At 35.1% G+C, this 72,089-nt stretch overlaps 1 protein-coding gene and 1 long non-coding RNA gene across 9 annotated transcripts; one reads left to right on the top strand and one right to left on the bottom strand.

Moving 5' to 3' along the window:
* The first annotated feature begins 21,417 nt into the window (after positions 1 to 21,417).
* On the top strand, positions 21,418 to 38,442 carry LOC132303443 (protein PECTIC ARABINOGALACTAN SYNTHESIS-RELATED-like). Of its 7 annotated transcripts, none has more exons than XR_009481219.1 (10): positions 21,418 to 21,692; positions 23,664 to 23,736; positions 25,815 to 25,877; positions 27,241 to 27,365; positions 33,223 to 33,789; positions 34,539 to 34,589; positions 34,683 to 34,773; positions 35,664 to 35,740; positions 36,688 to 37,838; positions 38,026 to 38,438. XR_009481219.1 is itself a non-coding variant. In XM_059800699.1 (8 exons), the coding sequence occupies exons 4-8, from the start codon at positions 27,276 to 27,278 to the stop codon at positions 36,727 to 36,729; spliced, it is 351 nt and encodes a 116-aa protein (XP_059656682.1). In that variant the 5' UTR covers positions 21,418 to 21,692; positions 23,664 to 23,736; positions 25,802 to 25,877; positions 27,241 to 27,275; the 3' UTR covers positions 36,730 to 37,008. The 7 variants fall into 7 exon arrangements, 2 of the variants coding, with proteins under 2 accessions (XP_059656682.1, XP_059656681.1); XR_009481220.1 differs by having other exon boundaries at positions 33,244 to 33,789; XR_009481221.1 differs by lacking the exon at positions 27,241 to 27,365.
* Positions 38,443 to 39,067: 625 nt separating this feature from the next.
* Positions 39,068 to 44,175, bottom strand: LOC132303445 (uncharacterized). Of its 2 annotated transcripts, none has more exons than XR_009481224.1 (3): positions 43,736 to 44,175; positions 39,730 to 39,808; positions 39,068 to 39,485 (listed from the first exon to the last, which is right to left on the bottom strand). It is a non-coding gene; the product is annotated as an uncharacterized LOC132303445 (long non-coding RNA). The 2 variants fall into 2 exon arrangements; XR_009481225.1 differs by lacking the exon at positions 43,736 to 44,175 and adding an exon at positions 41,186 to 41,266.
* Positions 44,176 to 72,089: the final 27,914 nt, after the last annotated feature.

Consider the following 72,089-nt stretch of genomic DNA (forward strand, 5'->3'; position numbering starts at 1 on the left):
TTGGTTTAGTTATTTGATTGGAATTACTTGTTAGTATTTTAATTATTTAATTGGCATTAATGGTTTAAGTGTAATTGGTTTAATTATTCGATGTGTGTCTTATTTTATGTGTGTCTTATTTGGTTTAATTGGGTTTACTAATTATTATTTTGTTCAATTAGATTATTTGTTAAGTATTTAATGGTGAATAGGGTAATTACGTAAATACATCTAACTAGGGTTTTAATTACAGTATAAATTAGGGTTTTATATTATAGCCGTCGTAGGTTTCTACGTTAATTGGATGGGCCGGTTAGGATTGTGAGTTGGACTTAAATGAACCTAGGGTTTATGAAAACTCTATAAGTATAAGGTAGACGTCTGTGTAGGGTTTTTTAAACAAAGCACACGTTTTGTGGAAGTGGAGAAGAAAAAACGCAGTTTTTCACATTCTACCAAGGTTTGATCAAAGCTCCGATCCCGCTTCGTCCGTGGTCCGATCAAGCTGAATTTTGGAGGAGAGGTTCACGACTCAGTGACGCACAATCTGAAAGGTGGAGATCAGAGTTTGACCTCGGGAACAGTGATTCGTACTAGTGAACAGTAACTGGGTCGTACAGGTTTTTTCTATTCTGCCCAGATTTCATCAAACATCCAATCCTGCTTCGTCCGTGGTCCGATTGAGCTGAAATTTGGAGGATAGGTTCATGACTCAGTGTCACACAATCTGAATGGTGGAGATCAGATTTTGAGTTCGGGAATAGTGTTTCGTACCTATAAACAGTAACCGGGTTTTGGAACTCGCTGGGATTTTTTAAGAAGACGACGTTGAAACTTTGAACAAAAGTTTCTGAGGCAAGATTCTATCCTTACTCTTTACCTTAGGCTTCATACTATTTGCACTCTTAAATGATTCCAGGATTAATGAAGATTAAACCAAACTAAAATGATATCTGTTTTGCTATGAAACTAGTAGTTACAGTAGTGTTGTATGCTTGTTCAACCTAGACTAAGCATGTTTGTGGATGCATTGTGGTTCTGTGGTTCACGTTTTTCCTTACCACTACTAGTATAAATTATTGGAAGGATGGGTCTAGATGATAGCTATCTTAACTACTGTAATAGCAACTGTTGGAACTTAAATACTAGGAGGATTTGAGTTTAACACTAGATCGGTTTTGTGGAACACTATAATTTGAGCGTGTCTACATACATACTGTGAATGTTGTTTTGATGCTTACATTATCACAGTTAGTATCAACTGTGGAGGTTAGGATTTTGTGATACATACCCTACATATCTGTATGTCATTTGTAAGGTGTTAAATGGAAGTTTTAATTAATTCTGTAGTTATATCAGACTAAAGGGAACAACTTAAATTGGGCATGTATATGTTGTTGTTGTGACCCTGTTTATCAATGCTTATTTTATCACTGCTAACATTGAATGTTGGATGTTAGAATTTAGTTGATATATACTTGATTTATTGGTATTATTGACTACTGGAGGATTGGAAAGTAGGCACCGGTATGGGACGGTGGCATACTAAGGATGGGTTTGGTTTTTAAAACAATACCATTACCCACCTACTTGGAATAAGGATGGGATTAACTAAAAGTTAAGTCCCGTGGATTTGTATTGTCATGGCAACTACTTGTTGAGCGGCAATACCAGGGATTTTGGATGGATTTTACATATGTACTGTTATGGTGCCTCAGTATGAGCTTGAGCCTCAGGACCGATGGCTAGGAAGCGTATATGCATCAGGATGTGTAGCTGGCTACGATGGTTGGAGGTGTACCCTGTTTAGGTATAGGTACATATCCCCACTTCGTGTGCGTTTTAGCATATTACCTCTATTCAGGTTGAGACCGGTCTGTAGTCTAGTGAGAGTCCTTTAGTGTGACTATATATATATTTACGGACTATCAGCTATTGTTGAATTGTTTAGGATGTACATGTGTATCGGGCCTGTGTTTGGATTGTAGTAGTATAGAACTTGCGCGTGGGCCTGACCCACTTCTATTTTTCAAGTACACGACAGTTCCAGGCTTAGACGTGTTCATGCTGAGCAGAGGTCTCTATTCACTCTTCCGACGATGTAGGGCTCTCTCTATAGTTTTATTTCTGGACGTTTATTACAGTTGTTCTATCTTCCGTTTGGATGTTTAATAGGGGTCCACTAGAGATGGATTCCCAAGTTGTAAACTGATGGAGTTTTGGAGTTTGGGTTTGATGGATTTTAATAATTATAATATTTTGCGGATTCTATTTTTAGTTCCTTCCAGCTTTAATTTCATTTCTTAATTTATTTTGTATTCCGTGTTCATTATAAAATATTAATTGTTTAATATTCCCTCGGGTTTGGGCCTGGGCCTGATCAACCCGTGTCTCGGATCCGAGGGGTATCACACTTCCTCTCCAACAATGCACCTAGTCAAGTAAGAACAACACAATAAGTAACCAAAAAAAAAATAAAAGTAAAGTACAGGCACGATCAAAATAGTACTAATCCTAATTGATTCCACAATTCCGACGTTGCCAAATTAAATCAATTCAATCCCCGGCAACGGCGCCAAAAATTGACTGGTTTGCCGCCCTACCATCAAGTTTGAGAGTGTGAATTTTAGGCGAGGACCAAGAGTTTTACATTTATAGAAACCACTACTACCTTTCACTATAAATATAACTAAGGCAAGTAGGGATCGTCCCAAGGGATTGTGAGGGTCGAACAAGATTGTGGAATTGCTATTAGGGCTAGTAGGTCGAGTGATCAAACAATTGGTTGGTTGGTTGATTAGACTAGAGAGCAACTAAATTAAACTAAGTAATAACAAAAGAATGCAACTAAGAGTAAGTAAGAGAGAGAGAAATCTTGGGGTTTAGAGATCACCACCAAGCAATGTTTTCCTACACCCTTAACAAGTGACTAATGAGGGCAAATGGTGTGTTTCAATATTGGTGTGTGCGTGTGTTTGGTTGATTCAACAAGTAAGGATGGCTAGTTAAGCATGTATTGTCTAAACATCATGTGAAAGGCACAATATATCTAAGCAAAGAAGCATATATTGTCTAAACAACATGTGAAAGGCACAACAGATCAAAACAAGTCATTAATCCTTTCATTAAGCTCACAATCCAAATACACCACAAGGCTAAAGACATATGCTACTTGCATTCAAAGGCTTGGATCATCAAACAACAAGCATGGATTGTCCTCCCATTTAACACTACACTACAACTATACTACATCTACACTACTAGCATGAAAATAAACTAGGGGAGAGGCACAATCCATCAAGGAATAAGTATGAACCATCAAGAAAATCACAAGAGCATTCCATTAAGCACTATGTTTTGACAATCTCTAAATTTATAGCATCAATACACATAGACATGCATGAATAACACTAAATCTAAAGACAAGCACATGAGCATCTATTCTAACATACATAGACATATGGATAGAATGAAATGATCAATTGGAAGCATTCAACCACATAAATCATTGAACAATCAAGATCTATATATATCAAAGTATCAAAACATTAATTACAACACTAATCCCTCAATAATACACAAGATTAAGATATAGAAAGCATGTTTGGGGTTAACTCTAGCCCCAAGAGGATGTCTAGCCACTCATGGTGATGTTCTTCCAACCCTCAAGGGCTAACTCCATGGAAGAAATCTGCTCCTTGTTGATGAAGAACTCCAATAGTGTCTCTAGCCTCCTCCTCCTCTAAGCTTGCCTCCTTTTAGAATAATCCCTAGAATTGTATATATCTCAAAAATTGCATCATATTCCTTTTATAGGTAGGTCAAGTGACACACAAAATGAGCTGGGGTCGTGCAAAGAATATTCTCTAATGATTGGATAGAGGACGGATTGAACAAGCTAGCATTTTAACTTTTTCGCACTGGAGGAAGTTCGATCGATCGAACCTTGGACTTGGATCGATCGAACTTGGCTGAGATCTATCGAACTAAGGCTGGATCAATCCAATTAGTTGAGCTTTTTGGGAAAAGACAAATCCGAGATATTTTGGGAGATATTTTTGGGAAAAGGACAAAAGTGGTTAGTGGGTGGTACAGTTGTGGATAAGATCAATCATTTGAATAAAGATAAGAGTGTTTGATCGAATCGAAGGGTGGTGTTGGATCGATCGAACTTTGGACTTTATGCTTTGAGTCAAGGTTTGGATCTATCTTGAAGTACTGAGATAGATCAGTGTTCGATCGATCAAACCTTAAAGTTGGATCGATCGAACTTTGCTGCTTCCCACCTTTAGCTTCATTTGCTCCTTTCTTTCTCCACTTTGCTCCTTTCTTTGTTTAATCCCAGAATTGCTTCAATTAAGCTCTTATTTGGCTGAGTTAGCTTATTTTCGGGATAAGTGCCTGAAAATGGAAATAATATGAAATCAATCTAAAATGGTAAAGTAAGATAGATAAAGGTACTAGAATGTCTAAGCTTAAGGGGTTTCAATACGCACTTTTCAGCGCTCATCATTGAGAACAAGATTAAAAGTGTTGAGAATAAGATTTAAGGTGTTGAGAACAAGATTAAAAGGTATTGAGAATAAGATTAAAAGATGTTGAGTTATAAATTAAAAAGTGTTGAGAAAAAGATTAAAAAATGTTGATAGTAAGATCAAAATGTGTTGAAAATAAGATTAAATTAAAGGTGTTGATAAAAAGATTAAAAAGTGTGAAGAGCAAGATTAAAAAGTGTTGAGAAAAAGATTTAAAATGTTGAGAAAAAGATTTAAAAATGTTGAGAACAAGATCAAATGTGTTTGAGAGTAATATTAAATTAAAGGTGTTGATAAAACGATTAAAAAATGTCGAGAATAAGATTAAATGTGTTGAGAAAAAAAGATTAAAGGTGTTGAGATAAAAGATTAAAAAATGTTGAGAACAATATTAAAAGGTGTTGAGAATAAGATTAAAAGGTGTTGTGCTAGAGATTAAAAAATGTTGAGCTAGAGATTAAAAGTGTTGAGAATAAGATTTAAGGTATTGAGAACAAGATTAAAAGGTGTTGAGTTATGATTAAAAAGTGTTGATAACAAGATTAAAGGATATATTAGACAATTAATTGTATGTATATGGCTTTATGAATTTTAAATTTCTCACATATTTTAAGACTTGCCAAAACTGCCTTGATTACTCTTTACAATGGGCAGAGATTCCATCAAAAGTAACACATTCAAATGAACTAAAAACTAAAAATTCATTACATTAAAATGTGCTTTCATACAATATCAATATTCAGTTACATCAGTTAGTTCCTATTCCATCAAAAGTAACACATTCAAATCAACTAAAACTGAAAATTCATCACATTGAAATTTTGCAACCATTAACAATAATGAGTGCAATACTAAGAAAATGATTTTGACTTAAAAGAGGAGAACAGTAGCAAATCATTCCATAGAAGTCTAAGCACAGATCTGAATTCCAAAACGTCCAATCAATGAAGGAATGATCTCAAAAACCTGCAAATCAGTACAGAAAATTAAATTAATTTTTTTAACATAAATCAGAAATACAGATTAAAAAAAATCCTTGAGTTTTGGAATATGGTTATTTCTTTTTCTGTACCATCACTAACAAACCCTTAGGCAAAGTGCTGCTTTCCTCTTCTACTATCCACTTATATCTTCTTGGGTTTATATAGTCATTGTGTTTTAAAATTTTAATTTTTAACCTTAACACATCTCAAACCCACACACTTCATTTTAGTTCTGATGTGGTTTTCTAGTGTAAAAGCCCTCTCCCTTTTCACCATTTTGTGGAATTCTAATTGTTTTCAGATTAGCTCTTCTCAGTGACCATCCTATCAAAGTGTTTGAAAAAATCAAGAATATTATGGTTAGATTTAGCGAATTTTTTCAATCCGAAAGTGAAGCTTTCACTAAGTTGAGTGCTATGCATACTAGCACACCAGTGATTTTTCACAAATGCCTTTGCCCATTTGGTCCTTAAATTATACATTTCAGACAACCATTTGTTGTTACGAACACCACACTGGGTTAGCATGGACTCCCAACATATTTCAAAATCATCTTCATCCTCATGTTTTTTCATAAACTCAGATAAAATGCGTGTTATACACACCGGACCCTTGATAATACTACCTAAATGCTTCGTACCATTTTGCATGATATACCATATACAAAGATGGTGGTGTGTATAGGGTATCACTAATGCTAATGCCTTTGTAATAGCCGCATTTTGGTCACTTATAATTGTCTTCGGAAATTTATGAGACATTGCCTTAAGAAATGTTTCAAACAACCATACAAATGAATCAGATGTCTCATCATATATCAAAACACCTCCAAATATAACTTTTTCTCTGTGATGATTCAGACCAACAAAAGCGGTAAATGGTCGATTCACATTATTCACCTTGTATGTTATGTCAAATGACACAATATCTCTAAAAGGACCATAGTCAATAATCATCCTTGCATCAACCCAAAATATATTGGTTATAAAGTCATCTTTGTCCAACTGAACGGCATGAAAAGATGAGGAATTTTCCAACATCTGGGATTAAAAATACTCAAATATGGATCCAGCCTCTCCAGATTGTAATTGTTTTTGTCTCTTGGTTCTCAAATAATTTTTTTGGTCTACTTTTATAAACCCAAGCACTTCTCTTGCCCTGGATTGTCGTCCCATTAAGTCATATGAAGAACCAACTGGTAGTCCATAATCATCAACCAAGTCGACGTCAATTGCTTGAGGTTTAGAGATGTTCCGTTGTGAAGGCATCAAATAAGTGCAATCTTTTCTAATAAGTTTATGGTCGTGCTTCTCTTTAAATCTGTCTACGAAATATATTCCTTCCCCTCTTTCAAATTTTATATGCATGAATGCACCACATCCGACCCTTATTTCTGCCCTAGCTTCTTTTGTAAGATGGTCCCTTTTGTCATTTACTCTGTAACTCTCCTTGCAACATACAAATTGGGTAGAAGTAATTTCTCCAATTTTAATGTTTTTATTGGAATAATTTATTCTCACACTAAATCCAACTTCACGTCCGTATGCATTATAAAAGTCGTATGCATTTTCAAAGGTCTTTAACATCATTCCAATTTTGGTTTTCTGGCTTCCTTCACCTAGTGGACTATCCATTTAAAACCACCACCTATAATAAGATAACAAAGTGTGTTAGAGAATGCATGAACTCTCTTGTTTACATGTCTATTTGTTTATGTGTCTGTTTATTATTTACACAAACACACATATATGAAGAAATCTCAGACTTTCATTACACTATCCCAAGCATAATACAACAAAGGGGGAAGACGGTAGACCACCACCACTCCTTTCCCCAAGACACCCAATCCCACAAACAAAAAGGCAATAACAATAAAGAGAGAACTAAAACAAAAAAAAAAAAAAAAAAAAGAAAAACCCCAACAACCAAGAGATGGGGGAAGGGAAAATGATGATAAGGTTTATACAGAAGAACCGAGTTTTCTTTCTAAAACAGCATGAAAATTAAAAAGAAAAAATCAGCATACAAAATTTATATGTTGAATTTCTGATTCTAAATGATTTGCCTTTTCCAATATTTGAATTTGACAGGAATAATCGAGCCAATTAGAAATTTATGGAACTTCATTTTTGGTGAAGGTACAAGTTTTTTTTCCTTTTAAGTTATGTATTATGTTCTTTAATAATTTAAACTACTTAAGAAAAGGCACAGAAATAGTTTTGAACAAGAATGTAAGCTAATAAAAACAGACATTTAAGTAAATTCAACTTCGATTTCAAACAAACTATAAAGTCAAATAAGGTGTTTACCAATCAATGAGACATGAAAATTGGAGGGAAAAAAAAAAACGGAAAGAAAAAAGCACAAATGATAAGAACTATCTTACCTTTAAAGTTCAAATCATGACATTCAAATCCTAAAACCATTAGGATACCAAAACTTTGTTTTAATTCAAAGCTCTTTCAGGTCCTAATTAATAACACAATAAAAAAATTCCCTCGTGTTATTAAATGATATGATACAATTACAATTTTTAAATGCTAACTAAAAATTTGAATAACTTGCCTATCCTTGACTATATTGTTAGCCATAGTCAAACATTGAATCCTTTCTAGCTACAGAACCCCACTTCATCAACTACCTTTTGTTTATTCTGTTCAATATGCCTAAGTCATAGTGTATTTATAGGAGGTGTAAGTAAATGGATCTAAGAAGAACCCAAATTTTGGTTTCCTATCCTTTTCCTCTGTCTTCTTAACAACAAAAAAGAGGTTTATACGGAAGAATCGAGTTTTCTTTCCAAAATAACGTGAAAATTAAAAAGGAAAAATCAACATATAAAATTTATATGTTGAATTTTTTATTCTAAATGATTTGTCTTTTCAAATATTTGAATTGACGGGAATAATCGAGCCAATTAGAAATTTATGGTGTGTGTTGCGTTCATTAATAATTTAGACTAATCTATAACTGAATACTTTTTGTCATACTTCTTTCTTGTCATTCCAATTTATAACTAGTATAAAAAAATGGGGTAACTGGAAGCTTAAGCCTACTGTGTCGATTTTGTTAATAAAATATATTGGCCAATTTCCTGAGAAATCGTGGTTTCAAAAAGGCATTTAGGTTGACTGTTTAACTGATTTTGGATTGCAAACATAAATGTAGTTAGTATGGAAATAGATGGAGAAGAAGTTTTCATTCTCACTAGCAGATATAATGATATACTGTGCAGAAATAAGTGTATTTTTTAGAGAGAGAGAGTTAGGATTTATAAAGAGGGAAAGAGAGAAAGAAAGGGTGAGTACCTGAAAATACAGCCGCAAGACAGGGATGAGGTGATGCCTGAAAAACCCAGTACCCAGTATGCTATTTTGAGGTACACCGAGAGAGAGAGATGGCTTACGAGACGGTGACGAGGGAGGGAGGCTCTGAAGTTTGTTTTCCTTTTTTTTTCTGCTGTTGTGTTTTTTTTTTTTTTTTTTTGTGGTAGGGATGCGGCGGAAAGGATATTTTATTTTCCTTTTTTTTCTTTTTCTTTTCTACTTTCTATTTTATTTTTTTAACGTCATTCATTTTTCCGTTGGACTCTACAGTTACTAATTTAAAAACAATTTATTTTTTCACTATAGCATGGGTACAGCACGACCCGTTTACAGCAGATGATCCTAGCCCATCAGAAATATACTTAATATATAAGGAAGCATAAATCATTTTTTATTTTTATTTTTATTTTTATTTTATTTTTGGTCATGATCATGCTTAAGTACTTGCTGATTATGGAGAATATGACTATTGTCAATGGATGGACCTCAAAACCTTATTTATATTTAGAATTGTGTATGCTTGTTTTACACACACTAACTTGTACTATATATCTAAAATTATTATGGTATAGTATTTATTTTTGTGATGACACTATTTTCATTTTATTTTTCCATCCTAATTTTCTCATGTATTTATTTTTCCATTACTTTAAAGATGTAGAGTAATTTTATGTTTAAAAATTGAGAGATGCCACTTGATGATGGAATCTCTAATGACTTCAATTCTAATGAAAAGAATTTAGATACCAAATAATTATATTCAACAATTCTAATAATATCCTAGCATATAATGAAACAAATTTCAAGCAAAATCAACTAAAACAATGCTTAAGCATGTGATTTTATAAGACCATGATAAATTAATATTGTTTGAAATTGAGATTTTATAAAATCATTATATTTTTTTGAAAGAATTCTTTTACCTAATTGTATATAAAGTCTATTAAAAACAAGTCAGTGATTTCCTTAATGTGAAAAGATTTTATTTTTTTATTTTTCATTTCATATGAATTTCAATATACAAGTTTGGCACTTTCACTATGATCACTCCAATTAGGAAACGGTCATAAAGTCAAAATTAGGAAATTAGAATTATTTACTGTATCCCTTTTCAATTTTTTTATTATTATTTGATTAAATATAATTAATTTAAATTATTTTAAATATATATCTTGATTTTATTGCTAATGGATTCATTATTTTATTTTTTTCACAACACAATTAGCTTGACTCCCCCAATGGATTTAGTTAAGTTTTCTCAAATTTTGATGATATAGTAATTCTTCACTTATTATTTACACATGCTAAATAAATAATGGTGCAAGAAATTGTGGAGTGTTGTACGAAGGGATTAAAAATTCTAGAATACTAGAGACTTCATAGAAATATGTAAATTGGAGAATTCTATACGAGTATACAGTTTGACGGATAAATATGAAAATACTTTGGACAAGATATCTAGGTCATTAATTGTAATTCATCCTATTTGTACATTAAGAAAGACAATGAGTGTGTGTGTGTATATATATATATATATATATATATATATATTGGTTAAGGTTACAACTTACCAATATAACAAATTTTTTTTTTTTTTTTATCTAAAACAAGGATATAAGGAAAACAGAAGCCCAAACAGAGCAACCCAAAAAGAACAACAACATCACCCAGGAAGAAGATGAAGATAAGTGTCAATAACAGAAAGAGCCAACCAGGCCAAATATCTCAAGACAAATCCAAAGAACGAGAGCTGAGGGAGAAGTGGCTGATGGCGTGCGCCACTTCATTACAAGAGCGAGGAGCCCACATGAGAGAGCAGTCCACCAAAGAACCCAGAAGAGAGCTAATATCATCAAACACATTCAAAAGGGAAGAAGACTAAGGGGAGAGGGACATAACAGATAAACAATCACCCTCAATATCAACATTATTGAAACCCCAAACATGCAAAAGGAAAAGACAATCCCTGAGGATAATAGCTTCAACCATTTCAACAGACCCAATATCAAGCTTAAAGAAAGAGGTGACTTTTAGAGGGCGGCCGGAGGAATCCCGGAGGACAAGGCCCCCTCTGCAAGCCCGAAAACCCTTAGAGAAAGAAGCATCGCAGTTCAATTTTAAGCGCCCCACAGCAGGAGGAAACCAGTGAGAGGAAACAGGGGCACGAGACACCAGCGGAGGGGAAAGCAAAGCCTGTTGAGAGCTAATCTCGGCAAACTCTTGAAAAGATGAGATGGCCTTGCTGACCACCTCCAAGACGTCACGCTTAAGGCTCTTAAAATGAAGGTCATTCCGAGCCTTCCAAATATGCCAGCAGATGGAGCTTGTTAAACTACACAAATCGTTGAAAAGATGGCTTTGTTTTCAACAAGACACCATAGAAAACCAAATACGGGACCAAGACCCATTTTCTGACTTTGAGAAATCAGCACGAAGCGGTGAAGCTTTCCACACCAGTCAAGAAAAAGGACAAGAGAAAATCAAGTGAGAGACCGACTCTGAAAAGAGGCCACATCAAAGGCAAATAGAATCAGCCACCACCTTGCGAGAATGAAGCTTGGAAAGGGATGGAATCCGCTCATGACAACATTACCAAAGGAAGAAAAGAAATTTGCGGGGAGCTTTAATCTTCCAAATGGACTTCCACATAGACAACTGCTCTTAAGCATGGCTGGATGAGGGAGTGAGAGAGATATTGACCTCTCGGAGAGATCGTGCAAGCTTGTAAGCCGACTTAACCGAGAAGTTACCATCTAGAGAGGGAAACCAAAACCGGCGATCCGAGCCGCCTAATAGCCTAAGAAGGATCTGTAAAATAAGATTGGAATCCCTAAAGTTAAAGTGCTGACGGATCAAAACACGGTTCCAAGAGCGAATGTTATGATCAATGAGCTCTTCAACCTTCTGTAAAGAGGGATGCACAAAAGGGGAAGAAATAAAAGGTTTTGAGGGGTCCGACAGCCAATTATCAGATCGAATATTAATGGCAGCACCATTACCCACCCTCTAAGAGATACCTTTTTTGATAAGATTTTTGGTTACTGAGATACCTCTCCAGCCCCAAGAAGCATTGGCTGGGCATGACGAGTTTAGAAAAGATTGGTTACGGTAGTACTTTTGCTTGAACACAGTAAAGAACAGAGATTGATCATTCAAACTCTCGCCCATTTCCATACGCCAACTAAATTTTGCCAAAAGGGCGAGGTTAAAATCCTCAAAGTCTCTAAAACCCAGCCCACCATGATTTTTAAGACGGCATAAAGAATTCCACTTTACCTAGTTAATTAGGTGACCTTTATTTTTTCCGGACCACCCAAAAATCCAAAAATAACTAGTGATTTCCTCAGCAATATAAGAAGGGATTTTGAAGCATTGGAGCGCGTAGGTAGGGAGAGCCGCCAGAACTAATTTTAGCATCGTCTCCCGACCAACCCACGAAAGCATATGGCCTTTCATAGACCTCACTTTAGCCGCCAATCTCTCCTTCAGAAATTTAAAGGCTTCCGCTTTAGAGCGATGGATAAGAGATAGGAGACCCAAATACTTTTTAACCCAATTAGAAGGTTGAATGCGTATAATTCTACAAAGAGAGATGCGCAAAGAAGGGTCAGTGTTCGTACTGAAAAAAGCACCAGATTTGGAGAAATTGACACGCTGACCTGAAATGGAAGAAAACAAATCAAGAATATCCATGAGCTTTGAGACCTCATTCGCGTCAGCCCTACAAAAAATGATAGCGTCATCCGCAAAAAGCATATAGCTAACAGTGGGGACTGATTGACCAATCTGAACCCCATGAATGGATTGAACTCTTTCAACATGCTTTAATAATAAGCTTAGGCCCTCTGCACATAGAATAAAGAGGAATGGAGATAAAGGATCACCTTGGCGCAGACCCCGTGAGGGTTGAAAACATCGACCCGCTTCACCGTTGATAACAACAAAAAACGAAACCGAGGAGACACAAGACATAATAACAGAGCACCATTTGGGGTGGAAACCAAAACCTTGAAGCATACCTTCAAGGAAACTCCATTTTATGTGATCATAGGCTTTCTCCATATCAAGCTTGAAAGTGAGGAAACCCCTCTTGCCACTCGACTTGGACTTAAGATAATGCAGAAATTCATGGACCAGTAGGATATTTTCATGAATAATTCTGTTGGGCACAAAAGCTGATTGATGATCCGAAATGAGGTATTTCATAAGAGGCCGAAGGCGGTTAACAAGAGCCTTTGAGAAAATTTTATAAATGACACTACAGAGGCTAATTAGCCTAAAATGAGACATTTTAGTAAGATGCTTTACCTTGGGGATAAGCACAAGGTTTGTATGATTAATGCTTCGAAGCATGTGACCGGAATTAAGAAAAGCATTGAAACCATTAAGAAGATCAACTTTAACGAGATCCCAGTGGCGTTGAAAGAAGAGGGAGTGAACCCATCAGGACCTGGAGCTTTGAAAGGGCCCATTGAGGATAGAGCAAACTTGAATTCTTCCTCTGTACCTCTTTTGAGTAATTCTTGGTTCATCTCGGCTGAAATGATGGAGGGAACAAGGTTCCAAAAATCAGCTTGTGGGTCAGAGGAGGCTGACTGAAAGAGACTCTGAAAGTACTGCTCCGCGATGCCACACACCACTTCTTTGGAATCCTGCCAAAGGCCCTGCTCATCTTCAATGCCCGAAATCTCATTTTTCCTACGGCGAATAATAGTTTTGAGATGAAAGAAAGCCGTATTCTTAACCCCAAGATTTAACCAAGCCAAGCGAGACTTTTGCTTCCAAAAAATTTCCTCATTTCTCCATTCCTCTGCCAACTCCTTTTCAAGCCGAAAGATCGCTGAAGGATCAAAAAGGTGGCAATTGGATTTCAAAGTATCCAGCTGGGTTTGAATTTGCTGAATACGATAATGAGAGTTGCTAGTATGACCCCTATTCCAACTCTTAAGATTAACTTTGCAGGCTTTAAGTTTCTCCTTGATGTTAAAAAGATTGGACCCCTGGAAAGGTGAATCCCAAGAATCTTTGACGATGTTGGAGCAGTCCGAGTATTTCAACCAGCAAGCGTCAAAATGAAACTGTCTCAAGCCCTGAGGAACTTGAACATTAAGATCAAGCAAAAGAGCCATATGATCAGAGCCAGAGACTGAAAGATGAAGGAGAGAATAATAAGGAAAAGAGCTCAACCATTCTTGAGAGCAAAGGCCTCGATCAATCCGGGTCCAGATAGTGTGAGGATGTTCCCTATGGTTACACCAAGTATATGGGAATCCTTTGAAACCCGTATCCGATAAGTTGCAGTTAGTCAAAAATTGCCGGAAATCACGAAAAGTCCAAGCCTGAGAGAAAACCCCTCCCCTCTTCTCCTGGGGATGAAGCAAAGCATTAAAATCCCCGAGCAACAGCCACCGTGAATAGAGACGGGGTTGAAGGCGTTGAAGGTAACGCGACTGGGAAGCTCTGAGAGAATCGTCACAAGAAGCATAGACTGTAGTAAAAGCCCAAGACCTTACAGAGAGACCCGCATCAATCACACATGAAATCTGGAAATCAGAATAGTCAACAACTGAAATATCGAGGCCACTAGTATAGAAAAGAGCCAGACCGCCCGCCGTGAGACGAGGAGGAATGATAAACACCTCAAAATTTCCCAAGAGTCTGCAGATGCTGTCAATCTTTGCCTCTTGATTTTTAGTGTTGAAAAGACAAAAAAATTGAGGGGAATGAAGGTGGATGAGCCTCCTCAACTGGGAAATTGTCAGGGGTTTCCCCATACCCTGACAATTCCACACCATTACCTTCATGAAGACCGTAGGGACCAATTAGGGTTGGTCGCCTCCACCCATTCAAAAGACTTAGAAACCGACCCTGAGCCCTTGTGAAACGAACCACCATCCTCCGAAGAATGGCACTATTTTTTGTGGTTAATGATGTCCTGATCCGACCTGGAGACCCCTTTAAGGAGTTTCCTTTTTGCCCTCTTTGTGCCATCCCTGGAAGGGAGAGAAAGAGTGAGAGCTCTGGCTTTGCGTTTCCAATAAGTTTGAACAGAAAGCCCTTTTGAAACAGGGAGCATCCCAACCTGTTGCTGAACCGTAGAGAAAGATAAAGGTACAACGCCCCCCTTTTCCACCGGCACTGCTTGATCACCTAAATGAGAAATCTCACTATCTGCAAGGGCTTGGGCCACTAAAGAAGGAGGGTCAGCTGAGAAAAATAAAGTTGGGCCTAGACCCTTGACCAAGATAGATCCGGTACTGCTTAAGTGGCCCAGCAAATCACTTACAGAGAAATGGGCCTTGAGGGGCTGTGTGGCCCAATGAGAAGGCAGAAAAAATTGGGAAGAGACCCCACAGGACTAGTTGGCTCTGAATGACAAACAGTAGTCGAGTCCCCAATAACTGAACTGGATGAGAAATGGACAAAATCATAGCTTGAAGAATTAACGCCAGCTGTTTGCATCGTTGTAGGAGAGCAGATGGCTGACTTGATAGAAGAGACATTGACTGGTGGAGTAAGAACTGGGGACTATAAATTATTGTTGTCATTGATGACGTCACAAGAAGAAAACCATTGTTCAGCAATGGCTAGGCAGCCCCCGGAGTTGGAACCCCCTTGATCCGGTCGGGAAGACTGAGAAAGAGTAGGAGAGAAATCAGATGACAAAACCAGCACCCCTGAAGGACCATCATACCTCAGAGCCGGGCCAAAAGGGAGATCAGCTGAGGGTCGATGAAGGGGGTTAAGCTCGCCGATCGTACACTTCTTTAATGTGTGCCGAATACAGCCACAAAGATAGCAAAAAGAAGGCAGCCTCTCATATTTAAACGGAATCCATGTCGGCACACCGTCAATGGCAAACCGAATCCCTCTACGCAAAGGACGAGAGACATCCACTGTAACCCTCAAATGGAGAAAACACCCACCATTTTTGGAATTTTCACGAACTTCTACTGTCTTGGCCTGAAGGAAGGTGGCGGCGATCCGATGACCAACACAATCATTATAGCCTTCTAAGGGCAAGTTAGAGGGGTAAACCCACAAATCAACAGTACAGAAAAGATTGTCTGAAATAACCAGATTAGGACTCCATGGGATCAAAAGAAGGAGATGATTATCAAAATGCCACGGACCAGTATTCAGGACCCTTTACTGAATGGAACTATTGTTAAAGATAAATTGAAAAATATTTCTCGAGAGTTGCAATACTTTGAGGGAAGAATGACAGAGCCATACCTTATCAAGAGAATCTCGAAGCCCACCCACATTAACTCCAGTCTCCTTGAATAGTTTACCAATAAAACTCTATTTGCACCATTGAATGCATTCGCTGAAATCTTCAGAAGTGATATTAATGGTGAGATTTTCTTTTTCTGAGAGAGTAAAACCCCCCATCTGTTGAATTAATAAATCATCCATACCGAAATGGAGCCAGATCAAGAAAAGGACACCAAGTAAACGACAAGGCCCCCAGGACCCCAAGACTGAAACCTCTAGAAAAGATAAGAGGACTGAAAGGTCTCATACGGGATGAGAGAAAACCTTTACGCAGTGAGAGGAACTAAAAGTAGTCCGTTACCAATATAACATGAAAGAGTAGAATTGGATACCATACCTATGGTGAGGTTTACAACACAAACTGCTGACTAAATCTTTCAGTTATGGAGTGCATGTGTTATTATGTGTAATTATGAATTAAAAACAATGGTGGTAATTTGGAAATTGTTCATTTGTTGAATTTTTATTTTGTTATATTTTTTATTATTAATCGTAGCAAATTTATCAATAACTTCTTTTTAAAATTGAAATAGTTTATCTATTTTCTCTTCTATTTAAAATTTTTTATCCTGAATTTATAATTTCTAGTAAACATATTCAATAATATAAATAAAAATTGCCAGAACTTACAAATAAAATATATGATTTTATGATAACAAAAATTAATAAGATTACAAATAATTTAGGATAAAGAACAATAGAAATTTACAAAAAAATCAGTTCAAATACTTCAAAAAAATCTTCAACTAAATTGTGTTAAGAATCTTCAAATAAAGTGAAATTGTGATGAATGGTACAACACGATACGATTCGTTTACAGCTGAGGATCCATTTCTGATACAATTAATTAGTACTAGTAACTTACCAGAGACCAATTAAAATCGTGTTGTCTGTTGTGTAAGATATGTTTACCTTTAAAATTACACGAGTACCACTATGGTCGGCTAATCATTCATATTACGTGTATTATGACTATTAGTTGTTAGAGAAGAAGATGTGTTGTCACAAAACAATAATTAAAATAGTTATGCATGGACACAGAATAAAAAATATAAGAATCAGATATTCATTGGATGTACTGATATAATGAAATGAATGTTGGATATGAAAAAAAATGCACCCTAACCTCTATTGATATAAATTGGTAGACGTTTTTAACCTGCCATCTTTGTAATGAAATTTCTTGTACAAACTGCAAGGCATTGCACTTTCAATTGTTTGATATATATTATAAAAAAAAAACAAAAAAAGGCCAAAATTTCGATATGCCTAAGTCGCATCAGAAGTAAAAAAGAAATGGTGTTTTCTCTTTCCCGTCACAAATAAGAAACTAAAAAATCTCCAAAATTAAATATACACAACACTTCTCCTCAAGTGTCATCTTTTGTAAAATTACTCTTAACCCCTTCTTTTTCTCTAAACGACAAATATTACTTTTTCTCTAAAAAACAAATACATTCCGTAGAATTTTAATAGGATGAATAAATTAAAATTTAAAAATTCCTTAATATAAATTTTAAAACAATAAATATTTGATTTATGCAGAGTATAGATAATACTGTATTTATATAGTTTTATGAATTTTTACTTTGTAAATTTAAATTTATGGAACACGGGAACAAATAATTTTCTATTTATGATTATTTTTTTTTTGCTCTCTCCATCCAATTTTGGTGAGTTTTTAGTTTTGATTTGTAAGAGAAAGACAAAGCATCAGAATTACCCAAATTAGATTCAGAAAGTTTTGGCGTTTTCTCTTTGGCGTTGCCTATCATCTCTTACTCACCATGGAATAAGAAAATTTATATGCACCTCTTATAGTAACCTGTGATATAATTTGAGGGTCGTATTAGAAACTTGCTCTTTCTTAATCTAAGAGTATCTCCAATGATTGTCTATAATTATTATTATTATTATTATTTTGTATAAATGCGGTTGTAGTAGATTTATACAAAAATAAAAAATTAAAAAAATAGATTATATATTTCTAACTCCAGTCATTGTTTTTATATTTTCACCAACTTTGCCAACTCAGCAATCTGTGCTTTACGGTCTATGATCGATCGTAGCTTGTTATGGCTGTGCCCCACACACACACACACACACACACATCAATCTCCGCTCGATCTTTCGCTTTGAAAACTTCTATTTTCTAAGGATTAAGCCTCCGCTTGACCATAGGCTTTCTGTTATTGGTTCAATGATCAATTGTAGATTGATCGTGGGCCTTGATTGCTTCTGGGCTTGAGTTGTGCTTGGGTATTTAGGCCCGAAATCCATGGAATCAATTAATTTTGAGGATAAATGATTGAAATAACGAAAAAAAAACAAAGAAATAACATAAATGCATACAATAAGTATGCTTAGAGATCTAACATGTGCAATTAAAAGGGCTTGAATGTGCACCATTCTGCACTTATCATCCATCCAAATAAAATTATCAGTTCCTCTTCACATTCAAGATGTGTAACATGTTGGCTAAGGTCCAACTTTGAAGTTGAACCATGTTTATATTCTGATTGTGATCCCAATCCAGAGTCATTAATTATAGTTGGTATTGGAATTATGCTTCTTCCTTATCCCTGCAGCTGTAATAGTAAGACATGATATGACATTCTGGTAGCGACGAACATACCTGTCAACGGATCAGATACAGATCGAATCGGATTTTTCTATAAGTGGCAGAGCCACGTTGGGAACAGTTGGGGCAATTTCCCCCGCTTGAATTTTCTTTTTTTGTATTTCTTATTCATAAGTTTTGATAATTTGTAAAGTGCCCACTAATTTTTTAAAATATTCATAAAAGACCTTAATAAAAACTTGCAAAAGTTAAAAAGATCTCTTATTTTTTATTTTTTATTTTTAACTCATTTGCCTAACAAGATTTTCAAAATTCAGTAGAGACCCATGTTCAAGAATCAAAATTCAAAATTCATAAAAGACTCTTTTGCTATTAAATTTTCTACTATTTGTATTTTTTATACACAAAATTTAATAATTATAAGAGTGTCCCAATTGAACTCTTAAAAATTTCACAAAATACCGCAAGAAAAGCTTCCAATATTCAAAATTGCCCCTTATATTCTAGCTAATTTGCACAACAAAATTTTGAAATTTCAGAGAACACCAACAAAATTTTTATAAATCAAAATTCAGAAAAAACCTTTCGTTTGCTATATATTATTTTTGTTTGAATTTCTTATCATATTAATAGTTGCCCCCGAGTTAAATTATTGGCTCAACCACCTCTATTTAATATTATAGACACAAATTTTGTAGTCTGCAAATAAGATAACAAAATAGGGGCAAAAAGAATATTTTATTAAATTAGAAATATTGGAGTACAATCCTCTGTAATAATATTCCAAGGAATAAGGTCCTCTGATTCGATCTCCTTTTTAGCTGGTTGGATTTAAGGGCTGCACGAGCTTGATCTTGTATCACCGTGGAATTTGGATAAAGAACGACATGTCTTTGAATGTGCTTGTTGTTGATCACCGTGGAATTTGATGAAGAACGACACAATTTGATGTGCTCGGTTTTTTTCGTTTTTGGGTTTGGATGTTGGGGATGAGAGTTTCTGTATGTCTTTCTGGAATTCTAGATTTTTGAATTCCAGAATTTGTGTTTCTGGATTTCTGAATCCTCTGGATTTTTGAATCTCTAGACCTTCTAGATTTCTGAATTTATCTCCCCTCTGGATTTCTGAATCTCTGGATTTCTGGACTCTGAATTTGTGTCTCTTCTTTCTTCCTCCAGGCCTCTATTTTATAGGCTTCTTGGATTGATAAGATGATGGCATGTGTCATCTCTTGATAAGGATAAAATTATAACTGGGCCGAGCCGGTTATATTATGATAATTATCCTTAAAATAATTATTTCAAATATATTTTATTAGGAATAATTATCTGTTTATTTAACCATCTAGGCTAGGCTAATTAAATAATTTAAGTGAACCAAACTTAATTAAACATTAGGCCCATATTTAATGGGTCCATTTGTCAAAACCAAAGCCCACTAAAATTTTAGTGTTTACAAATATATTTTTAATAATATTCGTAAATGAATAAATAAATTTGACATTATTCATTTAGCATATCAAGAGACCATTCTGAGTATAAATGAGCCATTTCTATATCAAATAAATTCAGTAAATGAATGTCTTGCAAAATACAGATGTCTCGATGATTCAATAGATTAGAGCATCTCCAATCCAATGCTAAAACGTCTGTTATTTCTAAAATATAGCAGGGGGACTTCAAAAGGGGTTTTCCAATGCAATGTTAAAATGGTTGTCAATTTTTAACTTTGTCAAAAGTTTTGCCAATTGTAGCATAAGAAATAGTTACTGCTATTTCACAGAGAGAGAGACTCGGGGGGGGGGGGGGGGGGGGGATTTGGCACACATATATATATATATATATTGTGTATATATATATATTTTTTAAAAAGATCATAAAAAATTTCACCAATACTAGAGAGAAGAGTGCAGAAATGGTGTTGGAGAGAAATAAAGATTAATCTCGCTGGAATCCATGGACGCCACGGTTGCCAATAAGGATGTCTGTGAAGCAGTGAACTGCTAGAGAGAGAGAGGAGTGTAAAGATGGCATTGGAGAGAAATATAAAAAATTTCGCCGGAATCGAAATCCATGGTCGTTGATTATTTTTATTTAGAGATTGCCTTTGTTCTGGCAAAGGCATTGAAAAATGATGCGAAGAGATGGAGAAAAGGTGGAGAGGATAAATTTGGAGTTGTTTGTTTGTGATAAGGTGATGAGTTGTCAACTTCTTATTGGTTATTGAGATTTCATTTGACACCATCAGAAACAGAAGTCCATAAATCATTTTGTTTTATTTATTTATTTTTTTGTCCTTTTTTGATCAGATTATTTTAAATTTTTACTTTTTTTTAATTAGGTTTAATTTTAGTTTCATTCTAATGTCTACAACTTGACTTGGAACGTGCCTAATATTAATATTACTGATGCAAATATGAATGGTGAGAATAATAGTTGAAAAATAATAGTGGTTGTGCCAAAAAATAGTATTTTGCATAAAATGTATTATTGAAGCAAAATTGCTAAAATGTAGCATTTTTGTACTGTAGTACTGTCAAAATATAGATTTGGCATCCGAAGTTAGCAATTCTGCATTGGAGATGCTCTTAGTACCAAATTTTGACTCTTTATATTTACTAATGAAACTTCTAAAACTTCGTTACCTTTCTTTAAATATATATACATTTTTTTTTTCCTCAGTAAATAAGTGATAAAGAAAAATATACATAGTCATGGGGTATTTTATATCCCAAACCCAAAAGGAAATTGGGCTACAATGAAAAGAAAATTTTCAACAAAATAAAGGCCCATTGAACGAGTTGGAGAGATCAACAAACATCGCCCCTTCTTGTTCGTAGCTGTGAAATCATCAAACTGAGAAGAACAAATCCGTATCAGATTCATCATAGAATGAGTTCAGGAGGTTCCATTCAGCAGCTATTGATGGAGCAAGAGAGTTAGACGAACAGAGAAGAGGCGAACTCGAACTGCTTCAATAATCAATCGCAATGTACACGGAGCTAGCCAGTGTAAGTATTCTGATTTTCCTCAATTTTGGTTTCCAATTAGATGACGCCCAAATAAGAAAGTCGTTCCACCTGTTAGGGTTTGTGTTGAACCCACGTTTGGCGAAATAGATGATTCCATATCATGGTAGAGTAGAGGGACATTGGTGAAATAGATGGTTATGGACCTATGGTTGACTTGGGTGGATAATTTGCCCTGAATAGCTAGCTTTAAACAAAAGGAATTTTTAGGTATAGAGTGGCTAAACCAAACCAGACCAAATTGTGCCAGTGGACATTGCCACATTGGGGTCATTTGGTGAGATGGATTTGAGGGAAGCCATTGGAAGAGGTCATTGGTGTTCAAGATTGGGGAGAGGGAGATTAGCTAGGTCATATACTGTTGAAAACATATTCTGGGCCCACTGCTCATTAGAAACCAGAGATGCTACCTTCATGTGTTTGTTGATATGCCAACCAAGCCTAGAGTTAGAATTCAAAGCATACCCCCGTGGCCCGGGCCTAAGGGATATGCATGTGTTTGTTAGGCATCTAGACGGAACCACTCTTGGTGATGCTTTTGTAAGAACTCAATACCTTATAGAAGGGGCCACATGGTACCAATTGTCAAAAAACACCATAGTGGATGCTCCATTGTTAATTTTGCGTTGAACCATAGGCTGAGCTACTTGTCCGTTTTGCAGCAGTTTTCTCCAGAACCATGTACAGCAACTTGGAATCTTCAGTTCCCATAAACTCTTCTGCTTGATTAGATGCATAGCAGTCCATTGCTTCCATAAACTGTTATTTGTGGGAGACCATAGAGTGCAGATGTGTCTCAGAATAGATGTTTTGTTTCACAATTGTAGGTCAGGAACTCCAATACCTCCGTCTTCTTTTGGTCTGCACACCACATCCCATATGACCTTGGATCTAAACCAAGGCATAGATGGCCCTGCCCATAAGAATCTTTGCATGATTTGGTTCATCTGAGTCATTACTTTAGCTGGTAGGATGATTAAATTAGTCCAGGGGATGTGCATACTACAAATTGTAGCTTTGATGAGTTGCAGCCTTCCAACATAGGATAGGTATCTTGCGGTCCAACTTGTGATTCTAGCCAAGATACTATCTATCAGAGTTTGTGGCAGTCTGCAGCTGTGAGTCTAGTGGGGATCGAGGGAATTCCAACGTAATCTAATGGGAATAGAGCCAACTGGAAACTGAAAGAGGTTAGTGATGGCCGGTCTGGTGTACTCTGGGACTACATAAAAAGAAAAGGTGACTCTTACTGAGGTTAGGCTGCATTCCTGAAAGGTTAGAGAAGGTATCAAGAGCCTTCTTTAAGGTACCTGCAGAGTTCATTCGTATCACCATTACAAAACATTAGTGTGTCATCTGCAAAGGACAGATGAGATAAATTGAGCATCTTGCATCTCCAATGGTAGGTGAACTGAGTGTCTTGGGTGGCTTTCTGTTGAAACAAGAACTAATAGTTAAAAAAGTTACCAATTCATATGCAGTATTGGCAACATCACTTTCCAAGGAGAGTTGTTGATGGAGAGAAATTACAATTTGCCAAGTATGGGTCAAATGGGGAACGGATGTAAGTCTCAAATATATACTTCGTGGCACATTTTCATGGATTCCAGAGTATAGTATTGATTGTGACTGCATTTTTCCGTTCCTTTTTGTTCTGGGCAATATCATTGTAATTTCAATTGCATACTTGGATTTCAGTTTGCTAGGGACTTCCATCTGTTTGTTGCTATTTATTCTATAGCTACTGATTTGTTCTATGAAATTTTCTTTTTCTAGATGCTGTCTTATTTATTTATTTATTTAATTAATTTTTTATCAATCATTTCTTTTTTCAAGTGGCTTTCTATTTCTTAATTCGTACATGCATCTACCTTTAACCATAGCATGTCCAATTTGTTTGTTTATGATTATTTGTTAATTGTCCTTAGTTCCTTACCCAGTCTTTGATTTCAGCCATACAGGAAGAATAATTGAAATTTTTCCAAGAACTAGAGGCAGGTCAAAGAAGCCACAATCCCCAACAAAGGTAGTGATATTTTCCCTCATTGAGATTCAAATAATTGTATTTGTATTATAGCACCAATAAAAAAAATAAAAAAGTAATATAACAGTATTAAACCATATGTTTCTTTTGTGGTGGTCGAATGTTAATTGGTATATTCCACTTTGTGGCCCTATTTTTATAATGCTGTCTATATATGTTGAAATTGTCTTTATTTTAGATATTTGTTGTTTTTTTATTTTATTTATTTTATGGTTTTATATGATTTTTAGTCACATGCATTGCATGCGTGACTTTTACTAGATATTTAAATTATATATGCTGTTATAAATGACATACAAATGCACACAAAAGAGCTTACCAGGTAAACTAACACATGCATGGCAAATAGATATTTAAATTTTATGTTAGTTTTAATGATATTTTTTCGCCTATTATTCTATTCAATCGCAGTTAATATTTTATACTTACATTGCACATTTATGATTGCTAATTTGCTAGGAATAATTGAGAAAGTCGAATATGAATAATCCATATACTTAGCCATCTCATTAGGAGCATAATTTTATATAAGTAATAGTTTGCCACACTTTGTAGGAATGCTCAATGAAACAGATATAACTATGCCTTGGAGTTCCTTGTATAAGTGTGTCAACAAAGGAAAACCAAAAGTAAGCCAATCTGACTGTAATTACGATGTAAGCCTAATAAATACATCCATACAAGTAATTGAATAAATAGAATTTATATAAGTACACAGACATTGAATTATGTCCTTCATGAAATATTTTGTAGGAATTAATCAAAATTAGTGTCATATTACAAATGCAGCCTCATAAACATGTTAAGGTCACCTTGAATGAAATTACTTAAAGTTCAAGTTTATGCTCTGGATATATTTTCAAGTAAAACTTTTTACAAATTTACAGATTTACCTAATTACGTGCATTTGCACGTGCTTTATATTAGTTAATCTAAAAAGCTTTCTAACCAACTGTGAGCTGCTCATTTGCTAAGAAAAAAATTGTCAAAACAAAAGTTCTCTCTCTCGGTTAAACAATTGTATTTATAAGCGGAAATATTTTGTTTGTTTGTCCGTGTTCTCAGTTTTGTTCATGTGCATTCAAATATGAGCTCTGCTTTGATGAATTGGTCGTTTATTCAATTAGATTTTACTTGATCATTCAATTCTTCAATTAGCTGCGATATGATTTCAGTTTAGGTTTAGCCATTTATTTTTTTATTTTTTTTAAGAATATGCTTTGCTCATGTCTCCTTAGTAATGTAGATCGCAGGCTGTCCACCACTTTAGATTTTTTACTACCTATTGTTTCATTTGAATTTTTGACTCTCTCCTTAGTAAAGTGTCGGACACATATCCCATACACATGTTCGAGCAATATGTGTCCGACACGGGTACTTCACTACTTTTGAAGAGTCCATGTAACATAGAGTATAATAACCTCTGAGAAGCTTTTTGGGCTAGAAGGACAGAGTCAGTAATCTTCCTTTCTTGAACAAAGGCAGTTTGGGTAGGTTCAATGATGAAGGTTAAGGTATCCAGCTCTTTCAGCGAATTGAATTGTTCTTCCTCTTGAAACTTCCAATAGTAGTAGAAATCACAGGTAAACATGTTCTTACTTTTTGGAGGAAAGCAAGAGCTTGGGATTTTGTGTTGATCCTGTGAATCAGTGAATGCTACTGTATATAGTCCAAATGGCTTCCATGTTGAGCAATATTCTGTATAAAAGTACTGAACTTGTTCCATTAGTATATATGTATCCATTTTGTCACATTCCATTATTAATTTTTTAGTACTTTTAGATGCCGAAGAAATTGTGGTTGATGAACAATTTCTATCAATCTTCCTAGAATTTTGGACGATGTGGTTGGCTTTAAGTTTGTAAAGTCAATTAACATTATCCTCCGAAAAAATGGTACAATTAGAGTTTATTATTCGGAACCATAAAATATGTAGTCCCAGTCGCATCCTCCATAGCTTTGCACGAGAAATGCTAGAAATTATTCATCCACTCCATTTTTTTTTTATTTTCATGTTAAACATAGTAATACAAATGACTCTCTTTAGTGTCTCAATGCAGCAAAAATCAACTTTCACCAGAACACTGCTAACAAGGCCCACTCCATTCTCTGTATATTGAATGGTAAGTTTTTAAAGTTTATCTTTGTCCATAATACCGTACATGACCGCTTCATATGATTGTGACATACCATGAATGATAAGAAAACATTATCAAATGGATCATGTTTGGCATATCTGAAATTTTTTTACTATCCAAAAGCTTTGGTAGAAGTTAACATAGCTGAAACCTCAAAGACTAAAATCAAGAACCCTTGATATTTGAATAAGAGTCTGCTTTGCAGAACACTAGAATAAGGCTAGCAAACAAACATGACTCATTTATTAGGACTTCTTTGAACTCGTAAAGAATTTCTTTTCTTTATCAATCTTGTCCCAAGTTCGAGTTTGAGCTTTAATTTGAGAATGAACTTGAAAATGAGAATAAGCTTGAGATTAAACTCCAAATTTGGCTAAAAAAAGCCAAATGAACAGAGCAATGCTTGACAGTCCTTTCAGTAATTAAAAATGGAATAGTCCACAACTATTCTTTAATTCTTGTATTATGAGTGTCATTGTGATGGAATGAGCAGATACTTATGTTAGGTATTTGGTTCTTAATTTATTCAGGTTGATGCAACATGTTAAGGCACGGTTTTATTGATTATTGATTCTGATATTAGCTCAACTTTAGTCAACCAAATGGAAGCAACGGTGCATCAAGTTGATGAATATGTGATTCCATTTGGAGAACTTTGAATATTGTATTAGCTTGGGATCTCTGCTGTGTTGGTCTTATATGTGTGTGTGGATGATATTGGTGGTGTCGACCGTCTTAAGAGCACCCCGTAATCAATCACCGGGCATTTTTTTATTACTCTGTCCCAGATGCAAGGAAAAATTTCCTGGGGTGACCCCAAGTTTGTTGGTCGATTTGGATAACTATGCCTTTGGCCTCCTTGTTGTCTTCCTTGTAAGTGTCAGCTAAGAGGAAAACCAAAAGTAAGCCAATCTGATAGTAATTATGATGTAAGCCTAATAATACATTCATACAAGTAATTGAATAAAAAGAATTTATATAAGTCCAAAGGCATTGAACAATGTCCTTCATAAAATATTTTATAAGAATTAATCAAAATTAGTGTCATATAACAAATCAACCTCATCCACATGTTAAGGTCACCTAGAATGAAATTACTTAAAGTTCAAGTATATACTCTGGATATGTTTTCAAGTAAATTTTTTTACAAATTTACAGAGATATTTAATTATGTGCATTTGCACGTGCCTTTACTAGTTCACTAAAAAGCTTTCTAACCAACTGTGAGCTGCTCATTTGCTAAGAAAAATTTTTCAAAACAAAAGTTTTTAGATTTTAGTTTTTTTTTTTTTTTTTTCGAAAGGTTAAACAATTGTAAGAATTGCTTAAAGCTGGGTTTTTGAAACAGGGGAGATAATTTGTACTAGTGCCATCACCAATGATATGCTTGAGAAGGGGCTTGAGAAGCTGAATCATTCTCCAACTCAAGGACTGAGGAATCTTCATAGACCAAAAGGAGCTGTCACTGAACAGGTGTAATCTGCACCATTGCACCCATATTCTCTGGTTACTCCATGTCTTTAGGTCCCATATGGCCTGAGTATTGCTGCATTTTTTGAAATAGATGGATTGGGAAGGCCAAGATCACCCTCCTTTTTAGGCTTACACACTGCACACCAAGCTATTTTGGCACCTGATCTCTTCTTAGCACTGAGCTCATTTCATTAATCACTTTTTTGGTGGAATAAAAAGTTTTACCAGAATTTTTGTATAGAAACAAGAACCTATTTGATCAACTGTAGCCTGCCAGCATAGGAAACACTTCTTGCAGACCAATGAGTATTTTAGAAGAGATTATTTCAATTAGGCTATGACAATCAGTTGCTTTAAGATTGGATGAGATGAGGGGAACTCCAAGGTGTCTAATGACAGCCTTTATCAATGCCTGGGAAAATTTTGCATGATCACCCTTGGGACTTGCATCAAACAACACAATTTTCGCTTTGGTAAGGTCGTAAACACACCGTGAAGTTACTGCTGATTTGCTGATCAAAGGGCGAAAATGGGTTCAGTTTACTTTTGAACACAAGGCTAGTCATGCTATGCTAATTTGTTGGGCATTCAAATAACATTTTATGTTCAGAAACAATGAAGATGACCAAAATTTGGTGAGATGAATATCTGATGAACAAATAGAAAAAATAGACAATGAATGTATTTATGAGAGCTGAAAATAGCAGAGACTTAAGATATGAATTCTTTAGCCACATACATACAGTGGATGCCATAAATAAATGCCCTAATGAATAATCTAACACCAAGTCGTCAGATGGTCATGACCTATTTGACACTTGGTGAACTAAATCACAGTGATTCGTTCTTCAAGTGTCAAATATTTCCAAATTAAGTTGAGCAATGAAAAAAAAAATGACTTGATAGAGGGGGCTTTGGAAACAAAGGACTTGATGATGCTAGAGAGGACTTCCATGGCTAAGACAAAGAGGAAAGGGCATAGAGGGTCACCTTGTCTCAACCCATTGACACCCTTGAAAAACCCACAAAATTCACCATTAACAACAATGGTAAATGATGTAGAAGCGATGCAGGCTTGTATCCATTCAATGAGCTTGGAAGTGTAGCTAAAAAGCTTAAGGCAATTAAGTATGAAATCCCAACTGATGGAGTCAAAAGATTGATTTATGTCAGCTTCAATGGCACGTCTAAGAGAATTAGAATGAGCATGATAACCTCTGAGAAGCTCTTGGGCTAGAAGGACAGAGTCGGTAATCTTCTTACCTTGAGCAAAGGCAATTTGGGTAGGTTCAATGATGAAGGGTAAGGTAGGTTGGAGTTTAGAGGCAATGAGTTTAGCAATGCATTTGTAAATGACATTGCAACATGAGATTGGCCTATATTCATTAAGAGTGGAAGGGTTTGGTTATTTGGAAACTAAAGAGATGTAAGAAGAATTTCATTCTTTAAGGAGCCTCCCTTTCACAAAAAAACCGAAACCAAAAGAGGAGTCCTATAGACCCAAAGAACCCAAAAAGTCCACAATTTCATCTAAAGATGTACAATTTCTCCCCAACACCTAACTAAAAAGAGAACAAATAATAGAAAACTTTATCGCCCCAATGGAGGATTCCTCCCCATCAAAATATCTTATGTTCCGCTCTTTCCAAATACTCCACCAAACACAAAGGGGGGTCGCCCTCCAAGAGTCACGAGCATGCACCCCCACCCTGTGACCCCTCCAAACGTTAATCAAAACCCTTGAAGTTTGGGGCATAACCCATTGGACGCCAAACAAAACAAACATATGACTCCAACAGTCATGAGCCACAGGGCAATGCAAAAGAAGGTGATCCACAGACTCTCCATCATTCTTACACAACACCAGTTGACTATGATTTGTCTTCTCTTTCTCAAATTGGCCAGAGTCAAAATCTTGCCCCAAGTTGCAATCCAAACAAAAAAAAGCCACCCAAAGAGGAGCCTTCGACTGCCAAACTGTTTTCCACGGGAAATTGGAAGCGTGAAACCCGGAGAGGCAGAAAAAAGAAAAGAAAAGAAAAGAAAAGGAACGGACCTGAAAAGTCCCCTGTGGAGAAGGCACCCAAGTCAAGGAATCCGAACCAATACCATCCACCTCCTGTCTATAGACTCTATGCAAAAGGTCCAGCAAGTCTGTCACGTCGTCCAATTCCCAATCCTGAAAGGATCGCGAGAATTGCACATCCCAAGAGACCTATTGCTATCGAGTCGATAATAGTCGGCTACTGAAACATGTCTATCAACAGTAATCCTGAACAACCTTGGGAACAAACAAGACAATGGGCAATCCTCGCACCAAGTATCCTCCCAAAACCGAACGTCCCTTCCCTCCTGAAGATCCAGTTGTTTCTTTAGAATGGATAATTGGCTTTTTTTAGAAAAAAAGATGAAAAAAGAAATAAAAATCACCGTTGGGAATGAAATTCTTTTCCCTGTCCCCCTTTCTGTAGTCAATGAAATTTTTTCGAAAGAGTTGATATTTTTACCTCCACATGGCATTGCTTCGTCAGGCTTTCGCCCATTGCAGAAAATTCCCCACCGCTGCCTCCCGTAGGGGTCTGGGACTTAAAACTTGGAGATTGCATTGCAAATATGGTTATTTTGTTATGATTTTTTAAAACAATGTTGCTACTTGCTAGTCAAGCTATTCAATCATTCCTAAACATTTTCAAGCCTCAACAATGAATACCATCTAGTCCTAGAGTTCTTTGTGTTCTTACATACGATGCTGCTAAAAATTTTATTTTCACTATTCAACCTAAGTTACCATTTTCCTCTAAACATTAGTTTCTTACATGATTTTTTTTTTTTTTTTCTCCGGGGTAAATTATGCTAACCTCCCTTGAGGTTTAACCAAATAAATGAAACTCTTGTGAAAATAAGTCCAATGCTCCTTGGCAGAGTTTGTCAGAAACACGGTGTAAATTGCCACATGATTGACAATTTTACCCACATCAACCTAATCACATTAGATGAAATCCAATCTGTGCCTCTATCCCTCCACCTCTATCACCACCACCTCTCTCTATTTCTCTCTCTCTCTCTCTAAACTCTTTTCAAGCAACAATCCCTCTTGCACTAGTCCCCCATCTAACACCTTCAATTGTATCAGTTTGAAATGCTAGTCAGCACTCAGATTTCTGAGTATAAAGTGCTCTGTCTGCAAATTTTTGCGACAAATAATTGACACCTCATTGTGGGGGGCGTGGCATTATTCTTGAAGACATCTTTCTCCAGAAGACAATGTATGTTGTACAAAAGACAGCACCGTTGTCTTTGCTGAGCAACATCTCAACGACATGGCATACTTGTGAGCATTGCACTCGCGGGAGTGTTGACATGGGTTTTCTATATAATTTGATCACGATTTTTTGAATTGATTAATTGTTGGTTTTTTTTTTTTTTTCTTTTTTTTCCCGGGGGTATATGTAGAAGCGTATATGTATATATGGGTTGATACGTTGAGTACATACATGTGCATAACAGGTTTATGTGTAGTATGACACAGTGAACTTGCTAATGGCATAAACCAAATTTGCTGGAACCTTAACTTTAAACTCCATTTTATCTCCTCTGTTAAAAGATCTAATTTTGCACATTAAATTTGTAAAAAATATGCAGCCTTGATTAGTCTTTAATTATAATTAGATCTAATTTGAATTATGCTTTTCTGAAAAATTTCTTGGTGATATTAGTGGTGGTAATTGTATGGAATTTGATTTTGTGTTAGATTAAGTCCTTTTGAGTCATGATGTGACGTCGAAATATGGTATGGTAACCTTTAAAGACAACTCATGTAAGTTTAAGCTTACCACATTATATTTCGACTTCAAATCATGTTTTGGGGGTTCTTTTGAGTCTTTATTTTTAATCATTGAAGCAAATGTTAGAATTTTAACCATTCAAGCAAAAGTGGATAAAAAAACTATCAGGAACAATAAGTCAGTTACCAGGGTTGGGTGGGGATAAGGAGCAGGGGTGGAGCCATACTTGGCCCAGGGGGGCAGCTGGGAGGGAGGGAGGGAGGGACTTGGGGCCTTAGGGCAGCCCCTGTATGTTTTTTTGTATTCTGGGCGCATTCCCCTTTTGAACGCTTTTTTTGAATCTTCGTACTTATCAAAAATATATATATAATGGGTAAAACTACAATTTCACAAGCAAAAATAAGGATTATTAATGTCTTTTTATCAAAATGAAGGACATAGTATTCTATAAAATTACTCTTCATTTGTTCTACTTAAAAATGTTCCTCCACTTAGTTCTTCCACAAAGATCCGAACTAGCTTTGGCGGGTACTTGAACCTCTATGAATGAGTTTTCTTATACCCAAATTAGTGTAATTTTCACTAGGTTCCTTCAAAGGAAGAAGAGAGATAGAAAGGAGAAGGACCGAATGGAGAAAGAGAGTGAGAAAGGAAAAGTAGAATGTCTAGAGGGAAAAAAGATCTTTTGCTAGGAGTGATGAGCATGTGTATTCCCATCCCTGAAGTACTTAATTTGAAATCTGCCAAACCATTGGTAAGGAGGGTTTTTTACTACATTTTGAATGCAAATAGGCAATTTAGCATATGGAAACATCCTGAATATGCATATGCTTCTCATATGGTGGTGAAAACATTGTAATCTGTCATGAATGATGAATTATCTGAAATTTGTGAGTCAAGTGCTGTCGCATATGAATTAGATCCTTCAAGCTATTTATTTATTTTTTCATGGAAGTTAAAAGCGAACTCACGCACCCATTATCCACAACATGCCCCTAATGTGGCTCAAACTCGCAACCTCCCCTTTGGGGAGGAGATATTTATGTGTGTAAACTCCCACATTCTTCATAAGTCATGACAACCCCCAAAATTCAAGACACTGAAGAAGCCGTGAATATTTATGTGTGTGTGAGCAAATCTGTATATGTTGTCCTTTTTGTGAATTTTCAGCCCAATTAGTATCTTCTGATATGTTGCTCATGTATTCCTTGCTTTATTGAAATTTTGTATAAACTTCTTGTGGTCAAATATGTCGTGATGTTACTTTGGGGCAAGTGTAGGTTACAAAAATTGATAGAAGTGTAAGGGGGTTGCATTTACAATTTATGGGACAGATAGAAATATGGAACTATGTAGAAGAAGGGGGCTGCTGTAGGAATTATTTTAGAAAGTTAAATGCCTTTTTTTACATACACTAACCCTATAAGAATGTATGCTGGAAATTTGAAGACATATTTGATATAGATCATTTTATTGACTACTTGAAGGATGTTGTGGAAATTTTTCATGATATCCCTTAGTGGTTTACTGATAAATGAGAGCTGTTCAGAAGTATAAGGTTTGACGGCTTTGTTTTCCCCTTTAGATATGAATCCACACCGAAGAGGCCAGTCCTGAATTATGCCTTTACATTCCACAACTGAGTACTGATCTGCAAATGTTAAAAAATAGAAAATGGCAACTTCTTGTTGTCTAGGTTCAATTGTGAACCGAATTAACTAAAGGATTTGGTTGCTACTTTGACAGTGAAAATTATAGTATGAAAATAGAAAAAAGAAGTGGATGGGGGTTATGCTACAGACATACTTGAGTAATGGGGGTTAGGCTTATTATTATATATAAATGTTTGTGAAAGATTATGGATGATGTCATTTAAGTGCACACGAACAGAGATTGATAGGCTCCTGTCTTAGAGTTTTGATGATCCCAAGCTGTCTCTTCTTTAAACTATATGTTTTACTACTTTATAAAGTCCTTCATGGAACTTGTAGAACCTGTGGCAAAATTGTTACTAGTTGGTCTTTCTTCTAGAAAAAGTAAATTTGATTTGTTATCGAGAGTGTTTTCTTCAGGTATGAAATTTTTTCCTCCAGAAATCAACAGGCTAAGGTGCAAAGTGAACTATCACGCCCTGAAATATCTTCCTGAAATTGAGCTGATGGCTGATCTGCTGGCCTCAAGAATGAGAAACCGCACAGGCATTTCAAATCCATACATCTAAGTGATCCTGAGCAGCCATCAGTGCCTTCTCCACCTTTGTTCCCACAAAATCACAGAATGATAAGTCTACTATCCCTTTCTCAAACCTAAGATGAAGAACCCCCGTTTAAGCAGAAATTTTCTAGTCTTGCTGTGACCATGATAACAAAAAATAAGCACCGGCTTACATAGTTTTCCTCTGTGGTGTTTGGCCCTCAGGATAGTTCCCACTTGCTCTGCAGAAGCGGAAGGATGCACGGTGCCCTCTTGATCCTGGGGAAGAAGCAGTGATGCTTCTGGGCAGGTTTATGGTGGACAGAACCACATGGCACCTCTCGGGAACTTGTTCCCAAATCTTGTAGACTACTGGCTTAATTTCTTCTCAAATTCCTTTTGCCAACTGAAGTATAAGGAGGTTTGGCTGTTGGCGTCAAATTTAAGTATGCTTCTAGGATCTTGTCAAATAAAATCGTGTTACTCTTTTTCAAAATTTCAGCTTAGATGACTTGATGATTTTTAAATGCTTTGCATTTTAATCTTACCTTGTCTAGAATGTCCGGTCCAGCTGTTACTGTAAAGTAATTCAGTTTTGTTCAATCAAGTTACTATTCGATGGAATTGCATGTTCTGAAAAAACTTCAATAGAACTCTTATGACAGTCATACTGACCACTCAAGCATATGTTGTCGCATACAAAGCATATGCAAAAAAATGCAAAAATGATATGTCTGGTCTCTGAGTTGTAAGTGCATCTTTCCACAGCGAGGGGAATTGTCTAATTTGATAGACTATTCTGGTTTGTTGCAGATCCAGTTTCTTTGTCCTACACCCTTTCAGTTTTTAATTTATTTTATTATTATTTTTATAATTATTATTTTTTGAAATTGGCAAGCTTATTCTTCTTGTCATTATACATTAACATTCTCAGTTTCATTCTTGACACAGGCAAAGTTTTAAATAAATTTATACCTGCAATTTTGAGAAATGAGATTACTAGCTTATGAATTGTTTAGTTTTTATACCCTTGTATGTATTCTCATCACTACAATATTGATATTTTTTTTGTTTCTCTCTCTCTCTCTCTACCGGTCTTGAAACCTTGACCTAGAGTTTGGGAGTTTAGACCCAAATCCACTTGGGCAAAGGTAAACCAGTAATATTGGTACTTATTTCTTTCAATTAATTGCAGAATGCCCCATACTTGTGCATAAAAGATGGTATCATTCTTCACTGCCCACAAGTAAGTTTTAAAGACGATTATGTTGCTTATTGTAATCTCTTTGATCTTTCCTTTTGTGCAACTTATTCCGTGTTTCATCTGTAATATTATTAGGTCGAGGAGCATAACTCATTCTGGGAGAATCCTTATTCGGTCACCACTTCATGGAAACCTTGTGCTGAGGGACAAATTGGCGCAATTTTAGGTAGCACTGGGCTGATGATGAATAATTTGAGTGTGTTATTTGGCGAATCCTCGCGTATGAAAATCTGTAGAGAAGTCAAAGAAATCTAAACATTGATGTTAAGCAAATTTTCCACACCTTTTGTTGTAGTATACTTTTTTACTCGTATAAATGAGCTATTAATATCACTGTGCAAAACAGTTCTGTGTCAGATTTTTTCCATTACACTTAGATTCATGTACTGACACGCTGTTTTTATACGTTGTGTTTTTGGGGTGAATGGATAGATCTTATGTGTTTATACTTCTGTTTTGTAATGTCCTATAAAATTCAACTCAATATTTTCATCACCTTCCTCTCTTCAATTATAAAATAAAAAGGTTGGTTTTCTTCTTCTCAATATGCAATATGCCTCCAAGAGGTTTTTGATTGGGACCTGAAGGTAAAGGTTTTATTTCCTCACAGTTGATAATATATATAAATATAAATATATATATATATATATATATTTCTATCGTTTGGAATACTAAAATATTGGCAAAAGGTTATAAATTTATATAGTTCTATGAACTAACAAATCTGTGCCATGAGTTGTGCTGTGAACTTGCATGGATTTTAAGAAGCTTTGATGAAGACGTAAATTTTAACATGGGCTTGTTCTCTACACATGTTAGATTATTGTTTGAAATGACGTATTTCAATTTCAGCTATTATATTAACTGTCTCATGGTTTTGTACATGTATATATTTTTGAAGGAGTCAGACATCTGTAACTGTAGGCTGCATATGTCTGTAAAGATTCATCTGTCAATCAACCTATCTTATTCTGATAACTGTAGAATATTAGGTTGATATTTATCTTTAAGTTATTGCTTCCTTACAGCCCAGTAATTTTTATTGACTCTTTGCAGATCTTCCACCTGAGAATGAAACGAATAGACATATATTTATACACGCTGAGGGTGGTCTGAACCAGCAAAGAATTGATGTATGTTTCTGTTCTTTTAAGTTGTACTGAATTAAAGATCCCTTTGATTTTCTTGTTTTGATAGTATACCTAGATCCAATTGTTTGTTTAGAATGGATAGTTGGCTTTTTTAGAAAATGCAGAAAAAAGAAATAAAAATCACAGTTGGGAATGAAACTCTGTTCCCCATCCCCTTTCTGTAGTCAGTGACTTTTTTTCGAAATAGTTGATATTTTTACCTCCACGTGGCATTGCTCCGTCAGGCTTTTGCTCATTGCGGAAAATTCCCCACTGATGCCTCTCGTAGGGTCTGGGACTTAAACTTGGAGAATACATTGAAAATGTTGTTATATTGTTACAATCTTTAAAAACAATGTTGATGGTCAAGCTATTCAATCATTCCTAAACATTTTCAAGCCTCAACAATGAATACTATCCACTCCTAGAGTTCTTTGTGTTAATTTTTATTCATGTCCTTTTTTAACCAGACACCTTGATGCTGCTAAAAGTTTTATTTTCCCTGTTCAACCTAAGTTACCATTTTCTTCTAAACCTAAGCTTTCTACATGATTTTTGTTCAACAATTTTTAAAGTAATTTTTTCATTTCTTTTTTTCCGGGGTAAGTTATGCTAACCTCCCTTGAGGTTTATCCAAATAAGTGAAAATTTTGTGAAAATAACTCCGATGCTCCTTGGCTGAGTTTGTCAGAAAACAGTGTTAAATTGCCACATGATTGACAATTTTACCCACATCAACCGAATCACATTAGATGAAATCCAATCTGTGCCTCTATCCCTCCACCACTATCACCACCACCTCTCTCTCTCTGTCTCTAAACTCTTTTCAAGCAACAAACCCTCTTGCACTAGTCCACCATCTAACACCTTCACTTGTATCAGTTTTGAAATGCTAGTCAACAGTTAGATTTCTGAGTCTAAAGTGCTCCATCTGCAAATTTTTGTGACAGATAATTGACACCGCATTGTGGGGGGCATGGTATTGTTCTTGAAGACATCTTTCTCTAGAAGACAATGTATGTTGTGCAAAAGACAGCGCCATTGTCTTTGCTGAGCAACATCTCAACGACATAGCGTACTTGTGAGCATTGCACTCGCAGGAGTGTTGACATGGGTTTTCTATATAGTTTGATCTCCATATTTTTTTTTTTTTTTCTGGGGTATATGTAGAAGCGTATATGTATATATGGGTTGAGACGTTGAGTACATACATGTACATGTATAGTATGACACAATGATCTTGCTAATGGCATAAACCAAATTTGCAGGAACCTTAACTTTAAACTCCTTTTTATCTCCTCTGTTAAAAGACCTAATTTTGCACATTAAATTTATAAAAAATATGCAGCCTCGATTAGTCTTTAGTTATAATCATATCGCACTTGATCAACTACTCTTATCAATCAAGTTTGTATTGGATTTCAGGGTAATTTTGTCTTTTTATATTTTGATTTTAAGGGTAAAACTACAATTTTACAAGCAAAAATAGGAATTATTAATGTCTTTTTCTCAAAATGTATGACACAGTATTTTGTAAAAATATTCTTCATTTATTCAACTTAAAAATGCTCCTCCACTTAGTTCTTCCCCAAAGATCTGAACTAGCTTTGTCGGGTACTTGAACCTCTATGAATGAGTTTTCTTATTCCCAAATTAGTGTAATCTTCACTAGGTTCCTTCAAAGTAAGAAGAATGATAGAAAGGAGAAGGAACGAATGGAGGGAGAGAGTAAGAAAGGAGAAGAAGAATGTCATTCCAATCCCTGAAGTAGTTAATTGAATTCTGCCAAACCATCAGTAAGTTGGGTTTATTACTACATTTTGAATGCAAATAGGTAATGTAGCATATGGAGACATACTCATATGGTGGTGAAAACATAGTAATCCTTCATGTAACTTGTAGAACCTGTGGCAATACTAGTTGGTCTTTCTTTTAGAAAAAGTAAATTTGATTTGTCATCGAGAGTGTTTTCTTCAGGTATGATAATGTTTTCCTCCAAAAATAAACAGGCTAAGGTGCAAAGTGTATCACGCCCTAAAATTTCTTCCTGAATTTGAGCTGATGGCTGATCTACTGGCCTCAAGAATGAGAAACGGCACAGGTAATTTCAAATCCATAAGTGCAAGTGATCTGGGTATGCTATTTTGTGAGATTTAGCTCAACTCTCATCTTTGATTTGTTATCATGGTCACAACGAGAGTTGGATTTTTCTTCTTAAACGGGGCTCTCTATCTTAGGTTTTTGAGAAAGGGATGGTAGGCTTATCATTCTGTGATTTTGGGGAACAGGGGAGGGGAAGGCACTGATGGCTGCATACAGATTGAAAGAATGGCCTCGACGGACGAAGGTGACCTAGAGTTCAATTGGCTTTTCTGGTATTAGAACAAAAAATAAGTACGGGCTAATGGTTTTCCTCTGCGGTGTTTGGCCCTCAGGATAGTTCCATTTGTGGCCACTGGTTCTGCAGAAGCGGAAGGATGTACAGTGCCCTCTTGAGCTTGGGTGATGCTTTAGGCAATGTGAGTTAGCCTAAGGAAACTCAAATTTATGTTGCTTCTGGGCAGGTTTAAAATCCGTTACTCTTTTTCGAAATTTCAGCTCAGATGACTTGGTGATTTTTAAATACTATGCAATTTAATCTTACATTTTGTATTAATCAGTTAGCATTTGATGGAATTGTATGTTCTGGAAAAACTTCAATACAACTCTTTTGACAGTGACAGTCATACTGACCACTCAAGCACATGCTGTCACATACAAAAGCATATGATAAAAAAATGCAAAAATGTGCACTTGGTATTATTAAACTCCATGCGCTTGTATTGATATTTGCAAACAATAAAAAAGGAAAATCGAACTTGCTTTCTTTCTTCGCCAAAACTCTTGATTTTCTCTCCTCTCATATGGGACAGACTTTTTAAATGCAACCATAGTTCATAATCGCAGTATAACGGATTCAGGAAAATATCAGATTCGGAAAAATATTAGTATAAATCGGTCGAACGACCCGTTTATGGAAGTGTGTAGTAGAAGACCTTTAAAAAGTATAAACCGGTCGATATGTGGTGGATACAGCAATTGAGTTATATTTTTATTTACTTTTATTAATTTGTAAATTTTGTCAGAAGACTTTTCGACAAATCATAAAATTCCAACATAATTTGTCCTTGACAATTGCATTCTAGATAGAGCATTGCGGTTAACATTATACTGCCACAATACAACCCTGTTTTTTTTTTTTTTTTTTTTGCTACTCTATTACTAAACACGTTAAAAGGTATAAATACAAACACGAACAAATAAATTTAATTTTGAGAACACATAAGAACATAGAAAAAAACAGATGCTTCTATTATTTGAAAAGAAAAAGGTAATTTAAACATAGAAGGTACTCCCTCGTCCGTTCCATAGTATTTGTCCACCACGAAGGGGAGTTATCTATTAAGTCTTCCTATTTTAATTACAAAAGTAGAGAGAATAATTTGAATGAGTAGCTGCCAACAAAGTAATTCAATACAATAAAGAAGAGGTGTTTGATTTAACCTCAGTGATTGACAATGCCTTTTTTACGGCTTGAAAGCAGAGGTCACAGCAACTGTGCTGTGTCTTGGATTTTTGCTCCCGTCGCGGTCGCCCTCGCCCTCGCCGTCTGTTTTGTAAATGAATGGGGTCGGCTAAAAAGAATTTTCGCTCCCCTGTTCAATAGAAAATGACTTGTCCCAACTTTTTTCCTTCTTAGAATGACAAACTGTCAAATAATAATTCAAATGGTCACACATACACGGACTGAAGAAACCAAACCCAAGGAAGATTAAGCATAAATGTCTCAAAATAGAAGTGATAGATTAAAATTGAATATAAAGCAAAACAATTGAATAGTCAGGAAAACTTAACAACCAAAGCAATATAAAATATAGAGAACTCATGACACTAAATTAAACTACTAAATATATAGAAGATTCAAAACAAGCAAACAACCCAACCATTCTTACCACTAAATCCAGACCAGTTTGTTTGTTTTGTGGCAGTCGCGGACAACAATGAATCCGGTGTCCATGTGTGTTGTATGTCCTGAAAAATTGGAATTGTATGTTCTGAAACTTCAATACATTTGTCCACTCAAGCACATGCTATCAAGAAGTATCGTTATCAAACTTGCTTTTCTTATCTTAGTATGCTAATTAAACATAACTAGTATTGAAGCAAAGAACAAAACCATCATACCATTGTACCAAACTATGGCTCAAGAACTCATTTATGCAACAAGAATATTAATAAGAACAAGTTTATTCCTTTACAAAATTCCAATCAGATTCGTGTGGTTTTATATTACTAGTACTTGTTATTAGTGTTCAACAATTTAAAGGAATAATTCAGGGAGTTCTGCACCAACATTCATCCCAATCAATTCATCACCCTTAAGCACTCTTTCATTAAGAACCCGAGCAATTATCAAGAAGGAAGCCAATCATGGGCTTTATTGGGCCACCAAATCAACAGAAATAGAATTGAGGTCTGAAAAATATACATACACACGTGGAAATATAAACACAAAACTACACAGATAAATGTAGAGAGAGGTTGGCAATTGTTGCCCGGAAATCTCTCCGACTAAAAAGCACCTCTCTCTCAAAACCCTAAAAATGCGGCGCAATCTCCTTCTCCGAGTCCTCCTCCAACCTTGCTGAGGCAAATTCCTCTAATGTCCATCACCATTCCTCCTCACAGTCACCACGATTCCCCCTCCTCCTCTCAAGCCTTCACCCCTTGCCGTGGCAAAACCCCACTATCCCCATCGCCATTCCTCAATCCCAGTCACCATTCCGCCCCAATCATCACCATTCCGCCCTCCTCCTCTATCGCCTTCACCCATTGCCGAGGCAAAACCCTACTGTCCCCATCGCCATTCCTCAATCCCAGTCATCATTCCGCCCCAGTCATCACCATTCCGCACTCCTCCTCTCTCCCCATCAACCATTCACCCTTACTTGGAGTACAAAAGTTTTCTCATGCTAGTTAGGGCATTGTCAACTGACCAAATAAATCTGGAGAAGGACGATCCTCAGAAAGAGCCATACAAGGAGTCCAATGCAAACAGTGGGGGTTCTCAATCGAACAACAATGATTATTCCCAGTCTGGTCCATGGCTCAGGGAACGAGATCTTCCTAAGGCGAATTTGTATGTCTCTTTCATGACCTTATTCGAGATCTTCCAAGGGCAAAGTTGTACGTCTCTTTCATGACCTTATTTGCCGCTCTTGGTTGATGAAGAAATTTTCACCCTCTACAAAAAGGATGTGGAGTGCAGACAACAATTCAACGAAGTCTTTCTCAAAATAATCTTATGGAATATAATCAAGGTTGGAAAAGCTGACGTTGTTAATTGGACATTGATGGCTTCCTTGAATGGGAATGGAGAAGATAAGCCTTCGGAGAAGTAGTACTTACAAAAGATATCCACAATTATTCATACTAGTATACCGTCATATCCATCCCTGTTCAGTGCTCTGCAGCCTTCCTATGCATCCCTCTGAAACAAAACATAACAATTAGTCAAGACCTGAAATATAAGAAGCACTGCAATTTTCAAGGAGAAGTAAAATTGTGAGAAGTAAAACACTGGTCGCAACCTTATTCTGACATCAAAATACTACTTCTCCGAATACAAATATATGGTGTATTTATGTATATGTGTGTGTGTGTACTTACGTATATGTATAGACATATATATGAATTTATGCTTAATTAGTAAGATCATGTATTTCTGCAAAAAGATGTATATATATACACGTTTATGTATACTTACACATGTACATGTATTTTTGCACATGAAATACTGCTTATAGCTCATATGTGCATGTATATACACATTCCAATATCAGTATGTAAATTAATATATATGTATACGTATGTAATTGTGTACATGTATATGAATTTATACGTACATACATGCACACATTTTTTACCTAATTTACAAACTTCATATAATCTTTTTGTCACAAAATTTCTTTTACAAATATGCAAACACAATTATTCAATCAGAATTTCAATAATTATTAGGAAATTTTTTTATCCTTTTTAATTCTAGTATCATTGGCATTATTTGATCAATGCAATAGGATTTAGTAAGTTGGATTAAAATGTTAATAATGATAACTAATTTGTTCTCTCTCTTGGCCCTCCTTTTGTTTTCTCCTTTTTCTCCCTTTTAGTCTGTACTTCCCTCTTCTTCTCTATCCTTTACTTTCTTCTTCTAGTCTCTCATCTCTCTTGATTCTTCTCTACTCTGCTTCTCTTCTGTTAACTGACCACTTCTCTACTCTTCTAATGCATGTCTAGACACGCCTTTAACAACTATGTTTACGACAATGTTTTTAGGTTAGAATGTTAGACATGATTTTCTTTCTTTGAAATGGATTCAACCTTAAGGTTGTTTTCTTTAAAAAAAAAATTATAACATAACCTAACCAATCCGATCTTAACCCAACCTAAATGCAATGAAAATAAGCACACTTCGAATTAGAGGCCAGTTTGGGGTGGGACATTGGTGGACAATTCTATGCCTCAAGTTGAGCTCTTGACCCCTAACGCTGTCCTACTTTGGTGCAATCCACAGTTGCGCCGCCACCATAACTACAATATCATCCATTGCTTGTCAACTACAGTAGCACCACCAAAATCGTCCTCTGTGTTTCTACTCTCTCCATCTCTCACGTTGAAATTGACCCAACAACCACTCACCACCGCCACCATCTTTCATCTTCTTTATCCTCTTCTCTCCTATCCCTTCTAGCATTGTTTTTAACTCACTCCCTCCCTTTTTCTCCATATCATATGTAAAACTTAACTTTTTTTTTCTTACTAAAGCAAATCATGAAATTCACACGTCAACCAAATAATCAAAATCAAGCAAAGCATAGGCCCTATCTTTGAAGGTAATGCAACTAATTGAATAATACTAGATCAAGCAGGTAAGAAAACAAAGAAAGGGAATCACAGCAGCATTGCATGATAAATCATAACTAGCACACAAATAAATATATATTCATAAATCTATATATATATTATACTTGCCTTCATTATATTCAATAAGATTATTTTGAAAAAGATTTCGTTGCCTGCACCCCACATCCTTATCCTTTTTGTAGAGGATGAAAATTTTCTTCATCAACCTTGGGGGTCTTCTCACCAGCACCAAAAAAATGTGAGCCAACCGACAACAGTGCCGAGGGCGGCCAATAAGGTCATGAAAGAGACGTACAAAATCGCCCCACGAATATCTCGCTCCCCGGGTCCATGGCCCAGACTGGGAATAATGTTCGATTGAGAACCCCCACTGTCTGCATTGGACTCCTTGTATGGCTCCTTCTGAGGATCGTCCTTCCCCATATTCAGATCAGTTTACAATACCCCGAGTTAGGGCATGAGAAAACTTTAGTACTCCAAGTAAGTGTGGGTGGGTGATGGGGAGAGAGGACGAAGGGCGGAATGGTGATGACTGTGGCAGAATGATGACTGGGATTGAGGAATGGTGATGGGACAGGGGGGTTTTGCCTCGGCAAGGGGTGGAGGCGAGAGATGAGGAGGGGGAATCGTGATGACTGTGAGGGGGAATCGTGATGACTGTGAGGAGGAATGGTGATGAACAGCAGAGGAGCAGAGGAATTTGCCTCATCAAGGCCGGAGGAGGACAGCATTGGTAAAGCGTAGCTGCTGGGGAGAAGGAGATTGCGCCGCAGTTTTAGGGTTAGGGTTTTGAGAGAGAGAGAGAGGTGCTCTTTAGTTGGGGAGATGGTTGGTTTAAGGTTTTGTGTATATAGTCCAAGTCTAAGGCCGAATTTTGGATGGAAATAGATGAGAGGCTTAATGTATTATTTCTGATGCCAATTTTACTCTTACAAAAAATCAAAATTACACCTGATTTTAGTTTGCAAAATAAGAATTACAGACCTTGATTAGTTGATTTAGAAAAAAAATTAAAACAAAACTTATACATACAAGTTAGCAGTTACAGAGAAAGAGGCGGGCAAGCTTGAGAGTTGAGTGACGGCTGCTGAAGCTTGCGAACGGCGAACCCGAACTGGGTTTTGATATAGGTATGGGCTTTGATTTTTTTGAAAAATCTGAAATGATATGCCGATATGGGTTTTGATATAGGTAATAGGTTTTGAACTTTTGATTCTTGCAGACAGATAGATAAACTGAAATATATGGGTTTTGAACTTCTGATTCTTATAGATTTTGTAGTTTGCAGTTGCAGAGAGAGAGATAGAGCAAGTTCAGAGTTGACAACGAGAATAGAGATGGAGGTGATTGGGAGGCTGAAATGATTTGCCCTAAAAAACTTGAGAGGGCCTATAAATTTTGAAATGGAGGCGATCGGAGAGGTTGAAATAATTGTTTTTTGTTTTTTTTCCGGAAGGCAAGTAAGATTGAATTAATGAATGTAACTTTACAAGCCATTCCAAAAGAATAGGGCTGGCCCACGAATGATGGACCAAGCCCAACAAAAAACTAACAGTGAAATTAGAGCACTGGGCCAAGCCCAACAGATGCAAAGACAATATCTATTTTAGGGCATATCGAAGACCATCCAGATAACAATCATTCCGGTGTAAACGCAGGGCTGAAATAATTGTTTCGGCATTCTAATTTCTCATTGAAATAATTGTTTCATATTTTTGATGCATTTGTCACTTATTTCGGCAGTCTAATTTATCATTGAAATAATTGTTTCATATTTTTGATGCATTTATTACATAAATATTATGTAGTTCTTTAATCCATTTTTTTTGTTCATATTTTATTGGTAACTTTTAATTTAACTTATTTGTATTAAAATAGTAATATTTCTTTTGCCTATCTAACATACATTTGTTTTATCTATCTAACATATAAGTTAAAGGTATAACATGAATTCAAAAGAACAATAATGAATTAATAGGCCACTGGCCTAGCGGTATAAGTCTCCTACCTCTCAATGGGAGGTCAGGGTTTGAACTTCAGTAGAAACAATGTCTTTGAGTTCTAACTAGGAAAAAAAAAAAAAATGATTTTATTAAATTATTATTTATTTTTATATTACATAGTTAAATCTATAAATTTATCTTTTAAGATATAAAAGGGTATAATAATAAATTTATTAAAACAGTTTCATTTCCTTTTTTTTTCCAATCATGATTATTATCATCTTCTTTCTTTTCCTTCATTAATTAACCAAACACGATAGGGGGTTAAAATTATCCTTATGTTCCGTTCCTTTTCCTTTCTTTCATAACTAATGTTCCTTTCTTTTATTTTCTATCGTACCAAACATAGCCTTAATGTTTGGTTTAAAATTTTGGAAGGAAATGAAGGGATACTTTGATAAGTAGAAACTGTTAAATGGAAGAAAATGAGAAGAAAATCTATTGAAAAATGTATTGTGTAAATTCATATAAAAATTGTTTCCTTTCTTCATTTTTTTTCAAAATATAATATATATATTTTCTTAGTTAATGACAAGTGATATAACCCAACAGTGGGTATAAATAAAATTAAAAAATTTATTATATTTCTAGTATGAGAGGAGAGGGTAATTGTTGTGAGCTTTTTATTTTACAGCAAGTAATTGTTAAGTTTCTAAAGTTTACCAACTTATTTTAGCATGACCTTGATTATCAAGTTCTAAGTTGCCTTAAATACATTATTTCAGTATTTATCAAGAAACCTTTTTCTAGAATCTTAATAATGAAGTATTGTTATGAGTAAAATCATGTCTAGGATACTTATCCTCCATGATGGAAAAAAATTAGATGAAAGGGAGAAAAGGACAGAAGAATGAGAAATCTTTATACTCTATTCGGTAGAAAAGAAAAAAAATTGGATGGAAAGAAGAGAAGAATGGATGGATGAGATATCCGAAGAAATTGTGTATTTCTTTCTTTTTGTTCGGTTGAATAAAAAAGAAAATAATAAGCTCATAATTTACTATATTCGTTAAGAGAGAAGGAAATAGAAAGTTCTAATTGTTTTTACCATTATATCCAATAATATTTATAATATTGTAAAATATAAAGGATAGTACTGTAATTTAAAACTAGCATAATTTAGGATAGTTTTTAATTTAAAACTTCTATAATAGTCCACTTGTTTTTCTTCATTTCTTCCGTCCATTTATTGGAGGATAAAAATTTGTAAAGGCGGAAGGATGACCCATCCTTCTTATTTTCCTTTCTTTTGTTATATCATCTCTACTAAACAGAGAAAATCTGTTACTTCCTTTCTATTTTCTCTCCACGCCTCTTCTTTCCTTCCTACCGAACACAGCATTAGAAAAGATAATGTACTGATGGAAGAGAAACGAAATGGAGGGAGGTACTGGCTTTTTTTATGTTTGGTTTAAAATTTTGGAAGGAAAAGAAAGGAAATGGAGGGATACTTTGATAAATTGTATGGAAGAAAATGAGAGGAAAGGCTATTTCATTTTGAATGAAACTTTGTTGATGCTATTTTTTTTTTTTTTTTAATAAAAGACAGAATTCTATAGAAAAATGTATTGTGTAAATTGGTATAAAGATTGTTTCATTTCCAAGTTGTTAAGCTAATGGATTATCGTATTTGGATCATTAACGGGTTATCAGATTGAATGTCCCAATCTATATCCTACTTAGTTCGGATTCGGATTTGGATTCGGATTTTTTTTTTTTTTTTACATAGATTAAAGTGACATGTATAGCTATAAGGTTAGATGGAGTGGAGAATTGTTAATATATATGAGGGTGCATAATATAACTATGCAACTAAATGAATATAATGATTTAATATATATAAATTTAATGTTAATAGATAACTAATATATATATAACATTCATACACAGTACAGTGTAATGTAATAATATATATATATATATATATATATATATATATATATGTATAATTTTAATAGGATCGGAATATTATCGGGTCGGATTTTTTTTCCCATTCATATCCTGATAATCGGATCAGATTCGGATAGGGATTTGATCCATTGAAAGGTTTACTTGAAGTTGAAGGTCGCCTTTCTTTTTTTTCTTTTTTTTATTGGTAAGAAATACACTTACACACTTTTTTTTGCTCACACCAGGGCTCAAATCCCTCTCATCTTCTTTAGGATGGGGAGGTTATACTATTGGACATGAAGGTCACCTTTGGTGGGTAAATTTTGTTTTCCCTGTGGTAAAAACACAGTCACACACCCACTTTTGCCCCTCAACCTTCTACTTTAGAAGGCATTAAAGTATTACTAGGCTACAACGTCCTTAGTGTAATTATTACTAGGACGCACCGAATACACCTCTACAATATTACTCGCGTGGAATCGCTCGTGGTCTTCTGCTACAAGACATATGTCCATCTCGATATCAAAAGTATGAGGGTCTCGAAAGTCCATGTCTTTTGTTTGGGAACCTGAAAGGACCTTTAGTTTAGAGGATAAGAAGTTAGAACTCACCTAGCCTAGTAGGCCTAGCCAATAAGATGATGAAACCACATGCCTCAACTGCAACACTTATTATCACATTTAGTGTTCTCAACGATCACCGCTTTTGAGGGGATGTGTATTTAATTCAACAGAGCACCTCCTTAAGGTGAATGACCATGATAGACCTACTATATCTAGTAAGGTCATGATAGCTAGCCTATCAAGGTGGGTCCGAGCTCTAAGAGCACCTCTCTAGAGCCAGGCTGATAAGTGCCAAAATATGCACATTTTGGCCCTTAATCTTACTATTGTTAGCACTTTAGTCATATCTTTATTCATTTATTAGTACTTATCTACTTTATTGTTATTTTCAAGTTACTATAACGAAAAAATGGGTCATTCCAGCACATTAAATCCCATTTGGAAGTCAACCAAACTGCAGCGAAGAAGGAATAGTTAAAGGGATAAGAAAAGTCAAAAGTTACTATTTGCGATTGATTGCAAGTATCTACGATCGATTGCATGTGATCCATCGTGGGATATTTGCGATCGATCGCATGACAAGTTGAAGATTTAAATGCAACCCGGTTTCCATTTAAGGAAAACCATGGTGCACGAGATTGCAAAAATTGGTGTACGGGGTATGACTTATTTTGACTCCTTATAGTAAACTATAAAGGGGAATTGAAGACTCTTTTTGGGATATAAAAGATTTTGGGTCAGCATTGAGGACTATCTCTCTCTACTTTCTCTCTCTTGGGTTTGCTCTCAAGGTTGAAGAAGAATGTGAAGCTGAGCATGGAGATGGCAATTGAAGCCATGAAGATGATATCCATCCTCTCTAAGACTGGCTAAATCTTCACTTTGGGTTGGATGAGCCCTAAGCTTGTGTAATTATTTCTATTGTCTTTTATTTTTCAGGATTTCTAAGTTGTATAAGTTATTTGGTCTTGTGGATTCATGTTTGGTTGTACCAAGCTTTGTATTGTTGAATTCTTCCAACTAATCTTTAAATTGACTATATGTTGTCTTATATGTGATTGATGGTTTATTGATCTCTATATTGAATACATTTTGTAATTTTATTCAATGATGGCCATACATGATTTACATTGGATACAATTGTTCCTAATTTGTTGAGTTATGCTTAGTCTTGATAGATTGTGCTACACCATTAGAATAATTGTAATTAGGTAGACAATTCATGCTTGAGTTTGATAGTTCATGCTTACTCATTGCAATTGTAGTATTTGCTTGCTTATTAATGTGTGCTTGTAGCCACATCCTCATTGTAACTTGTTTTTCTCATTAATTGAAGGCATTTGGTGCAATTACTTGGGCTTAGTGGTGAAGTCCATGCCCTGAGGACATGTTTGGTGCGTAGGAAAGGAATGCAAGTGGGAATGAAATGGGAATGATGTATGAATGGAATGATGATCCTCATTCCATTATTTGGTTACAAATAGAGAATGATACAGTATTGGAATGACCATTCTCATTCCCCTGTTTGGTTAGATCAATTAATAAGCTAGAATGAAATAATTTTTAAATTAGTTTATCCAAAATACCCTTACTTATAATATATCAATTATATTAACGAAATGACTAAAATGGAATAAAATATAACTAGCTTATACCAACTAATGCATTTTTATAAAATCTATGAAAAATATAATTATCTTAGGAAATGTACGAAAATCTTGAGTTCAAGAAAGTCTACTAAAAAATTAAGAAAAGACTAACAATTTGTTGTGAACCTGAGACCTCACAAATAATTGCTATTATTTATTGTGAACCAATCGTATTAGCCCAAAAAAATAATTACTTTTTTTTTTTTATGAGTAATGAAGTTTGTAGCAATTTTGAAAGGCTTTGAAAGAGCAATTACCAATTTTTTTTTTTTTATTTTTTTTTTTGTAAAGAAATAGTTTGGGCAATGATGAAACACAATACTAAACTTCTTGTAGTCCAAACTTAAGTAGTATTCTATAAACACTATATTAAAGTAAAAAAAATGTGTGTATTTTGCTATTGATATGTATAAACATATCAATAGCAAAATACTCTACAATCGCACTTAAAAATGTGTGTGTTGATACAAAATGTTTAGCAGCAGTACTCATTAGAAAATAGAAATTCTGGCTACGTTTAACAATAAAATTTTTAATAGAATGACCTTAAACAATAAATATATCACTAATAACTAAAATGCATAAGCCGGGAGTCCAAAATATTTTTAAAAAGCTGTTAAACAAAATTTCCTCCTGAAAATTCAATGTTGCACAAATTGTCAAACACCACAAGTGTGCATCAAACACTAGATTCAAGCTTGGGCTAGAGATCAAGTCTTGACAAGCTGGTACATTTTTTGAAACACACGACCAAACAGATGGCCTTTGTAGATTCAAAAGTGTAGCACTGTCAAACACCACAAGCATGAATCCGAAACGGGGAACCATTGTAACGACCCTAAATTTTTCAACCCAGTGTGTCCTGTGATGACCCAAACCAGATCCAAGATGCGGAAGCAAAAAAAGCAAAAGGGCCTCAAGAGGTGTACGCTATCCCTAGGTACCACGATGACTCCCTATGAAGCCACAGAATTCAAATGAATAAAGTGCGGAAGCAAGACAAAGACAAGTCCTTAGAGATGTACGTCATCCCTAGGGCACAAGAATGGACTCTCAAAGAGTTTCGAAACTCAACGGAAACAAAATGATGAGAAGGGCATCAAAACCCTACAAGAGAAGAGCCAGGGGTAAAATGGTCATTTTACCCTAAGAGGAAGGAATTTAACTTTCAAGAAGTCAAATTAAATCTAAAATATCCTAAAACACCCTTTGGTAACTTCACATGAAGTCCCAAGACCAAAGGAAGAGAAATCCCAGATGAACCATATCCCGATTCAAACCAAATCCGACACCCTCTCACTAAAACAAGGATATCTTGAGTTATGAGAAAATTCTGAAACTGAAACTAGTACCATTGGAAAGAAAACAAAAAATTAATGAAGTTAGACTCAAGAATTACCTGATTCGGAGTCCGGGCGGAAAAGATATCAAGTCCTGAAGTCGAAGGAAGGGAAACCCTATCCCGGTTCGAACCAAATTCTGACATTACCTTACTAAAACTTGAATATTTTGAGCTATAAGAGGATTCTGAAGCTCTAATTGGTACCATTGGAAAGCTCGTTTCGACGCGGTCAATTTAGACTCAAGAACGGACCAATTCGGAGTTAAAACGAGTGAGATATGGCCCGTTGAAAAAAAATGTATGGAGCAGGAACAGTGCCAAACACGGCAGATTCTCGCGGGCACCCACCGAACACTGCAGGGGCCCGCCAAATGAGGCAGAGGGGTGGTCTGGAATCTCAAAAATTGCAGGAACAGTGTTCTTAGCAGATTTTTGAGTTTGGAGCGCGGTTTATGAGGTCAAGATGACATTTTTCGGAAAAACAGGAAAAGGAAACTCCCCCTAAAATCACATTTTCTATGTGATGGAGTTGAGAACTGAATTTATTTCCCAAATAAAATCCCCAAAACGGTGAAAATGCAACTTTGCACCAAGCATACATTTGACCCCAAATGCACTTTTAAGCTAAAACGAATGTGCACGCACACGTAATAGGTGATTTTGAGCATGTGGGAATGGTCCATGGCTCCCAGAAATGGCCAAGTCAAAATCCAACCCCCCAACGGCCAAAAAGGCGAAGATGAACCTAAAATGGAAACTTTGAAAACTAAAATCAACAAATGACTTCAAATAACCGTTTGGCCCTTGGCCACACTTCATACATGACTAATGAGATTCTATGGAAGAATCAAAATGGAATTCCCACACCCAATGCAAACATGGTGGAACAAAAACTCAATAATTTTTAATATTTTCATAATATTCCATGAAGTCAAAAATTACAAAGTATATGAAAGACATGTTATTGGCCTCCGGCCTCATCTCATACATGTCAAATACATTGTAAAGAGTGTACTCATGTATACATTACATATATGGAATCAAATATATACATTTTGACATAAAAGACTATAAGTGGCATTCTAAGCCAATCTTTACAAGAGTTAAAAACCTTCAAGTTTAGAATCATCCAAGCATAATAAGAATCTCGAACCTTGATTCCTGTACCTGAAAAATGTCCCCACTACGTGAGCGAGTAACATAAAGCTACTCGTAGGAAATGAACATGCTTCGACCTAGCATTTTACAATTATATCACCTTAAGGTGAAACATGTTAAAGGGGCTCATGCCACCTAACGTCTATATTAAGTGAGACTTATGGAGCATCCTAAGCTACTCATGCAATACAAATCGAACATCGGCATACAAGTATATATGCTCAAGTATACTAAACAATGTTGAAACATGTTATGCGACATATAAGCATACATCTCCAAGTATACTAAACCATATTAAGACAAGTCATACAATGTCTAAGCATATCTACACAAGTATACATTAATATGGAAATCTCATGAATCAAATACACAACCACAAGTATACTAAGTGAAAAGGATTGCCCATGAGACAAGTATACACGTCACAAGTATACTACATGCAATTTAAACTCACGGAACAAGTATACAAGTTCAAGTATACTAAATAGTATTCAATTACCCCAAATAAGCATCAATTCTCAAGCTACAAGTAATCCATGATTAACAACTTGGAATTAAATACAAAAACAACAAATAGTGGAAAGACTAGGACATGCGGTCGCTAGACCAAGCAAGTATTTTCGGGTAATTACGACCCATAGGGTACCACTTAGTGCGCACTTATGACTTAAAAGACTCTTGTCTCCGTACTAAAGCCAAACCCTAGCCATCATATAATTTATGTCCTCACAAGCTTTCCAAAATCAATGAGTTCAAAACTTATACAAAATCAAATGCAAGTTACCACATTCCATGCACAAGCAAGGTCAATTCCACACAAACCATGTCCTAGAATTCAAGTCTAAATAGCATATGACATGTCATGTCCTCAATATGTAGATTATATATAAAGCAAGAATATTTTACAACAATTGAACTATATTACCATCCTAAGCCACAAGTACTAAATAGGCTACAATTTAATATCAAGCCTTCAAGGAAATCAATTGTAATATTCTAACAAGTTATATACCTACACAAGATATATATAAACAAGTTATACAAGTCAGTGATATTCTATATCATACTAAGTCCAATTACCATTTCAAGAGGCCACAAGTACTAATTCTACATCTAATTAATAATATGCTCATAAGGTAATTAATTTCACTACATTTCAAGGGATTTTCAACTTAACATGAAAAGTCTCTAGATTTGAAACCAATCCCTAATAACCCCAAATTAATATATGTTAAACAACATAGTATGCTCAATACATATATCAAATCAAAGTAGCAAAATGGGCAAGACATCATCATGTAGATTTTAATTAATTTAAATTGATCAAATCTCTAGATTTCACAAATTATTCAAATGATTCCAAATTAATATATATCAAGTACCAAATTATAGTTATACCATATCTCAAGTCTAAAATGAAATACAAGTAAAATACAATTTATTAGAATTTAAATCAAATTAAATCCATTTAATCTCTAAATTTGAAAACTCATCTAAATCATACCAAATTAATATATATCAAAGATCAACTCATGGCCATGCCATTTACCAAGTCTAAAATGGTTTATATGCAAGATATGATAAATCACTAATTTCTCAAATTAGCAAAATACATGCATACAACATATATAAGCATCAATAGCATGCAAGAAACAAAAATATAACCCTATAAGATTCCCTACCTCACTAGAGAAGTGTCTCTCTAAAATCCAAGGCAAATCAACACAAAATGGCAAACCCTTTAAGGGTTATGTAGAGGAGGATGAGGGGAACAAAAAATGTTCCAAACTTCATGGTCTAAGGTGAGTGGAAAGCCATAAAAAATCAAGGTCAAGGCCAACGGTTTCAAGCTCCATCCATGGAGGCTAAGGTTTTCTTTACAAGAGAGGGAAGAGATAGAAATTAAGTGTGAAAGAATGTGAGTGGAGGAAATAGAAATCCTCCACTCACTATGTGGTCTTACACCAAGGTCGACACACACAAGTCTTGGTCAATTGCACAAAAACCCTCCTTAACAACATAATTCCAAAGTGGCCCAAAAACAATTGCAAGACTTAATTTGGAGCATACACTTGTCACAAATCCAAGGCTCCATCCTAAGCTTAATCTTAAGCCTACACTTATCAACCATCTAAGCCAACAAGTGCACCAATCCTAGGCCAACAAGTGGGTGAATCTCCACCCTCCACATGTCCTCATCCAAGGCCTCAAAGTGTCCCCACACAAATGTCAACAAGTGGACTAATGAGAGTGTGACACTTGTCACACTTTTCGGAAATTGCAAAAAGGTCCTTTTTGAAAATATCTTCCAAATTAAATTACAAAATGGTCCATAAGACAAAAAATAATTACTTTACAGTAATTACACAAAAACCCCAAAAGTTTAGAAAATTACAAAAAGGTTATGCACCTATACCCTTTACAAGAAAAGTAAACACTTAGCATGTTTTTCTACAAAAGTGAAAATACACATAGCATCGAATTTAAATATCGTCGATGCATGCAAAACTGGAATAAAATCCGAACACGAAAAGTGGGGTTGTGCCAACAAAGTAACAACTGAGAAAAAGACAAAAGGTGAATAGTGCCGAAAAATGAAAATGAGGAAATGACTCGGTCCTCACAAGAAAGTTGTCAATCCAAAGGAAAGAGTCTTGGAAACCATTCTCGAGCACTCGAGACGACACCAAGAGACGAAAAACCGAACTCAGAAAAGGAAAAACAACGTAAAAAAAATATCCGTAAAATCTGAGAAAAGGAAAGGAAGAAAAATGACTGGGTTATTACAACCATAGTTACTTAACACCATAGAACTACTTGGTTCATCCAAAAACTATATCCAAAAGTCTAAATAGCATTTATCGAACTAGAAATAAGTACATGGAACACAAAAACATACTAACATTTCAAGTAACATTACATTTCTTAAAGTGCAACTCAAAATGTAAAATGAGATAAGAAACACAAGTTTAAAAAAAAATTTAAAAATTCATCTCCCTTGTTTCCTTGCCCTCCATTCATCAAACATATGAGCAACTAAGTTATCTCTCTAATGGTAATTGAATCGCTATGAACCGTTATCTCTCTAATGGTACTCTATTCATCTGATGTTTTGATCATCGTAATTGAACTGCTATGTGCTTCAATTACCACTTGTTCCCGAGCTTATAAACTTTCTTCCAATGGGTTTATCGGCATCTCTTGTCTTATAAGATTATATAAAAGATAACAAGCTAGAATAACCTGAACTTGTATCTTAATTGGATAAAATGAGGGACTCTTTAGAATTGCCCAACGTAACGTTAGAAGTCCAAAACATTTGTCTATTATATTTCTAGCTGCCGAATGCTTTATGTTCAAAAATTGAAGAAGGGTAGTAGGTTGGTGTCCCTCCTTCCAATCATTTAAGTGATACCGTTTTCCTCTATATGGTGCAAAAAATCCTTGACAATTTGTATATCCAGCATCAACAAAATAATAGTAACCTTTATAATAACATAAGTTTTAGTGATGATTTTTTATACTTAAGCATAAACTAAAGTGTGAATATTGTTCTATAAACAAGTTCCTTACCTTGAGGGACATTGAATCCATTTCTCTTATCCATTGTCTCTCAAAACACTCTAGAATCTGCAACTGACCCTTCTTAACTAGGTAACACATATATAAATTACATGTCTTTTGAACACACTCCCAACATATTTGTTGCAATTTCACCTTTTCATGTTCTATACCTAGATTTGTCTTCAGTAAGCATTTTCACCTTTATATATGCACATCTAAAGCTCAAAGACAATTCTAGAATGTTACAAAAAACAAAAATATGTCACTCAAGTTCATAATAATTAAGAGATGTCTTCATCGAGAATCTAAAAGACCATTTACCTTAAACCATTTCCACCTTTCATCTGTTGAATTTGAAGGAATTGACTCCGGTTTTTTCAGTAAAACTCCATGTAGACGAGTGACGGCATTTAATATGCTATTGAAATGTCTACTAATAGTTTCCATTGATCACCCAAAACAAAACTTTATGAGTCGATACTTGACATGATGTGCAAGAATATGTAGAAACATTGCAACTTGTTCATCTATCTTTATATTTTGTGTTTTATTTAACCCACCTAAATTTTGAAGCACGGAGCACAATTTGGTAAAGGTATGCCTATCCATTTTAAGTTGCTCTATGCAATTTCTATTACTCTCTTAAACTAGTTGAAATATATATTTTCTTTTTGAGTAAAAATCCATTATATATCTCCTACGTAGAGAACGCTTTTGGATATAAAACACCATTAAGAAATAAATCAATTGAAGCCACCAACTCACTTCATACTCTATGTTTGACCTTATTGTTACTAGTGCCATAACTTTCTTTTTTCTTGTGAACTTCTTTGTTGCCGAATTGAGTCATGCCATTGCTGCATTAAAATAAGTTTGTATAACTTATAAACTTTATAGATAACAGTCAAATTATAATTATTTCAAGATAATATCGAACAAAATTTGAATGCATAAAAGGATTAAAGTATCATGGTAGTATTCACTATAATTATGCAATTATATTGCTTTGAAGTTGATGGCTCTAACGGTGTATGATATGTAACATATGAATGTAAGTGAATGGTGCCAACTAAAAAATAATAAAAAAGAATAACAAAATCTCTGCTTTTGTCTGTAAATTAAAAAGATATGGATGTGATTTTCATTTTCTGGCAGTTTAACAAGTTAATAGCGTGAAAAAAAAAAAATGATTCAAAAACAAGCTTGATATTTCATACGTTGCATTTTAATATATTCTTATTATAATCATTTTATTATCCAAAATGTTAATAGATTTATAAGATATCAAATGTAGGGTGTAACATTCAACAATTTTAGTAGTATGACTAAGGTTATATAATATCCATGTTATACACTTGTTGTTTGTCCACACACACACACACACACATATGGGTTGTTGTAATCTGGACAGAGATAGAGCAAAAACTAGAGAAACACAACATATAAAAGACCTAGAGAGAGAAAACTATCTATATATATACATATTATATATATTTATATATTATTCGTTATATGTATGAAGAGAAAGAGATCTAGGTTAGCACTAAAAAGAGAGGGAAAGAGAGAATGTACCATCCTTAGAGAGAGAGAGAGCGGAGGTGTCATAGAGAGAGTGACTCTGTTGGTAGATTTGTCTAAAACGAACCCAAAAGAGTTTTTGGTACCGTAGAGAAAGAGACACCTTGGTGGTAGATCTGCCTGAACCAAGCCAAAGGGTGTTTTTTGTATTTGAATTTTATTATTATTATTATTAGTGGGAATGGAATAGTCATTCCACATCTCAAGAAAAAGAATGACCCTTCCACTTTTTTTATGGAATAGGCAATGGCCATTCCACTTTTAATGTAACATACCAAACAAGAGAAATGGAATCAGAAAGTGGAATGGTCATTCCATTCCAGCCCATATCCTTAGTCCCTCTCACTATTACTTTAATCTATTTTAGCTTTCATATAATCTCATTGCATTTCTAATTAGTTTAATTACATAATTAGTTTAAACAAACCAATTCAAGCCTATGTCATGATTATAGTAGAAAGGATTATGGGGCATGACTTGTGTGATTTTCCATCATTTATGTGCGCTTGCAAGGTGAATGTATGCATTGAATATATATAAATTGCTTTGTAGAATGATTGTTGATTTTGGGAGACACTTGGGACGAAAGACATTGAGAATGCTAGAGTACGGCTCTAGTGGGGGAGATACGAGATTTCCCCAATCTTAAAGTGGCCACTTGGGTAGTTCCCAACGATTAGTAGCCCGGCAATAGCTAATTTTCCATTGCATGTAATGTGTGTGATCGGGTACAAGAGTCCAAGTCATCCTTATTATATGTTTGTATTTCATTTCCAAGTTGACAATCTATGAAGTAGAAGTAGCTTGGTATTTTTCATTTTCATTCCAATATCCTGTATTTGGATACATTTTGTTGAGATTGCCATTTATACATCAATTGCTAGTCTTAGGATACTTCCTTAGACCCACCCTTGACTTAAACACATAGGAGACATGTACCACACTTGTTTATCTTATGTTATTCTTGCAAGGCTAATGAAACCTTAGGTTATCCTTATAATGCATTTTCCTATTGAGTAATGAAGATTACTCATTCCTGTTGATAAATGTTGATAAGTGTTGAAATATGCATATTTTAGCCCTTAACCTTGGCTATAATAGAACCTTGATTTATCTTTATTTTCCTGTCTTAGTAATAATTTGTTTTATGACTGATTCTAGATGATTAGGGTTAATCGAAGCTTATTCCAGGATATTACAGCTTGTATGAAGTCTCAGCAAGAGATAAGGGGAGATAAGGGGAAAAAAGGGAAAGAGGCTGCAAAAGTGATCTGCCCTTAAGCTCAAACGATTGAGCCCGATGGATCGAGTTTTTCCTCGATCCATCGAATGGGCCTGGTAGTTGCGAAATTCATATTTTAAGCATTTAAGGGAGCTCAAGGTGCAATCCATCAAGTGTCCTTGTGTACTGGGTCTGACTATAATGGGTACCTTATAGTCACCTATAAATAGAAGATCAAACCCATTTTTTAGAGGGCTTCTTGGGATTAAATTAGGGGATTTTTTAGATCTACAATTTGGGTATTCTTTCTACACTTTCTCTCTTTGGGGTTTGCTCTTAAGGTTGAAGAAAAAGATGAAGCCAAGCTTGGAGATAGGAATTTAGGCCATGAAGATTATATCCACCACCTCTATGTCTGGCTAGATCTTCACTTAAGCTTGTGTAATTGTATCTCTTGTCTTTCAATTTTGGGGAATTATAAGTTGTATATATTTTTGTTTGGTCTTATGGATTCAAACTTGGTTGTACCAAGATTTGTATTGATAATTCTTTCAATTAATCTTTCAATTGATTATATGTTGTCTTATATATGGTTGATGGTTGATTAATCTCTAAATTGAGTGCTTTTTATAATTGTGCTCAATGATGGCCATGCACTGTTTTTATTGGATACAATTTCTCTTAATTTGATGGATTATGCTTAATCTTGATGAGTTGTTCTAAATCTTAGAATAGTTGTAGTTAGCTAGGTAAACAATTCACACTTGAATTTGATCATTCATGCTTATTCATTGCAATTGTAGTATCTACTTGATCATTGATGTGTGCTTGTAGCCACACTTCTATTACAACTTGTTTTCCCTATTGATTGAAGGCACTTGATGCAATTACATGAGTTTAGTGATGAAATACATGCCCTAAGGCCCTCTCACCATTTCATTACTCCAATTTACTTTTCATACAATATCATTTGAAATCTTTACATAGTTAAATTTCAACAATAGTTTAATTAAACCAATCATCATCTTTTCAATCTCACACTCATTAATACTAAGTTCAATCCAAGCCTATAGTCCCTGTGTTCAATCCCTACTCGCTATACTCACGTATAGTTATATAGTGGCTTATAAATTTAAAAGTTGGTGTTTCTCAATTGTCACATTTTACACATTTATATTCATTAATAGTTTAGAAGCCATCAAATATTTTTTAGGTAAGGATGTGCTCTACTTGGACATACCTTCTTCTTAAACGATGTCTTATGTGTTCTTTTGAACTTCTTTTAGGAAAACTTATATGTAACATATTGGTAGACTTCATGTAACCTCGTAACATGTTGTAAATGGGGCTTTGTTTATTTTCCTTTGAAGGGAGTAAATGGACCGAGAACTTTTTGATCTCTTTTATGAGTTCTTGAGTCATTTCCACCTTAGTACATTCTTTTGAATACTTATAATGATATGTAATGAGGTCAAGGGCCATTTCATTTCAATATATGTTTAAAGAACCTATTTGTATCTTAAATGTTTATTTGTGATACTTTCATGCACCTTAATGTGTTTTTATACCATTCCATGCTTAATTTCACTTGGGATTTACCTTAGAGGCCTTAGGGATCATTTTTGGGCAAGGGAGAGCAATGTACAAAAAATTGGATTTTCTTTTTTGCAATTTTGGTCATTGTTACTATTCATCCATTTTTTTTTTTTTTTTTTGTTACAATCAAACCGACCATTCCAGAACTTTCCGGGGTCATTTGGGTGTATTTGGACACCGAATATTTGAATGGGACCTTGGGAAACATTTTCGAAAGCTTACTTTCATTTTTTGGTAAGAATGTGCATCCAGCGGCATCTATTGTTCATGCTCTGGACAAATTTTTCACATAATCTTGCAACTATCATAACTCCCTCATTTCAGATCCTAATTAGGTCATTCTTAAATCTAAATTCAAGAATTTTGAGTCAGTTTTCAAATGCTAGCAATACCATTTTCAGATTCTAAACCTACTAAGAGATATATATGTTTTAGTGGGACAGTGTTGGGATATCACTTGACTGGGAGGGGGTATTTGTGGGAAACCATGACTAAAGGCTTTAGGACATCTTAGGATGTTATGAATTGATTAGATTGGATTGAGTACACTTCGTTTGACTTGTTGAGAGTCAAATTTCCTCAATATTGGGTAAAATAATAATTTTGCCCCTAGCTTCATATTTTGTCTATTTTTTACCTTAACTTTCGCATTTCGGACTTGATATCGAGTTAGGTTTTAGTCTTTTGGTTGATGCACCAATTCTTAGAATTTGGGGCATCACAGACCAAATCGGCGATGAGCACATAACTCCACTGAAAACCTATCTTAGTCGGAGTTGCATTGAACACCAAACGGTGAGCTCTATTGAAGACCCATAAACTTCATCCCTGTTTTCCACCGGTGATAGACCCAAACGCGCCATCTTTGCTTCCACCGGTGATATATGCAGACTTGAAGAACTATGGAAATCCAAAAGCTCCAACAAGATTCTTAGACGTACTCAAACTAAAAAGCTTCTGACCATGAACTCATATGATCATTAAAGCTCACCGAACATGTATGTGTTTCATTGCCGTAATGAACTGTGACACATAAAGTTGAGCTTTGGGTTTGCAGACATAAGTTAAAGAGAGAAAGAGATGAGAAAGAATAAAGATAACTTTGAATATATATATATATATTAAGGTCAATAATTTGAGGGTATTTTAGTAATTTAGACAGGTTTATTAATTCATTTGACGGTCCGTCACGAGGAAGCGAGGTCCATGTAGGTTAGTTTTATTTTTAGGAGATGTCCGAATAATTTTCCAAATCATAGGGGAGGTTCCTATAATTATGGTAAATCATAGGGGAGGTACATGTAATTTTTCTAATTAGAAAATAATTTTCTAAAATTTTGTATGTAAGTTGTTTTGCTGAGTATTTAATAAAATATTTTACAAAGAAAATAATTTTCTTGTTTTTAGGGCAACCAAGCACCAAAAAAAAGTGAAAACATTTTCTAAAAAATGTTTTACTCCAAACAAATGGAGCCTAGATGTCTAATTTATGGTATGACCATTAGGGGTTCTATGAAAATGTGATTAGAACTCCTTTAACTCTTGTATTATGGCCACATATCCACAACTCTCATGTAAAATAGAACTAACACTTAATGGTGTAGCATATGAGGCCGATCACAAAATTGTGTTGCCATCCTAGATAATGCAACAAAAGAATGGGATACAAATGAATAGGTTGCACCTATATCAAACAAAACACGACCAAATCTATAGTGTATAGGAAAGATACCTTCAATAACCTAACAAAGGGATAACATGTGCAGCAGGGACAACGACCACCATTTCCTTTACATGCTTAACAGATTCTGCGCATTCAGGGACACCTCCTAGTTGTGTACCAAGCTCCCACAACCATAGAAATGGCCCTTGAAAGTGCCAAAATACTTCCTCTGCTGGTTAGCCTGTGGTTGTCCCTGTCCTGCCTGTGATGCCCCATTTTGTTGTCTCTGAATAAGAGACCCATCTCTTTGAACACCTGAATGCCCTTGTGCTTCTTCCAAGACTGTTGTCCTTGGAATCTGCCCCTATTATTGTGTCTATGACTATTGGCATTTCCCTTCTCAGCGGTCTAATTAGCAAAGTCTCTATCACCCCGCTTCCCACCCCTGTACTCCCTCCTCATTTGGCAATGTTGTAGTGTTGTGTCAACTACTTGAGAATAAGTAGTGTAGGCTGGACTACCCATTATGACTTGTTTAATGGGCCAGATCAACCCATTAATAAAGCAAATGCACTTTTTCTCCTCAGTGTGCACCTCCTCTGGAGCAAACAGAGATAAGTTGGTAAACTGCTACTTAAACTTTGCCACGGTCTTGTCCCCCTGCTATAAATTGAGGAACTCTCTTTTTTGCTGCTCTGATTGCATAAGGGAAATACTTCTCGTCAAAGTGAGCTTGAAACTGAGCATATGACAATGAAGTCATCTTCTCTAAAGTGGTAACTGACTCCCCCATCACTGAAGAACATCCCCCACAATCTTGAAAGTAATAAGCATCTGCTTTTGGACCTTTGTGCCCTTAATCATGCGAAGATAATGCTCTATGTCCTTTTTTCACTGATATGCTACTTTCACATCGATGGAGCCTGAGAACTCTGGTGGACACCCCCTTGTGAAAGAACTCATAACCTTATCACAAGTGTTAGGCTGAATCACTGGTAAATGTACAGGTGCATGCTGAACAAGTGGCTGATTTTGAAGTGCAGTTGCTACTCATACAACTACTACTTGAGCAATGATATCAGCTATTTAAGGAAGATACTCTGAATCCCTACCCTGGTTATGGCCCAGATCCTAATGCTAGCTCCTGATACTCTTGCTCCTCCTCCTGAAACAAAGGTAACTGCTTCTCCTTTGCAGCCTGCTGATATCATAGGAGATTATGATACCTACGTTCCACCCTCCTTTGTTGCCTTGTTCTCCAAATCTGCTCCTTTTCCCATTTTCTTCCAGCGTTAACCAATCTGTTAACACAGAAAGATAGAAATTAATACACATTTAACAGACCGTAAAGAAATACAATGAGTCTAAATAAAAGAATACGCAACGCGGAAGTCCTATAACAAAAGAACCGTAAAGACGCTTGAACCTGGAGCATTCTGATACCAACTGTGATACCCTCCTAATTTTGGAACGCGGGTTGATCAAGTCCTCGCCCAAAAACCCGAAGATATCAGACAATTAATAATAAATGAACATGGAATACAAATGGAATAAATAATATCGCTAAAAAAGAAAACTAAATAATAATTAAATAATCCCCTTATTCCAATCTCAGAATAAATCCAATAAATTCCCAACGTAAATAATCCTCCATAGTACAATTCGGGAATCCGTATCATGGACCCCTAATAGAAATAATAAAGATAAACGTCTAAACCATGAATAATAAAGACATGAAGTAGAATTCTACGTCGACAACACCGAAAAAGTGATGAAGAGTAGTCTTTGATCTACATGAACAACCTCTAAGTCTGTTACTGACGAGGACTTGAAAAATATAACAAAGGTGGATCAAAACCTACGAATAAGTTCTTTCTACAATGACCCAAATAGAGACTCGATAAACGATACATCCCTAACTAACTCATGCAATATCTACATAGTTGATAAATAAATATATAGATATACACACACACTAAAGACTCTCACTAGACTAAGGGGCAGACTCAATTGGATATTGAGTATCCCCTGAAAAGCTCACACAAGGTGGTAATGAATCCTCCTTCTATCAGAGTACACACATCCCTATATCCAACAACCCATCTCAACCGGCAATATATGTCTAAGTCCTAACCACTAATCCCACTAATATAAATATCTAGCCATATCCTAACAATGGCATAAATATAGAAAAACTAGCGTAACCATATCCTGCCAATGGCATAATAAAACAACATAGGCATATCCTGACAATGACATAATAAATCAACATAGTCATATTCTGACAATGGCATAAATAAAAATGATTTAACTTATTAGTTGGTCCACCTATATTCATTAATACTAAAACCATATCCAACAATGGTCCCACATAACAACAAAGGTAGATCATGTATAGATCATACAATACAACCATGAGCATGATTAAAATCATTATATCATATATTGCAATTGTTATAACAATTAAGCAGTAATAAATCACTAGAATAATCTATAAGTCATTATAGTCCGTTTCATCAACCATATCAATATAAAAATTGTCATGGACTTTCTGATAAGTCACAATCCCAGCAACTAAGATGAATATAAACAACAACCATGTTAAACATTTAAATGCCAAGACTAAATAAATTTAAAGAATTAATTTATAACCTCTTAGTTGAATTAAATCTCATATTAACATGCATGCTTAAGTTTCATGCCTATTAATCCACACATCACTGTTCCCGAGTCTTTATAACATGTTCGGGACTTTCTTGAATCAATTCGGGGTCAATCGGAAAGCGTTTGGGGCAAAATCTCGCCCCTAGCGCTCGAGCACCCCCTCAATGGGCTCGAGCACTAAATAGCCTTGAGCACTGTCCAAACAGTGCTCGAGCCCTATAAATAGTGCTCAAGCCCTGTTTAGTGGAAACAACTTGGGAGGTCTGTTTTAAGTTCGGAAATTCATCTTTTTGGGACCTAAAGCATGCATCATGTCCCAATTGATGTATAACATTGTTATGAAGCAAGTATACATAATTTGGTTCATTAAAACATAGATTTGAATCATTATTTCACAATTTCATCCAAAGTATACACACACATATATACACCTCCATCTATATCCAATTTAGACATGCTACCAGATTAATTCTTTCTGATATAAGTCCCTAAAGTCATACTAAAGATGTATAGAATACAAGATCAAAGGGAGAAATGTAGAACGAAGAACTTACCTTAGGTTTTCGGAAAGAAAACGAAACTTCATCTTCTTTGTTCTTCTTCTCCAACGCCGGCAACCTTCGAGTTGCCGTCGTCCTCTCCTACTGGTATTTTTTTACGAACATCCCTTCACTTTTCTCTTCTTCCTTTAGCCGCCCCTCTCTCTCTCATGTGTAATTTGTCTTTCTCTAAACCTTACACACCCGACACATTCATATATATAAACCTAATCCTAAAACACATTTGACAAAAGAATTATAATATTATAACAATAATAATAATAATAATAATAATAATAATAAAATAAATAAACAATATATATATATTCATAACCATGAACCTATTGCCCACCTCTATCTAGGCTTCCTTCCAAGTAGCCCAAGACCTCTTTAACTGGTCCAGCCACTACAAGCACAACTCATACGTAAAATAAAATAAATCAAATAATTAACTAAATCAAATAAACATTTTAAAACAAATAAATAATTAAACTAACTACAACCAATGACAATTAAACACATCATATCACATAATCAATCAAATAATAATTACAACATTTACAATTAAATTAATGCACATAAACAAATAGCCAAATAATGAAATTAAATGCAATTAAAATAAATAAATAAATGCTCTGAAAATTAGGGGTATTACAATAAGCCACTGCGCACAACAATGGTAAAGAGAGAACACCTTAATAGCCTTGTAAAACATAGATTTAACATTAAAAGGGCAAACACAATGAACTGCAGGAACCAACAAATCCTTAGGGGTGTCTTGAAGCCTAATGCCCTAAAGCTGTCTAGTTTAGGAGCCATTGACCCAATGCTCATTACACAAGTCTTTTAGAGAGCGTAAGAGATCTTCACATTGCATTATACTCTCATTAAAAATAAAATAAAATAAAATAATTCTTTTAAAGGGTTCATTTATGGTTTTGATGATTGGTATTTGAGATGTGTGCTTGTTTGAGGCCGAATCATGATCTTTGCATATATTATGCTAAGATAGCAACATATTTGGATGCCATTTTACTAAAAAATGATGCTAGAATTGATCTTGATAGACATCGTTAGCCTGTTTGATGTGTGGGGACCATGCTTGCTTGTATGGTGTTGAAATGATGAGAAAAGCTTAAAAATGACTGAAAATTGCATATATACTTGAGGTAGTCTCCTTTTGATAATTGTTGATATGTGCTTTAATGCTTCATTAGTGTTGAGGGGCCTTTAATGTTTGTGGGAAGCATTTTTGGAAACCCTCGCGAGACTTCGCTCGTCCATTAGGGGTAACCTAGGGGTTTAAAAAGGCTTGTTGCATATGCTAAATGCAACTGTGATCCCTACGAGAGTGGAGTTATCCAGTTATTGTTTTTAGTAGTTAGATGTTGCATTCTTCTATTTTATTTTGTTTATTATTAAGAGACTAGCAATATGTAAGTTTGGGGGTGTGATGAGTGCCGAAAGATGCACATTTCGGCCCTTAATCTTACGGTTGTTAACACTTTAGTCTTATCTTTATTAATTTATTAGTACTTACTGTTTTATTGTCATTTTCATGTTACTATAGCAAAAATGGTTCATTCTAGCACATTAAAGCCCTTTTGAAAGTCAGCCAAACTGCAGTGAGGAAGGAATAGTTGAAGGGATTAGAAAAGTCAAAAGTCACCATTTACGATCGATCGTGGGAAATTTGTGATCAATCGAACGTCGGGCTAAGGATATTTAAATGCAACCTCGGTTTGCATTTGAAAGAAAACTATGGTGCACGCGATTGCTAACATTGGTGTACGAGGTCTGACCTTTTTTGGTGCCTTGGAGTCAACTACAAAAAAAAAAAAAAAAAAAAAAATCTTTTTTTGGGAGATAGAAGGTTTTGGGTCAACATTGAGGACTCTCGCTCTCTACCTTCTATCTAGGGTTTGATCTCAAAGAAGAAGAAGATGCAACAAAGTGTGGGGATAGTGTTTGAAGCATTGAAGATCATATCTGTTACCCAAGTATTGACTCTAGAGGGGTGGTGAATAGAGTCAATGGCTAATTTTTACAATTTATAGAAATACAATTTCTAATCTACAATTTAGCTAATTATGCAATAGTCAAGATATGAAATCAATATAACAAAGTAAACAATTTATAGCATAATTGTAAAAGAGATAAGGGAAGAGAAATTGCAAACATTGACTCGGCGATTTTAGCAAGGTTCGGAAACTCCTACTCCTCGGCCCAAGACTCGTCTTGAGACTTCCCAATCCACTATGGCTCCTCCTTACGGGTGGAGAGCAAACCTTTACATAAAGTAAGACCTTGCTTCTTTTCCTTGCTAGGAGAACACCCTTCTCCTAGGCTTCTTTTGGGTTATACCAACCCTTACAAGTTTGTAGAAAAGATTGTAATTGAAATACAAGATTGAATCTCTCTCAAGATAGATATACAAGTGCAAGCTCACAAGAAATATCTCTCAAAGATTGATATACAAACTTTAGCTCTCAACTAGAGTATATATGAATATAAGTGAAGCTCAAACTCTATAAATGATATGAATGAGAGAAGATGATATAAGTGAAGAACAAAAGCTCTAATGAACTCAATAAGATCTCTCAAGTGTAGAATAGAACAAAAGCTCTATGAAGATTCGAATCAGAGCAAAAGCCTTTTGAATCCTTAGTTAAATCTCTCAAGATTTGTATATGAGTGAATGAGAGAGATGAAGAGAAGATTTGAGAACAAAAGCTCTCTTTAATGCAATATGAAGTCTTTCAAATGATGTCTCTTGGTTATTAAGACATTCCCCACTCTATTTATAGAGTTTCCAAGCTTAATATAGCTGTTAGGAGTGGAATGCACGAGGGTCGAGAAGAAATTAGCCGTTGCAGTTTGAAATCTGCAGATCTGTGACCAAACCGGTTGACATGTGGATAAACCGGTTGACATCTTGGCTTGAACCGGTGGATGTATTTTGCAAACCAGTCGACATCTCTTGCAAACCAGTCGACATCTACTGAGCTCCATTTGGACATTTGCTACTGCCTAGATACCGGTCGACATGTGTGAGGTTCAGCTTGGATTTTTGCCACTGCCTAGATACCGGTCGACGTGTGTATCAAACCAGTCGACATATATATTAATAGTTTTGACAGATAGCTTATGCAAAGGACTTTTAGTACAGGACATCTGCACACAACTTATTTCCATTGAAAACATTTTAGTATATGGACATATAAATACTGTAAACTTAAACTAAATGGACATATAAATACTGTAAATGGACATATAAGTAAATATCTTTACAGTATTTATATGTCCATTTACTTTAAGTTTACAGTATTTATATGTCTATTTACTTTAAATTTACAATGTAAATAAGGGAGTACCCCCTATTTGGATTCAATAAAAAATACTAAAAAATTGAAATCCAACTAAATCAAAATGTAGAATTTCAGTTTTAGTACAAATTTGGATTTCTAACAGTTTTCGTAAAAATGAATCCTTGTGTAGACCAATGTAGAATTGATGAAAAAATCCCATAAAATCAGTTTAGGCTATTTGAAGTATAAAGAGTTATCACCGGGAAAAATTATTTTGAAATAATCATTATTTCAAAAATTCATTTTTCACACTTAGCCATTTTTCATACTTGGCCAGAAAGACAGTTTTTCATCAAGTGCATACTAGGGTCCTAATGTCTTTTACTAAGGCTTTAGAGATTAGTAATTAAGTTCTAAGCCTTAGACTCTACTTTCTATATACCAAAGTGAATGATGTAATTGATATGCATGGTCCTAGCATTTTAGCTCAAGTGTTGAGTTCTTTTCAAAGCTTATGCAAGTTTGAACTAACTCACTCTTTAGCAAAGACTTCATATAACAATTATATATGAATGAAGTGTATAGTCTATTGCTAATGGATATAGGAGCATATGAATGAGCATATGAATGATGATATGATATGCATGGTCCTATAGAGGTGAGTTTTAAATGGATTCATAGATACTTTGACATTGAATCTTAAACACTCACCGTCTTATCTACCATTTTCTTCAAGCTTTGTTCATGATCTTTAGGCTTTGAGGTAGTCTCGCTTTCTTCCTTCCTTTGAGTTGCTTTCTTACTCATTGTAGTCCAAGCTATCTTTCTTTGCAACTTCAACTCTTCTTTGTATCTATTTCTTTCCTTAATGTGATCTTGAGTAATGGAATACTTGGAATGATCTTTATAACTTCATTGAGGTCATTCTTTGAATGTGAATAATCTATATAACACTCAATGTAAATATTAGTCCTTAAACACCATTAATGGTTTGTTGTCATCAAAACAACTAGATTGTCCTTGGATGAAATCCTTAAGGTCAACAATATCTATCATCTCTCCATGATCGACTAGCTCTCCACTTAGGGTTTGGATGAACCCTAAGTTTGTGTAATTGTATCAATTAACCTTGATTTGTGGGGATTTTTAGTTGTATATGCTTGTTTTGTCTTGAGGATTGATTTTCGAAATTATTGTATCATTCTTTAATTCTCTATATATTGTATTTAGTGTTGTTGAATTAATGATTGATCTTTACATTGAATACTTTTTGTAATTGTATTCAATGATGGTTATGTAATATTTTTCTATGGATACAATAACTATTGATTTGATGAAATATGCTTAGTCTTGATGAATTGTACCACATCATTAGATTAGTTGTAGTTAACTGGACATTTCATACTTGAATTTGATAGTTCATGCTTATTCATTGCAATTGTGGCATCTTGGTTTGTAGATGTGCACTTATAGCTACATCCTTGGCATACAACTTAATCTCTCCACTAATTGAAAGAAATTGACGCATTTATATGAGTTTAGTGGTATAATCCATACCCTAAATCCCTTACTCCATTGTTTTCGACCATACTTATATTTAGCTTAATTTTAGAATTAGCTTAAACAAACCAACCAACCAACCTTTTTACAATTACTTGTTCATTAATGATAAATTCAATTCAAGCCGTTCATTAATGATAAATTCAATTTAAACCTATAGTCTTTGTGTTCGATCCTACTCATTATACTCAAAATATAATTGTGTAGTGATTTTATAAATTTAAAATTGGTGTTTTCCAAGCATCCACATTCTAGCCTTCTAATTGCATTGATTCGGGCACACGCATCAACTACTACTACTACCAAAAAATAAACACACCCCAAATCTGAGCAGATCATGTAAGACACCATCACCAACAAGTAGATCTCCTCTTCGGCCATCATCGATAGCGTTGTCCGTCTCTTCTTCCACCTCATCGATGGTTGCTACGCCTTCATCCCCTTTACCGTGTTCAACATGGCAAAGAGCGATGCTAACATCAACCTCTCCTTCCCCGATGATGCCTTTGACGTCGTTGCCGGGGCCAAGACCACCCTCGAACTTGCCTACCCCGGCCTCATCTTCTATGCCGACATCCTAGTCGTCTCTACTCCAGATTTGGTATCAATTTTGCAATACAATTTTGGTGACACTTAATAGTGCTCATACGATTTGGGTTCTCGCATTGCAATGAATTCATTAACAATTACAACAACAACTCAGAGTACGTACGAACCCATTTATAACCCTCCATATGCAGAAGGATTGCGAAATTCTTGTGCTGATTAATACCCAAAATGGATTCCAACAGGACCCATATGAGATTTTTTTAAGTTTTTAGGGTTTGGAATGAACGGTGTGGTTGAGACGAGAGATAGGGTTTTCGATGATTAAGAGAGAAATTGTGATGGGCGCTGGGCAGTGGTGTTGTGCTAGAGGTGGCACGGTGGAGGGCCAACCCACGGTGCAGGTGGTGACGGCGGGTGTATTTTGTGTGTAATATTACATATATTAATATATAAGAGAATGAATTTTTGGGTTAATTTCAATAATTGGATTTTGGTTTAGGGCCCGTTTGGTAAAGTATTTTTTTGGTGTTTTGTTTTTGGCTAAAACAGAAACAATATTTTTATTGTAGGAGTGTTTTGGAAAAAATTCGGAAGTACGTTTGGGAGTGATGTTTTGCTGTGAAAATGTCGAAAACAAAAACATGTAAAACATGTTTGGTCACACAAATATATCTATATATATATATATATATATATATATATAGTTTTTGGCATTTAATTTTTGCAATAAACTATTTACATATTAGCAGTTGCAGAGAAAGGGGGAAGCTTGAGAGTTGGGAGACGGTAGGCAGAACTGGAATAGCGGGCGATGAAAACTGAAAGATATGGGTTTTGATTTTTGCAACAGATAGATAAACTCAAATATATGAGTTTTGAACTTTTGATTCTTGTAGATTTTGTAATTTGCAGTTGCACACAGAGAGAGAGAGAGAGAGAGGGCAAGTTCAAGTATGAGAACGAGAATAGAGATGGAGGCATTATTTATAGGTAATAATAGGTTTTGATTCTTGCAGACAAATAGATAAACTGAAATAAATGAGTTTTAAACTTCTTATTCTTGTAGATTTTGTAGTTTGTAGTTGCAGAGACACAAAGAGGGCAAGTTCAGAGTAGAGAACGATGTTGTATTTTATAGGTGTTGTATATGTTTCAAGTTTGAATCTAGCAAATTTAGCTTCGATAGGTGTTGTATTTGATAAAATCCAGCAAATTGAGGGCCTAACTTGGATAGGTGGTGATGAAATATTTTGAAATCGTCCGTAAATCACAGAGAGTGTATCGGGAGAGAGGAGAAAAAATTTGCCCAAAATGACCTAAAATGTTTATATACTTGAAGCAATTGTGTATTAAGTTGGGCCGGCTATTTCCTCCACTACAGTGAATTTTATGGGCAAACAGGGCTGAAACAAGATAAAATACCATTTTGGTGTTTCAAGTTTTGGGTCTCTTTATTGAAATATTTTACAATATTGCAAAACAAAACATAACCAACTAAACATGTTTTGGGTTTCATTTGGGCTACTATAGCGGGTCTGAAATAAAAACAACAAAAACAAAGTAGATGCCAAATAGCCCTTTGAGAAAGCATTAGGGTTATTTAATTTGTTAGGCATGAGGGCTTTTTTTTTTTTTTTTTTTTTCATTTTATTATTATTTTTATTTTAACTAATTTAATTGGACTAATGGTCACTAGTTGTAGGGGTGGTAAGTTGGGGGGTTGACGAAATTTTTTTCACTAGTTTAATCCGGGAGGAATAAAACCAAATCTCAAGGGAGGTCGGGGTAATTTACTTGTTTTTTAATTATAATAAATTGTTAATCATAAAAATTTATGTTTTCTATTATATTCTCTTTCTTAATTATTATTGTAGTAAATGTTATTTATTTATTATTTAATTTTTTTAACAAGATTTATTTTAATAAAGATATAAAAACAATTATAAACTCCAAAAAAAATTCCATATCAACTACTAATAAAACCGTAAGCTCGATCTGGTCTATAACAATAGAGCGATAAATGGAACTACCATGAAACGACTTATTAGTAGATTAATAGATCACTCTGGAATGGCACCCCTAAGAATTCTATACACAATTATTCTTATATTTAATTTTTTAATCATTTAGGAAAAAAAAAAAATTTAATATATTTTTTAAATTTTTATAAAATTATTTATTTTAATAAATATATCAAATCAGTTCTATACTTCTAAAAATTCTATATTAACTACTAATAGAATCCTAAATTCTATCACTTATACCTGATAATTCTATCAACGCACAAAAATTTTCTTATATATAATTTTTATTTTTTATATATATATTTTTAATTTTATGGTCATACAAGCTCCTAAAAATTCTATCAATGTTAAAATTATTCTTATATATATCTTTACTTTATGTTCATACAATTGCTGCTGCGAATGGTTTTTTTCCAAAAAGCTAGGGCCATTCAATCAGAAAAAGGAGAAAGTCAATTTTGGTTCAGAGAAAATAGTGGCTACTGGGCCATATATCCTAGTCAACTTCTCCTTA

Source organism: Cornus florida, unplaced genomic scaffold (genome assembly GCF_030987335.1).
Source record: "Cornus florida cultivar Cherokee Brave unplaced genomic scaffold, ASM3098733v1 CherokeeBrave_3.0.0_Hap2_Chr04, whole genome shotgun sequence".
Classification (NCBI taxonomy): Eukaryota; Viridiplantae; Streptophyta; class Magnoliopsida; order Cornales; family Cornaceae; genus Cornus; species Cornus florida.

What these genes read in the sequence shown, in the direction of transcription:
- LOC132303443 (XM_059800699.1), top strand. Translation starts at nt 27,276, where the DNA reads ATGCTTGAGAAGGGGCTTGAGAAGCTGAATCATTCTCCAACTCAAGGA. An exon ending in TCATTCTTCACTGCCCACAA is followed by an intron (nt 34,590 to 34,682) that starts GTAAGTTTTAAA and finishes TAATATTATTAG; the next exon opens with GTCGAGGAGCATAACTCATT. An exon ending in ACAAATTGGCGCAATTTTAG is followed by an intron (nt 34,774 to 35,663) that starts GTAGCACTGGGC and finishes GACTCTTTGCAG; the next exon opens with ATCTTCCACCTGAGAATGAA.